Below are 72,089 nucleotides of genomic sequence, written 5' to 3'. Positions count from 1 at the left end.
CATCTCAGGAGGTTTGCGTCAGCGCCCACATTCTCAAACCCCAGCTCCACAACCTTGCTGGTGAGCTTTTCAGAAAAGAGTTTTTTCTTTCCTAAAATGTTGGAGAATATACACAGTTAAGAATCTGGGTTTGATAATTTCAGTAGGAGCTAGAGTTAGAGAAGTGTAGGAAGGAAGATGACCTTTTAGTAGAGTTGAGTTTTTCCAAAATTAGGGTAAAGGTGGCTGGTGGGGAAGTTGAATACGGAATAAACATAAGACTATTAGGAAAACTGTGGAGCTGGGATTTGACGCTATTGACCCATTGACTTCCCTTCTGAATGATGATCTCCAAATCTGATCTTAGATTATTTTTAATTTTAAAGCAGAAATGAAAACATTTTAGACTTGTTCATCGAAAGGATATTCAACTTCTAAGTTATTTTTTTTAAGACTAGTTTCTTTCATTTTTAATATTTTCAAAGTCTGCTCACCAAGCCCAGACCAGTTCACAGTGTTTCTTTGTTATAGTTCCTTTTACGGGAGTAAGTGGACCAATTCCACTACTGGTCACCTTACACATGAAAATTCCCATTCACCATCTCCTTTAAAATCAAGCACCAAAACTGTTCCTTCTCTCAGGCTGACACTCAAGGCTGAATATCCACATGTGATGAATGACTGAGCATTATTTCCCCACCACCATGCCTGGGGATGCTCCTTCATTTTAGTGTCTCTTGCAAATTTCCTCTCCTACCACACAATGGCTGATTGGAGAATTTGAATATAAATCTTTTGAGGGAACCAGCAGCGTTCCTAATACCCTCCTGAAGGTTGACGAATCTAAGGGAAAGTGGTGGAAGGAAATTAGTGAGAGATATTTTGGGAATGGAGACCTCTGCTTTAACCTGTGTTCTTGGAAGCTTCTTACACTATAGGAACAGAGACTTGAGATTCGTGGATGGAGGTGTAAGAAAGCACTAGAGTTTTTATCCTTTCTGTGTCTACTAGGGACACAGCTGAAATCAAGAGGTACCAATATTTTTCATCAAGACTTTTTTTTTTGGTGAGGAAAATTGGCCCCGAGCTAACATATGTTGCCAGTCTTCCTCTTTTTGCTTGAGAAAGATTGTCACTGAACTATCATCTGTGCCAGTTTTCCTCTACTTTGTATGTGGGATGCCACCACAGAATGGTTTGATGAGCAGTGTGTAAGTCCACACCGGCAATCTGAACCTGTGAACCTTGGGCTGCCAAAGTGCAGCACACGAACTCAACCACTATGCCACTGGGCCAGCCTCTTATGAGGACTTTTTTGATAGCAAGTGACAGAATGCCCAACTCAAACTGACAAAGAATATTTATTAGCTCATAAAAATGAAAAGTCTGGGAATAAGGTTGCTTTGGGCAAGACAGGGCTCAAATAATTTTCACTGGGACAAGATTCTCTCTCTTCATTTTTCATATAGCATTTCTGGCATTGGTTCCATTCCCTGGTAGGCTCTGCCTTTACGGTGCAGCATTAGCCTCACGCCTTACCAGATTCAAGTCTGAATTCAAGGATGCCGTCACTCAGGCTAAGGTTCTGAGAGTAGTCCTGTTCAAGACTCGAACCATTGCCCAAAACTGAACCAATCCCTGTCACCAGTGGAAGAAGGTGCTCTGATTGACCAGGCTGGGATCACACCACCCCAGAAACTGGAAGTGAACTTAGCTGCACAGCAACCACGTGGTCTATGGATGAAGGAAGGGTAAGTCCCTGTTTGAAGATAGGAGTGCTGTTGGGAGAGGTGAACGAACGGATTCTGGAGATTCAGAAACAGTGGCTGTCTATGGTCTACTGTCCACTGCAGTACTTTCTCCTGAAAGAATGTCTAGAGAGAGACTTAATATTTCACAAGACCAACATACCTGAGTAATGAAGCTACGTAATGAAGAACAGCTTCTACCAACTTCCTCCTCTTTTGGAAACTTTGTTTCTTTTCAATTTTAATATACTACACTGAACAGCTCAACTCTATATTAGATTTGCTGATGACAATGCAATTATCAAACATCATGCATGTGACGTACTTAGAATGACTGTTGGAAATGGGTCTTTATAACTCTCTTTAAAACTAACATGAAAAGACCAACAGAGATCACTTGAAAATTCTGAAATACTTTGAGTGACTGTACATGGTCTTAATACATTAAAATTGCTAGCAAAATGTCGTGAAATGCAGAAAGGATAAGAGAATGCAGTGAAAGAAACAAAGGGAAATTGCAGCTAAAGTTAAACAATCCATTATGCATCAATTTTATCTTATCCCAAGAATCCTGTTATTAAAAATGTTTCTCATGTCTAAAGAACATTGTGACATATTATTTCTTAATACAAGACTATGCCAAAAAAAGAAATCATAGATTCTGCTGACATCGTATTTATTCGTTAGATTTTACAACTTCAAATAAAAGTCTGCAACTGTCAGTGTTTCATCCATTTTTGTTTTTCTTCCTCAGCTTCTCTGAGTACTGGATCAGGCTTCTATCTCCCCTGTGAATGAGATCTGTTTTGTAAACAATTGGCACAGCATTGTTGACAGCTCAGACAGGTCTTAGAGATTCAGAAGGAAGAAAGAAGAGAAAAACTTTGGCAAAATCTACATAGGCCCAAAAGTGTGCAATATATTTTATGGTGATGTTTTGGATTAAATGTTGCTCTTTATTTGCTTATCTTAAGTAGGATACACATGTACACCTATGCACACATATATTCTACTTAATGGAAGAGCATTAACATTGGAATAATCAGGATATATACTTTCTACACAGTGCTGCCAGGTAGAGTATTTGGATAGATTTAAGTTAATTCAGGCAAATTATCAGTTTTATTTTTTATCCCATAGAATCCCTGTGCTATTGAACTGAGCCAACCTAATTGGCCAGTTATTTTCGTGTCATCTAGGGACATCATACACTTTTCCAGAAAATAATTTGAATTTGATAATTTAACTATTCAAAGAGCTATGTCTCAGATTTAGTTTTGTTAAGAATAGTTGGGTCAAAATAGAAATTTAGTAAAAGTGATGGCAATAGAAACCAAGACGTCACAATGGCATTGTGGTACCTCTAAGTGCAAGAGTACAAGGGAGATGGGAAAGTACTTCCGGGAAATACTCAAATAGGTAATAGCGTATGACCATTCATTTTGTAAAATGAGAGAACAAACATCTTCTACTGTTAAGACTGGAGTTCATATACCTTGCTGTTTGTTTCCTCAGTTGGTCCAGGAGAATCCACGGGCTCATCTATACCTGTTTGCAGAACTAGCGTCAGAATCACTAACAAGCACCTACTGAATATCAACTATGTAAAAAAGCAGCTATGGTAGGCCAGAATCTTAGAAAGTAGCAGAAAGATTTCTATTCTTGAGGGACTTTAAAAGAAGGTGGGGAAACAGGAAATATGAATAAAGCATAAATATTAATACTAAATAGAATGAGTTAAGTACTTAATTCATGGTATAGATCAAAGGTCAAGAAATGTTTTTATTTTTATTTATTTTTATTTTTTCTCCTTTTTCTCCCCAAATCCCCCAGTCTATAGTTGTATATATTGTTTTTAGTTGTGGGTCCTTCTAGTTATGGCATGTGGGATGCCACCTCAACATGGTCTGATAAGGGGTGCCATGTCCATGCCCATGCCCAGGACCCGAACCGGCCAAACCCTGGGCTGCTGAAGCAGAGCACGTGAACTTCACCCCTTGGCCACAGGGCTGGCCCCTCAACAAATGATTTTATAAAAAGCCAGATAGTAAATATTTTAGGTTTTCTGGACTATATGATCGATCTCTGTTCCAACTCTGTTGTTGTAGCATAAAAGCAGCTAAGTAAATGAACGAGCATGACTGTGTTCCACTCAAACTTTGTTTACGGACGTTGGAATTTGAAATCCACGTAATGTTCATGTGCTGTAACATATTATGCTTCGTTTGATTTTTTTCAACAATTTAAAAACGTAAAACTCGTTCTTAGCTTGCAGGCTATACGAAAACAGCATGGGCCAGATTTTGTCTGTGGGCTGTAATTTCCTGACCTATAGTATAGATGATAAGTGCTCTGGCTTATTGGGTATGAGTATGGAACATATTCATTGTTGGTTTTCCTCTTAGAAGTAAGTCAAATATACCAGGCTATACACTTGATTTAAAAATAACTAGGTTCGATCTCCAATTTTTTGCAATTAACTAATTGATTATTTAATTATTTCCACTGGAAACTTGCCTGGGTAGGGCTAGAGTTCAGATGTATTTGTGTATGCCAGTGGGCGATGGTTTACTCTGGCTAAGCCTAAGTGTTGTATGTAAGACGGCAGTGACAGAAAATTAGGAAGGTGATGGGGAGTCAAAGAATTTTGTATGCTGGACTGTGGGCCATACTTCAGGAAAGAGTTGCGCTGGAGGTTTGTTGAGAGTGGAAAAATCTGATCAGAACTGTGCTTTAAGGAGTTTAGAATTTTGACCAGAAAAGTGGAAGGAAATAAGGACAAGGGAGTAACATGACTGAACTTCCATAACATGTCAGACACTTTCTAGAGGTTTGTTAAATAATTTCTCCATGTAGTGGAATGAAGTGGAAGGCCGATCTGTAAAGTATTGCAGGAATGAGAGGAGAAAGGAAAGGTGCTAGAAAAGTTCCACACTCATGCTTTAGATTGAATGTGGAAAATAAAGGAAAGAATCAAAGAGAGCTCAAAGGTTCCAGGCCCAGGTAACTGAAAGCATGGCTATAGGCAGTCAAGGAGACTTGGTCTTTGGAAGGAAATTTGTGGGGAGAAACATGTACACAGTCAAATAAATTAGCCCAGGGCAACAGAGTTGAGTTCCAAGAGATTCAGCTGAAAATTCATTGCTCTCTTAGTAAACACTGTCTAAATATGATTTTAAAAACTCTCACTGTACTGCTTAAATGACTAACAGTTGCTTGTATTGCGTTGTGTCGCCTCATTCACAACAGAGGATATGGGATGTACTGGATACATTTTGTGGATCAGTAAAAACGTTTGAGTAGCTACAATTTTTTAAGACGCGATGGGAAATAAATACACACACATACAGACAGAAATTGTCATACTGCATTTAGTAGTTCCAGAAATTGGATGTATGACGAGCGTAATTGTTTTAGTTCAGATTAAAATCTGTCAAAATCTGTATGTTTAACACCTGTGTTTAACATATGCCTCAAACGTAGTCTGCTTTTTATTTCCCTAACATTTGGTTTATGAATAGTAAAACAGAGAAGTTAGGGATTTGATTCACAGAGGCCTCATTTAATCTGCTGACTTGTGGCACCTATTCTTCTTTTTCAGAATAGAAAATCTTCCAGGCACAGCTTCTTTTTGTTTTTGACTGATCCTTGCCATTTCCCGTAAGTTCCTTGTGTGATTGCGTAGATGTTCTCACTGCTCTACCAGTCTTTCCTCTGAGTGGCTCAATTATTCTGTCAGCTCTGATTATAAATCTGTCAACACGGTCCCATTTTCTAATTTAGAGAATTAGTAACAATTTCTTGTGATGCCCGTCTTCAGTGATTTGAGTTATTGACATCCATGGATGGTGAGCAATACTGGCTTTGAGTCACAGTTCCTGACATTTTAATATTTCCACAGTACAGAAGAACCCACACTCCTCTCCTGAGGAGGTAGTGTGCACAGAGAAGTAACGAATTAAGAATGAGGCTTACCCTGGCTCTATGTAGCTGTGTAAAACCAAGGAGGTGATCTCGTCCCTCTCTTCCTTTCTCCTTCTTTTCCTCCCTTTCTCCTTCCCTATTTTCTGACTTCCTTTCTTCTTTTCACTAAAGTGTTCATTCCAGTCCAGCTGAGATGAGGAAAACAGAAACTGCGTTAAATGTTCCAAGTAGAAAGGGTTTTTATGCAGGAAAATAGAGGCTTTTACAATTGGTGGATGGGTTGGGGGCACAAAAATCAGGGAAGCCACTGCTCCTGGTGTCTGCATCAAGGTGGAAGATTTTCAAGCAGATTCTTTCGCAGCTGCCAGAATAATGGCTTCTCCTTGATTTGTCAAGATATATGCAAATTCCTCTCAATGGGGGCTTCTAGCCTAGAACAATATGGGAAAGGAATTCTAGGAAATGTAGTTTCAGCCCCCTCCACCCGTGCAATGGTGAAGATAATATAAATAGAGATGACAATGACATCAAGTTGTCAACCCTCTGACAAGTTTGCTGAGCCTCTATCAAGCTAGACAAAGATGAATGTGGTGATGTCTATCCTCAATATGCTCCCAGTCTGGTTAAATTGACCATATGTTAGCTTTCTAAGGTGGTAAATTTTGCTGAGTGACTATGCCGGGACAAATCTTCCTAGTAGAGACCTGTTACAAAACGTATTATTAATCAACAGAGTTGGTTATATCATAGTTCATACAAGTACCCAGAGGCTAACAGCAACTTACAGTGAAAGCTTATTTATAGCAATTACTAGAGATATAAACACTGTTCCCCAACGTAAGTCGTGATGCAAGGAGATTTCCTTTTAAAAATATGAACATGATTATTAAATGCTTTTCAGATAATTATTCAAGGATAAATTAATTTCGGATGACAATATCCCCTCTGATTGGTAAAACCTCCCATTTAAAAGTAGGGTGAAATGTCGAATGAGTACAACTTCAGGAAACTTCAGGACAGCTTTGTTGATTTTAGCTCCATATATATCATGACCTTACAGAAAAGCTTTCAAATGGGGTTTAGTGCCTAGAGATTACTGAGAATTCAGTGAACTTGATAAGTTTCCAGTCTTCATCCGGTCAAATATGGACTACCTTGCCATAGGGGCATGTGATATTTTGAGAGACGGGCATCATGTGCAATGAGAAATTAGGTGTATAAATTTGTTAGTCATTTCATAAAATTATATATTGTCTCTTCCAGACTTAGGTTTCTCCACAAGACCCCACTGGATCATAAGGGAGAGAGAAGTCAGTAGTGGAAATGTGCTGTGGCAGTAATGAATGAGCACACCTCTACACAACCACCCTCAGTGGCTCCCATTGCCCACATGCAGGATAAAATCTTAGCCCCACATCATGGCCCGAAGCCCAGCACCCAACCTCAGAACTCCGGGCTTCTTCACATCCGCCTTCTTTTCCTAGCCCTTCCTTAAATTTGTCTTTTCATCTCACACTCAGGTGTCTTTGTAAATGCAGTTTGCTCAAATTGACACTCTATCATCTGCCCCGCCCCCCGTCTGCCTTGGCACCCCAAATGACCTGATATCTATTCATTGTTTTAGTACTCTGAGCCCTGCCAAGTGGTGTGTCCTCTGTGTTCCCAGGGGACCCAGTGCTTATCTCTGTTTTTCCACTTTAATTTTTATTTTGATGATTTGATTCCTTGTAAGTTTTCTGTGCCAGACTAAATCTTCTCAAAGACAGATACTTTTCTTGTGCAACTTGGCGTCCTTCGAGCTGGCCAGAACTCCCAATGCATTGTAAATGCTCATTAACTGATAAATGAATGAAGAAACAAAGGTTGGGAGCAGGCAACCTCTAATCACAATGATAAAATGAATAAAACAGAACTAAACTTACGCTTATCCCCATTTAATTACTTTACAACTATAACAGTATTATAACTTTTAAAACAATAATTCTACAAAAAGGATAGGAATTATGGATCTTTCATAATGTTTTACCCAGTGCCAAGTATTCTACTGGGGCCCTCTGTTCAGTCAGTGATACCTATAATAATGAACTAAGCTGGCCAACATATATATCTGTTCCTTCCAATTAATTCACTCTCCCTGGTTTACCTTGCAAATCCAGCTGCTGGGAGAAGCTCTGATTGTTATGGGGTTAAAGAGGAAATGGTCATAATTTTTATTTAGCGTTTTCTGTATAAATGCACCTCATTATCTCCTGTACCTCATTATATATGATCTATTTTATGACCATTTAGTTCTCCTTAGCAGTCCTGTTTTTATTCTGTTATGCTTCCTGTCTAAACTCTCAGCTTTATGACTCCATTACCCCAGCTCGTTGCTGCCTGCTGTCCCACTCCCACTGCTGAGGTGGATAACGTAGCTTTGTTGTTGCCAGGCCAGCATTTCTAATAAATTCCTCACATACAGACAGGCAGCGGCAGCGGCGGCGGAGGGCACAGCAGCTCCGTGTAATGTTTTCATATCACCTCACTAGACTCTCATTAGATGCTTGCGAGAGAAATTACCACTGAGGCTTCTTCAGGCACAATAGCATTAATGAAGTTAGGAAATGACTCCCACAGATGTTTGACACTCAATCAATCCTACTTAATTTAATTACACACCTGAATGAAAGACAAAAGAGATGCTCTTGTAGTCCAACCCTTGCTTTTTATTTTCTTATACGCCTTTTTTTCCCTTCTGACTTAATCCTTGCTGCGAAATGTCAATGTAATTAACTTAAGTTATAATGATTTAAAAGTGGACTTTGTTATAATACCTTGCATCATTTTCCACTTCTCTCACCCTACCAAACTGCAAGTACGTGAGAGCTCTGCTATGTAAATAGGTGGAGTGGGGAGAAATTGGTTCTTATAACCTTGACAGTTCATCCACTTTTTACACCTCTGTAATTAAGGATACTGACGACACTGGTGCTTACAACTTTGCCTTGAAATTGTGTTCAATACGATATTTTCAAGGGCTTATTCTTGAAGTTAAATAGATTCTGGAAAAATTTCTTTTTACCAGTCTTAAATGATACACTTATAAAGGACCAAAATTAGAGTAACTGACACTATACTGTACTTTATTTGTTACAAATTCCCTTCACATATATGACCTCCTTTAATCCTCACAGTGGCTTGATGGGATGGGTATAATTGTAGTTTAAGAGACGAAAGACTTAAGATGAAGAGTGTTGAAGTGATTACTTTGTCCAACAAGGTAGAGCCAGTAAATGGTGATCGTAAAATTTTGACTTTCTTTCATTCATTTGTTCATTCCACTAATAAATAATTATCGTCACCAAACATGTGCCAAGCATTCTTCCTGGCACTGAAAAGTTGCCAAACAAGTAGATGGCCACAGAACCATGTGGTACTGCCTGGATAGAGCTGCGCAAAGAGACAATGGAGTGATTGGAGGGAAGTAACATGACACGTGGTGGTGGATGGAGAGCCAGAGGATTCTAAGGAGTCTGGAATATATAGAAGCAAAAGGGAATCACTGAAGGATTTTCTTTCTCATGAGTAATGTAATCGATTTGAATTTTAGAAGGAATCAATCTGGTTTTAATGTGAGTCGCGTCAAGAATGCCTCACAGAGGATATGCTGCTGCCTTATTCCACGGCAGTAAACACAAGAAGAGAAGCAGGAGTGGGAGGGAAGATTAGAATTTTCCCTTTCAACGTAGTTTTCTTGCCCGTGGGACATGCAGGTGGATATATTGGTAGGTAGCTCAGTAGGAAAATGTGAGCTGGAGACACTGTTTCGGGAGCTATCACTGTAGAGAGGAGGGTTAATGAGCTGTTTCATGGAGAACATGTGGAGTGGGAAGCAAAGAGGGCTAAAGCGAGGATCAAGCACGGGAAATTACAACAGTGGATGGCCTTGATCCCTTGAGAGGAGACATGTCATGCTGGTCACCCCTCCACACACTGATCCTGTACCTGGGGGAAGTAGCAGGATAAGGTGGAAAAGGCTCTGAATTGGCTTCAAAACATTGAGATCTTGTTCTGACCTAGAGGAGGGGACCCCATTTCATTCTGAGTCTCAGTTGTTCTATCTCTGAATGCGAGGGGCTATAGCAGCTTTGTCTCTAAACCTTCCCACCTCTACTGTTCTGTATGACAGAGTCCCAATGGCAGAAGCATTAAGACGAAAGTTGAAGACTGAAATAGAGATGAGCACAGTGAACCCTCCGCATTTAGATCAGAACACTGTTCTCTGGATGGGGAAGGCACATATGGACCCATTTACTCGCCATAACCCAGAGATTCAGGCATTTTCTAAGGATAATATGTTTGAGAGCTGCTTATTACCTTCGCCCTTCATCTCATTTTACACTCCTTCCTGGACTGATCCTCTTCTTCAGTTGGTCAATGAAGAAGCCAAACAACCGACAGTTGACCTTTATGAAATGATCAAGTATATGTAAATGTTATACACACATATACATCCATAACTATATATCAACATCTACATCTGCACCTACTTTTATGTCTAGCTCTTTGTCCAGATAGAGAAAGAGCCATCACTTATTGAGCACCCGCTCTATATGCCAGCACTACCTGCAGTAGCTCACCTGTTCCTCAAAATAACCACGAGAATTAGGAATTATTTAATCCAAGTTTAAAACCAAGCTTGAAAAAAGCTCAGTAGCTTTCCAAAAGCACGTGGCAACATGGAAGAACCAAGATCAAAATCAAATTTGGTGACAAAATCTGTGCTTTTAACCATTATATTACTATACTGCCTTTTATATTGTTTGTATTAATACTAACTTACTTGTACTTTAGGATAATAAATTCAAGGAAACTTTATTACTGAGTAGCTGACTTTTATGGAAAATGGCAGTAATAGAAGAAACACTCATGTAACTTATCTAAGGATTTTTGAGTTTTTGCTTAAAAAGTTTGTGTAGTCTTTTATATGATGCTGAATTTTATCTTTTTATCTTTTACTTTGCTAAGGAGGCTGTGATTTTGATCTGAAACGTTTCTTAGAGTTTGTTCTATATTTATGATACTTGTTTGCAGTGTTTTGAAATAGTATAGTAACCATTTCCCTCTCTAATCTGAACTTACTGTCTGTGTCCTATATTTTATCTCCACGTGTGAAGGAACAGAAGAATTCATGGGGGATGACTTTTGCTTAAAAGATTCCATTATAGAGGTGTAACTTTCTTTCTACAAGGAATGGCTTTCCCTCAAAAATTTACATGGAGACTAGAGTTGCCAGATAAAGTATAGGAGGCCTAGTTGGAATTTCACTTGTCCATGGGACATATCAAACTTAGAATTCTTTCCACACTATAAGGAAGGCAAGGCAGGCTCATGAATTTGGGCCCTCCTTCAGCCTAACCAGAACTATTAGCCATTTCTGTTCTGCCCAGGGGCAGCCTCACTCCAGGGGTTCACACAGGAAGCAGAGCGAGCCCTTGCTTTCAGCCTTCATCTTGAACTCTCTAACACTCTTCTTGCCCCTCCCAACTTGGGTTTTACCTTAGAAAGGGTAAGTGATTTCTCTTCCCACCCTTGTCTCTCCTCTTCCACTTGCACCCTCTGGAAGGAGAAGGAGAGAATTCACCTTCTCCTTCCAGAATGTTCTTCACCCTCTCCACTTCCTGGCTGTCTGATGGCTCAATGGCTGCAGGAGGAGGGTGAAGGATACGGCGGCTAAGGACTTTAAATATAATTTCTATTATAAAGCTAGGTTGATTCAATTCATGTAACAAGCCCTATGCTGAAATCTTTAGAGAAATCATCTAATTTGAGAGGTAAATTAAAAATGGAGAGGAAAACAAAGAGTGCAGCCTTTGGAGCCAGACTACTTATGCCATGCCACCTACCAGTCATGTGACTTTGGTCAAATCACCTAATTTGCTGGATCTCAGTTTTCTCATCTGCAAAATGGGGCTAATAATAGTATTTATCACATAGGGATTTTGCAAGGATTAAATGAGGTAATACAAGTAATGCACCCAAAACTGCCAGGCACACTGTGAAAACTCTATAAAAGTTAACTATTATTATAGTTTAATTCTTGAAAAAATTCTATGAGTTATTTATCATTATTTTTTCCCATTATTAGCAGATGAAAAAGATGAGGCTTAGAATGTCCCTGATTCAAAGTAATGTGCCTAGTAAATGGTGGAACAGAGTCCATGTGTGGAATTACTGAGTTATCTGCTAGGTTGCAATGGGAATTGTGAATTAATTATTCACTGCTCTTCAACACCTCACAACTTATCCAAGATTGGTCTGGTTTGGGCAAAATGTATATTACCTAAGAGAGCAATAAGATTTCTGATATTTGCAGGTCAGATTTTTAAAGTTTCCCTGTTCCCCAGAGGCTAGAGGAGTGGGTTGTCTGTTTGTTCATTGTATTACTTACTGCCTCATGGTATGTTACAATTGTACTTTGTTTATATGCTTGTCTTCTCTACTAGAGTGTGAACTCTTGAGGGGCCAGACCATTGCCTTCCTCAACTTGGTATTCCCCGCTTCTAGAAGATGTTTGTTGAATTGAATTGGAATATCTTCAGATTTGTTTCTTTGAAATTACTTTTTAAATCACCCAATATTCCCTAACTTCAAATACTTTTAGCTCCGTGATGTCTGGATACAACCCTCTCGCTGACTCTACCGTCTAACTTTCTTTGGAGCAGTGTAAAGGAGAAGAGAGCTGCAGGAGGCATATTTGTATAGACTTGCTGCACCTTGCAGATGCTGCCTCTGCGACCTACAGACAGAGCAGGGTACAACCTGGCTCAGCCAATTGCAAGCTCTCTAGTCTTTGGCAAGTCTCCTAACTGACCTTAATTTCCTTTTCCATAATTTAAGGGTAATAATATCTTTGTTACAGTACTTTTAATTAATTAAACAAATATTTATTGGGTACTGATTATGTATCAGGCATTGTAAAGGGAGATGGATTTGGGTGTCTGCTTCTTACAGTCTCCTGGGGGAACTCCAAATGCCTCTTCTGCCAATCAGCACCTTTTGGGAAGGTAGCCCCAAAAGTAGCCCCTTCCTCTGAGGAGAGGTGGGCAACTTGGTATAGTGAGCTCTTGATTGATACGGGGACCAACGAAGTCATTTATGCCATCATAAGTTTCTTTAAGAAACTGCTTTGTTTCACTATCACCGCAGTTACATTGTGAAATAAACCAAGAGTTTAGATGGAAGATTTTGAACTGTATCCTATGAGCAATGGAAAGGCTTTAAGCCAGGGAGAAAAATGCCCACATTTACCTTTGAACAAGACCCCTCAGCCTGCAGAATGGAAAGTGGACAAGATTTAGTACAAGGAGACAGACCCTGTACTGAACTACCCCAGTGAAAGCTTACAGTGATTTGCACTAAGGAGATGGTAGTGCGATGGAGGAAAAATAGTGATCCAGAAATATTTAGAAAATGTAATCAAATGTATTTGGGAATAGCTTGGATATAAGTGAGGGTTAAGGGGAAAGGAGTCATTCAAAAATGCTACTCTTGAGCAACTGGGTAATAATAGGTAGACCTATTTGTTGAAAGAGACAACATCAGAAAGGAGAACGTGTTTACTGCAAAGACCATGAGCTTCATTTGAACAGGATCAATTTTACGTGCCTGGGATACATGGAAGTGGAAATGTTAAGGAAGCATGATTTAAGGGTCTGGATTAACTCTATAATGTTCCAGGTTCCCACAGAGCCAGGACTATTGCTTGGGCAGCTTGATGAATTTGATAAAGCCTAAGAAAAACCAGGCATCCATGAGGAGGGCTGGAGCCCCAAAGCTGTCCATTTCCATCCTTCCACTGCTCTTGCTTGGGCAGACGGGTGGCTGTGTTACCAGGTACATGCCTGATTGCTCACAGGGACCCCTAGACTGGGAATGGGCCTAACCAGCTGGTTTTTTCCCAACTTCAAAATTCAGGACGGCAGTTGAGAATTTTAACTTAGATAATCCAGAATCACAATAGCAATGGAGCCTAATATGGAAAGAAATAAACCATTTCATCTTAATAGTCTTAATATAATTAATATTTAGGCACACTGTGTCACACTGATGGTTATATGAGATAGCTATGTCTTATTGATCTTTCAAAAGGGATTTCTTGTCATTTTCTGCCTCCTTTCATTGCCATATGTATTGCAAACCTCCTGTATTTAATAAAAGAACATTGTAGATGAAACACTCTGCTCCTTATGTGTTTGATTAATATTATATATTCTGGCTATTCCTAATCTTCCCATTTGCAGGAAGTGACTAATTTGAGATGGCAAAATGTGCAATCAAAGCTTAAAAAAATGGTGATAATTACTCCTTTTGTGTAGGAGTAAAGCACTATCTATTCTGAAAACTGAGTGAAATTACACAGCAGTATCAGGGGACAAATCTGTCCTATTTATAAATTAAAAGTTGATAGGTAGGCCTTTAGCACCTACATTGAATATTAATAAGTAAGCCTTAGTGTCTGAGCACTGGGCCATTATTTTATTACACGTTTGCTAGCACAAGCAGGCCTACTTTTCAAAGTACGTCTATGAGACCCAAGGGATTGATAGAAAGATTGGAAATAATGACAATTCAAATGAGGCGTGCAGTAGATTACAGTGGCCCCAGTTCCTCATCCCTCTTTGCAATCATACACTTTGCCTTGTGACTCTGCAGTTTCTTCTCTCCCTTAGGCGAGTTTGCCCACATGATTTGCTTTAGTCAGTGGCATGTTAGCAGGTCTGACATAACCAAAGACTTGAAAAGTGTTTGCTCAATTGGGTTTGCTCTACTCTGCCCTCGCCATAAGAACATGTCTCTGTTAGTACTGTAGTCCTGGGAGGATGAGAGCCAGACAAACCCTGACAAGCCCAACCTGGAGCAGCCAACACTCTGCTGGGCCTTAGATCCATGAGAACAAACACTTGCTGTTTTCAGCCACTGAGTTTTTGTGATGCAGAAGCTATGCGACATCACCTAAATAATACGGGCAATTGCAGACTCAACAAAAAGACCCTAGCTAATATTAGGAACCAGTAACCTGGGGGGAAAAAGAAAGAGAAAAAGAGAGAGAGAGACAGAAACAGAGGGAAACAGAAAGGTTGATATTGGATCAATACATAATTCAGTGCAAGAGAACATAATTGTTTCTGAGGTTAAAGTGAAAACGTTGAGGAAAGGCAAACGCTTGGCACATGAGGAATGGAAACATGAATGCATCTAGAAAAAAAGATTCACGGGATTTGAGGTCAAGGAAAATAAGCAATCACTGATTTGTCAGTGGCCCAGACATAAAAACAGCAAGAATTGCTGAAAGAGGATTCCATCCCTCCTAAGGTGAATCTTCTTCCCTTTCTCTGCCCTCTCTCTCACTTCAGCCCCTGAGACAGTTGTTCTCCTGGGGTAATTTGGCCCCCCATCAGCCCCCAGGAGACAGCTGGCAATAACTGGAGAGATTTTTGATTGTCATGACATGGTGGATTAGCGCTACTGGGATATAGTGGGTAGAGGCCAATGATGCTGCCAAATATCCTACAATGCACAACGACAGCTCCCCACAGGAAAGAATTATCCAGTCCAAAATGTCAATAATGCCAAGGTTGAGAAATCTTGCCCTAAGATATAACTGGTGTGGCCTGGCCCTGTGAGATTCCAGAAGCATAACCAAGAAAGAAGGCTGAGCAGCAGTCAGACAGAATTTGTTTTGGGGGACCTACTATGCACCAGACCCTCTACTAGGCACTAGGGATGCAAAGATGAGAAAATTACTGTTCTTGTATTCATGGAACATATAGAGAAAGCAGTGGGAGAAAGAGAAAGAAATAAAAGTCCTATAAATAAGCATAAATTACAAACCACTATAAAGGAAAATATCTTCGTACTTATAAAAGAACTTTGACTTAGTCAAGTGGGCTAGAGAAGGTTTTAATAATAAGTAGTATTTTAATTAGTACCTGAAAGATGAGTTGCAGCTAACCAGATAAGAAAGGGTTGGGGATCCATGGAGGTAGAGGGAACAGCATATGCAAAGGCACTGTAACCAGAGGGCTCACTGTGCATTTGGGGAAATGGAGGCAAATTAGTGTTGCTAAAGTACCTAAAACAAGGGCAGGATGGCTCTGGTGTGATGGAAGAGGCTGGCAGGGCCCAGATTATGCAGAGTTTCATAGGCCTTTTTGAGGATTTCCATCTTTGTTCCAAGAGTAATAATGAGCCCTTGAAGGATTTAAAGGAATGATGTGATTAGATTTGTATTTTAGAAAGATGGCTTTGATTACCCAGTAGGTACACATTTGGGGTAGCGGGAGGACAAATAACCAGGAAAGGAAGGATTGGTCTTCCTTAGGAATGGCTAGTAGTGCAGATCACTGGTGTTCCATTTACAAATGAGGGAATTCATTTGAAGTGACTGAAAGAAGACTAGAAGCCGGGGAAGGGGCCGACACGTGTGGGCGAGTGAGTCAGGGCTTCCCAACAACGGCGGGCACTGGGCAGGGCTCTGGATGCTGGAGGTAAAAGAAGTGAGAAAACCCCTCTAACCCACAGGAGTGAGTGCAGGAGCTCTAACTAGTGTTTGCTCCCTTCAACCTGCAGGGAGTATGTTGCCACGTGGGGCAAGAGGGTCACCCCAAGCAACCTAGCTCTGTCTTGGCCAACGTCACAGTACAGACCAGTAGAGGTGTCCTTTTTACCTAACATCTTCCCCCATCACCTCCTTTCTTCTCTATTAGGGGCTTCCTGCGTTGACAATGCTCCCCTATCCCCTTTCCTCCATTTCTTTAAGTAGCACATTTTCCAGACGGTCTTCAGAGCAATTTATTTAAATAAACAGATAACAAGAGCCTACTATGTGCCTAAGGTAACAATCTTTGTTCAATGTCTGTTTTATTAGCAGCAGGACTTTGGTAAATTTATTTACTGAGTCTCAGCCTCTGCTTCCTCATCTGTAACATGGGGATAATACTACTGCTACCTCATAGGGCTATTGTGAGGATTAAATAAATTTATGCACATGAGCAGTGCCTGGTAAAGATTCTTATAATTGCTTGTTGAGCATTAGAGATAGAAAGATGAATACAAATGATCACTGTTCTCAGTGAATGTACAGCCTAGTGGAGGAGACAGAGAGTTAATATATAATTTCAATGATGTGATTGATACAATGATAGAAATAGATAGAGCTTGCTGTAGAGGTGCAGAAGAAATGCACCTTCTACAGGGTCTCTATCTGCAGCCCAGGACATTCTGCTGAGCTCTTGACCTGTATCTCAGTCTGCTTAGTGGATATTGCCCTGAGGTTTTCCAAAGGAAACTCAGGCATCATTTTTTATTTTGCTGCTCCAGGGAGAAACTTCCATGTCATTCTAGTGCCTCAACCTCATTGTTTCCCAATCAATCACCAAGTCTGGCAGCTTCTCTCTCCCTATCTCTCACAGCCAGCTGCTTCTTTCCCTCCTCGCCGTCATAAACTTTGCTCATAACAACTTCATCTTCCCCTCCATTACTGCAGTTGTCTCCCAGTTGGTCTTCCTTTCTCCAGTATTGTCCCTTCTACCTTGTTGTCTACCCTGCAGCCTGAGGGATCTTTCTAGAGCACAAGAGCTGATAGTATTATTCCCCGAATGAAAACTATTAAATGGCTCCCAGTTGCTTTGGTATGGAATCCAAGCTCCAGAGGCAGCATAGGATGCTCTTTACGCTCTTGGCTTCCCAGTCTCACCTCCTGGTGCTGCCCTCTTTTCAACAAACACCTCCTGCATTCTTTTATTTATTTATTTATTTTTTAATTTTTATCTTTTTCGGATGTACATCGTATTTCGAATTCTGCATACATTACATCATGTTCACCACCCGAACACTAATTATAGTGCATCCCCTCACATGTGACCCTAATCACCCCTTTTGCCCTCTCCCCTCCCCCAACCTCCTGCATTCTGAAAGGTGTGGCAGTCCATGAAAATGGCTACGCTGTGCCTCTCACCTCTGGGTCTTTGTAAATGCCCCTCCTATCATCTTTGTCTTCCTACCTTGAAAGGGACTTGGTAGTGATTTCCTTACTTAAGACCTGGAAACCTGGGGAAAAAGGCAAAACGCAATAACTCAGTCATAGCATTCTCATTTCTAAAGAGTGAACATGAGAGACCATTTCCTCCTCATGCTTTCCCCACCATATCCTCTTTCCCTTTTGGTGTGGGTGTGGGGATCCAATCACCTGCAGTAATAACATTTGAAGTTTACAACTGGTGATAAATTTTAAAGTAAATTTGGAAAAGCTACAAAAGTACAGAATTTTAGTTTACCACATTCTTTTAATTTATAGGAAAAATATGAGACAGGCTTCAAATCTGTACTTTTTATTTTGAAAATATTTGAAAGGATTCTAAAGCCACACTATTAAGGGTTTTGGCAAAATTGCAACCACTACATTCTTTGAGAAGGAGCAGACTATGTAAATGCCTGTGGTCCCTTATTAACCCACTCTTTGATTATCTCAAATATAGTACCCTTGGCTCCATTATCTAAGGTAATTGACGTGTATTCTATCAAAGTTATCCTTCACATTGGATTATTAGCCATCTCTGTGACATGCATATATGACCTCAACTGATTTCTGTTTTTTGCTTATCTCTCAGAGACTAGGATGATGATTGGTTATTTTGGTTTTCTAAATTTCGAAGTGAACCTTTTCTCAAAGCAAACCTACTTTAGTGAGTGTCTCAGCTTGTATTCTTTGTACCTATAAATTTTTCAAGAACAGTTATGTCAAGAAGCTTGACCTTTTTTTTTTGGACTTAAGCCAATTGTCTGATTAGATTTATTAAATAAGGACCTTTGACAAAACAATATTAAATCACACTTCTACTTGAAATTTTGATGCAGTGCTTAATGGAAAAAAAAAATTAAAGCACCTGAAAATAAATGCTAAAACACCTCTATGGGTCAGAAATCTAGTTAATGAGACTCAAAGTCCTTTCTCTAAAGGACAGTTATCCTTAAGTAGCTTAGCTAAGTAATGATCATGGGAATAATACACTGGCCTATAAAAAGGAGCTAATTGCATTTTCTCACCTTCAACTGAGCAGATACACATATAAAATCCACCACTGTATTTTTTCCAGTGTTCAAAGTTCAAGTATCTTGCTTAAAAATTCTGTGTGACTTATGTTTGGATGTGATCACTGATGGATAGTATGATGTTTGTATTGGCAAGCAGTTATTTGGAATAGCTTCTACTACTGTTCTTTGTGCCATAATTCTACTTTGGACATGTAAGAGAATACAAATCTAACCAAATTTTAGTAAATCATAGAAGTCATGTTTTGATAGTGTTGTAACCCAGGTGGTTGCAGGAAGATATACTTATGGCAGCACCGTCTCATGGCTCTGGGAGATGGAGTATCTGGGGCACAAGAGAAGGGAGGTCTCTGATCTGTAGACAGAAATAGGTGTGTGCGGAGGGAAGGGAAATGGTGAGCCTCCACAGTCAGTTTTGTTTAGTTTCCTCCTGAAATAGGACACAAATGACTAGTGGGGAGATTCTTTTTTTCCCATGAATCACCATTCTCTTTCATCTTTGTGATAATTTATGTTCTTCTGATTACCTGACCTAGACCCTTTTTCTTGTGAAACAATATTTCTGACCTTATGTTAATAGTGGATTTGCACCTTCTTCTCAGTGTTACGTTTCCAAACTCATACACGTTCCCTGAAAACACACGCTACTATGCCCAGATAGTTTTTCTTTGCCTCAATTTTTCTCCAGCTTTCAAAGAGGTACAGGGAAAATTTTGATTTTTCCTGACACAATAAGAAGAAATAAAGAAGACAGAGGGAGGTATTACAGGGAGAGTTTCTCCTTCCCTGTGAAGCTTGTCTTCACTATGTCGCTAGCTGCATTAACCACTCTTTCACTTGTGTTTACCACATTATGACTTCAACCCATTTCAATTATAGTTATTACCACACTGACAACTGTGTTTTGCTAATTTTTGAAAGTCCAGTGCTTGGCAATAGCACTTGGCATATATCAGGTACTCATTAAATTTTTTGATTGAACAACCAAGGTATCTCTGGTGCGAGAAATATTATTGACACACAATAAATACTTTTAAAAATAATAATAGCAATAAAAATAACAACAGCTAATTTTTTTTTAGGACTTAGTATGTGAGAGGCACTGTGCAGGCACTTTATATGGATTTTTTCATTTAAATCTCATTAATAGCTTTCCGAGTTGGGTAGCAACATTATCTTCCCATTACAGATAAGGAAATTGAAGCGTGGAGAGGTAAAGAAACTTTCCCCAGGTAATATGCAGCTTGTCAGTGATTGGGATTGGAGCTCCAATGCCATACTCTTAATCTCCGCACCAGATAAATGGAGATGGATGTAAATAATTGTAATACTGTGATTAATTCCAATGATAGATCTATGTACTTCGCCCAATTGTAGCATAAAGTATAAATGATCAGATTTCCTTGAACAGTCAGGGAAGTTTTCCCAGAAAGGATGGAAAATATCAGTGGCATACACCATGGTGAGAACCCTTGGTCCAGTTCGCTTTTTGGTGTTGCCACCAAATTTTAGCAAATTGGGCTGACCTCATGCAAAACATCACTAAACTCACTTGTTTCTATTTCCTTATCTGTAAAAGAAGAGTCAGATTAGATGACATCTCATCTTAAATATTGTGATTCAAAATGAATTCTTTCACTGGAGTGTGTTTCTTGCACACAATGTAGACTCAATAAACATCTACTGAATTGAATTACTTTGGCATGGAAAGAATGCATCCAGTGGATGGTATTGCTCCAGCTAAAATTGTCATCTGTCTAGACTGTTATTCTTTTATTATCTTACATAGTTGTTGTATATTAGTGGAATTTGCCTGTGTTGAAATAACTTATGAAGCCCCAGATGTATCCGCTCCTGGCAGAGTGCCACATTAGCAAACTGAAACTTAGGCTCCTGTAATGCAGTATATCCAGTCTGCCAATACCCAAATGCCAAGCCACTCTGGGATTAATATACTTACTTCCTTGTTCCTTCTCACCACCATGTGGCCCCAGCCAATTAGACGTTTTCTATTTTTATCTTCCTTTTTCTTTATTCTTTATCCTATAAAAGCTTCTTGCTTTCTCCTCTGTTTTACAGTTCTCTGAAAGGAAGCTGTCCATTTCATGAAGTGTTAAATAAAGTTTGTTTATATCACCTAAATTGTTTCCTTAATCAATTTTTAACAGTTTTTGGTGAAGAGGAATGGGATCTGAAGCTGACTGCTAAAGGCCTACGGGATGAAGAGACACACAGGACAGGTGTCCACTGAACCATCTGAGTTTATTCTTCCTCTCATTGTTATTGAGGGCTGTAGGTAAGTGACTCTCGGATTTGGGCTCTGTTCCTTTGTGTGCAGCTCTCCAATCCAAACAAACTTAATTAAAAAAATATGCACATATATATATTGTTCTCAGAAGGGTTCTGGGATCCTGGAAATGTTCTAGGGTTTGTCAAAATTTCCATAAATGTTCTGGGGTTCTGGAAAGGTGTGTTGGGATAGTTATATTGGGAGTCTGCAACAGGCGGCAGCCGTTAGGGCACTCACAAAGCCTTGAGATAAGTTCACAGCTTAAAATGCTGGGGGACTTGGCAAAGTAAATTAAGGCAAGAAATTTGGGCTGTTTTGACTGTCAAAATCAAAATCTAAGGAAGCAGACTTTTAAAAGCCACCAGGGTGTCTGTCACTATGAATAAATCTTCCGGTGAAAGGAATAATCTATTGCTCATGAGATCTCTTACCTCAAAGCTGAAAAATTGGTGGCCATGGGTTGAGTACTTGAAAGCTGTTAAAGCAGTCATCACTTAGGTCTAAGACTTCCGTGCTGGGATAAGTTGGTCATGGAACGGGTTAGCTTGACACTAGGTTACCCGCCAGACTCTAGAAAATTTCTGTGCAGTGAGGTATACTGTAAAACACCACAGGGTGCCGGCCCCATGGCTGAGTGGTTACATTTGTGTGCTCTGCTTCGGTGGCCTGGTGTTCCCAGGTCCGGATCTTGGGCAGGACCTACACACCTTTCATTAAGCCATGTTTTGGTGGCATCCCACATAGAAGAACTAGAATGACCTACAACTAGGATATACAACTATGTACTGAGGCTTTGGGGAGGAAAAAAAAAAGAAAAAAGGAGAGGAAGATTGGCAACAAATACTAGCTCAGGGCCAATATTCCTCACTCACAAAAAAAGTTTCAAAGTATTGAGCATGCCACCTCCTGGCATACCTGCTTATTTTATGCCTAAGAACTGTAGTCTAGGAAGCTGTAGACATCTCCAAAATGGTGAAATCTTACTAAGACAACCTAGAATTACAATGGCCATTATGGGGAATGTTCCAATTAGACAAAATCATGCATTTAAGAAGTGCACTTGAAAGGAAGGGTTCCAAAGTCAACAAACAGAATGGGATACATTTTTTAATTGGCATACAGAAGCCTCCAAAAGGTGCCAAGATTTCAAAATAACTTCATTGAAAGATTCATTGCAAAAGACTAATGAAAATTAGAGACTCAAGAGGTACCTAAAACAAAAGATTGTAGGACTAAGATCACTCCTGCTATTCCCCTCTATCCTCCTTTACATAAGTACTCAGTCTACTAATCCTGTTTCTGAACTGCCTTTCCACTCTGAAAAGACTACAAGACCACAACAAAAGTCAAAGCCTTCCGCACCAACTCAAATACACTTCTATCTACCCTTGAAGGAGGGCCCCGACATGGGCACCTTTGAAGGTTGATGAGACTCCAAGGGATTTGCTGTAAGCCGCTACCAGTCATTCTCTTAAACTGCCAAGGGGAAAATAAAATTAAAATGAGTGGAAAACCTTGCCAAATTCTAGTAGATACCAGGGCTACATTCTCTACTTTAAACCTCACTCACTTGGGAGCCTCAGATGGGGTCCTGGGAACCCTGGCAGAAGCTAGCAAAGGGTAAGAATTCCTACCAGAGTCAGCTCTCCTGGATCTCTACAGTGCTTGCTCAAGAAAGGAAGGGAAAATTCCACATTTTCCCTTCCTTTCCAACTCCAGATTCTTGTGAATCTGGTTTTGGGATGTCCATTGGTTATCAATCCTTTCTCTCCCAGGAACAGCTGTTACCTTCTTGTTTGTCTCATTTTGTGTCCTAAGAACTTGGTTTGGCTTTTTGCGTGCCTAAGGCACACAGGTTGTTGGTTCTTGTGTTTGCAGGCAGCCCAACTGTCAGATTGGTTGCCCAAAGATATGGCTGGACAGATATGGCTGCACTTCATTTGTGGGTAAGGTCCTACCAACAGTTGCCAGCTCTCGGGGGATTGTCTTAATCTTTCTTTCTTTTGGCTATCTTTGGTAGTGGCTCTGGATCTTGGGAGAATAGTCTCTTTTGAACCCTCTTTGGGGAGGCCTCTCTTGTCTATGGGTCATTCAACACTGCCAGGAATATTTACTATTTATACTGGCTGAAACCTGAAAAGGTATTTGAAAGATACTTTTTTAAAAGTAACTTTATGATCAGAAGTTGACCAAATTGGAAGCTGATATTCAGTTGATAAGAGGAACTTTGTTTTCAGACTTTCTCCCTCAAGCTAAATGAATCTACGTACCTGAGGGAAAGAAAAACTTTCTAAAGACAAAGAGCTATAAATCCAGAACAGAGGAAACTTTTGATCTGTCTTAATAGGAGATAGTATAGCAGGATGGAAGGGTCAGCACCTTGATATCATTTAGATTACAACTCAGTTCTTTAAGGAATTAAAAACAACTGTCTTACAAGTTGAGGGCAACCTAAACAACTTGGTTTGCAAATTGAGTCTTTAGAAGAACAGAAAAAGCCTACCTATCATTTTTACTAAGCACCAAACCTCTCCTATTCATCTCAAAAGGCTTGTAGGTATTACAAAAATTCTGGATTTAGGAAACAAAAGTCCTTCTTTGAGGAACTTCCACACTTTCTCTGTGCCTTTGAGATATGAAAGATCTACCTGGTCTTCTCTGGGAACGGAGGGCCATCTTTTTGAAATATAAATTTTAGGGACGTAATTCTTATCAGAAGAAAAAATTTGAAAAAAAGGGAAAGGCTCTTTGGAAACTAGGCAAATGAAAAATCTTAAAAGTTTTCTGCACAAATATTAGTAAAGAGTTTAAGCCATCTGGGCAGGTAAACCTAACTTATCCTATCTGCCAGAAACACTAAAATAATTTACTGCGCTTCACATTGATATCAGGTCTTTGATTACTTAAGAAAACTCAGTCTTCTCCATATTAAAAGACCTAAGTTTTGTTTACAACTATGAACCTTCTGTACTTGCCTTTAAAATGTTTTATTACTTTGGTTAAATAGATAATTATTATTTTATAATGATCTGTGATCCTATTTAATCAAATGTTGAAACCTTTTGACAGTTTCTCCAAATCAAATCCTAAAGGGAATATTTTTAACCTAAAACTAACTTTGAGATTTTCCAGAGGGCCCCTGGGAAGTCTCAAAGTATTTGTCTCTCACCTGGTAAGATGTTAAACTAATTAGGTATTTGATATGTTAAATTAAATGAGAAGCATTATCAAATAAGAAGGATGCTAAACCTTCTTAGGTTATATTTGTGTGGATGAATGTTATTAACATCAGTGTTCTAGAAATTGTATGAAATTCCTAGATATCTGATATGCCTGGGTATAATGTTATCATTCATATTTCCACTTATTATCTTAAAATGATGTGTCACAGAAATAACCAAATTTCCTTGTCACTTCCTTTGTAATTAACTCTCATCAGGTCTTTAACCACGGGCATTTTAAAAAGTCTTTTGTCATTTGCAAGCAATGTTTTACCCTGAGGTTTTTTGAAAAATGAGGTTCATGGAAAGGACCCTACCAAGTACTCTTTATCACTGACACCACTGCCAAATTATAAGGTGTCAAACTTTGGGTGTATATTTTACAGCTGAAGAAGTTTCCAACTGTCATCAAATGCTGTAGATCTCAAAATCAAATTGGCTAGGAAGAAAAGTAGCCAAGATTGGGGTAAACTGCTTCCTCCCAAGAGGTCAGATCAAGAACATTTTCCTGTTCTTCTTTCCCTCTCTGACTATCCTTTTCCTAATTCTTACACCATGAACGTCTTTATGATTCTTTTGTCTACCTTCTCCCTTGCCTTGGCCTTGAAAGATAATGCCATTGTTCACACATCTCAGGCCATTGCAAAGGAGGGTGATCCAGCCATCAGTTGACTGTTGAATTTGCTATGATGCTGGTGAACCTATAGTCCTGCCCATTACAAACTTCTCTTTGATTTCCAATTCCTCAGTTTTTCTGAAACAAACTTGCTGGATGAACACTTCTGGGGAAGTAGAGACCCAGTTAAATGAAATATATAAATAGGCCAACTGACTTGATGAAGTATTCCTCTCTTAGGGATCATTTCTTGGCTCATTTGATTCTAACTGGTTTGGGTCGTAGGGACCCGGGGTCAGGAGAGCTCTCCAGACCATGGACATTATTTTGTTGCTAATAATTATTATCATCTCCCTGATGTACTGTATTCTTTCGAAAGTATTAAATGCATGTGGGCAGCCATTGACCAGCTGATGAGTGGTCTCTCTCTGACCAGGAAAAGAAAAGAGAACAAAAGAATGTAACCAGCTCCAAGAATAGGAGCCTGACATTTTCTCTTGTGAATACTGCACTGAGACCTGAAGATGTAATGGTAACCGAGAGTCACACTAAGGCTGCTTTTTTTTTTGGTGAGGAAGATTGGCCCTGAGCTAACATCTCTTGCCAGTCTTCCTCGTTTTGCTTGAGGAAGATTATTGCTGAGCTAACATCTGCCAATCTTCCTCTATTTTACATGCAGGATGCTGCCACAGCATGGCTTGAGTGGTGAGTAGGTCTGTGCCAAGGATCTGAACCTGTGAACCCCAGGTTGCTGAAATGGAGTGTGCAAACTTAACCACTACACCACTAGCCCTGCCCCAAGACTGAGATATATATATATGTATATGTGTGTGTGTGTGTGTGTATCCATACATATATATATAGATATATCTATATATAAATATACTAAAAACATTTTTTATGTGTGAGGAAGATTCGCCCTGAGCTAACATCCATTGCTAATCCTCCTCTTTTTTTTCTTGAGGAAGATTAGCCCTGAGGTAACATCTGTGCCAATCTTCCTCTACTTTATATGTGGGATGCCTCTACAGCATAACTAATGAATGGCGTAGGTCTGCACCTGGGATCCAAACCTGTGAACCCAGGCCAGTGAAGTAGAGTGTGTGGATCTTTAACCACTCACCCACAGGGTTGGCTCCCTCAAGACTGATATTTTTGATCAAATTTATTGAATGGCCAAGAGGATGACTAAAAGGGAGGAACTGTTGAAATAATTTATTAGGCCCAAGATAAAGCCACTCCTACCTGGGATGCCACATCAGCAAACTGAAACTTAGATAATTTTGTCTCTGTAAATGCTTAACCACTTAATGAGAAATGCAATATAACCAGTCAACCAATCCCAACTGCTAAGCCAACCTGGGCTCTATTTTTACTTGCTTGTTCCTTCTCACTCCAAACAAAGTTGCTGTGTGTTCTCAGCCAATCAGATATTTTCTATTTTTCTCTTCTTTGTTCTTTATTCTTTACCCTGTAAAAGCTTCTTGCCTTTCACCCTATTTTTCAGGTCTTCAAAAGGAGACTGTCCACTTCATGAAGCGTTAAGTAAAGTTTGTTTGTATCACCTAAATTGTCCTCTTTAATCATTTTTTTAATCAACTATAATATTTACTCTTTTGAAATGACAAATACAAGGACATCATGTTTTATTGTTGTTGTATTCCAAATGTGACTCTTCGAGATTTATTATTTTTCTGCCATTTCCAAGGTTTGTTTTTTACACTGGAGAGTTGATATGATCATAATCTATCACTTCTTCACTTGGTAAACTCAGAAGAGTTTCTAAGAAAGCTGACTAAACTGCGTATCATTGACACATATTAAGTCAGAAGAGAGAATAAACTATGAACCACTGATTCAATGTGAGGAAGTGAATTTTCAGAGGGGCATAATTCATCCTCTTACCTATTAGAATTGAGGTTAGTTTTTCATCTATATCATCTTGGAGAGAAGAAACATTCTCTCTCTTTTTTTTTTTCTTGAGGAAGATTAGCCCTGAGCTAACATCTGCTGCCAATCCTCCTCTTTTTGTTGAGAAAGGTGGTCCTTGAGCTAACATCCATGCCCATCTTCCTCTACTTTATATATGGGACACCTGCCACAGCATGGCTTAACAGAGGTGCGTAAGTTTGTGCCTGGAATCTGAACCGGCGAACCCCTGGCCACTGAAGTAGAGCATGTTAACTTAATTGCTACACCACCAGGCTGGCCTCTGAAACATTACTACATAAACTGCTTTTAGGGAAGAACTATGGCTTCTTTTAGATACCAGTAGAGAAAATCCTATCTGAGATATACTTGAGGATGATACACAATTGTCATGGGGAATTTTAATTGGGGGAGGTGGGTGTAGAGGCATAGGTTTTTGGTGTTATTTATTTTCTCTCTTTTCTGTTTTCAACTTTAGTGACTTTTGTTCTTTATTATTTCCTTCCTTTTCCATGCTTTGGGTTTAATTTGATCTTCTTTTTTCCATCTTCTTAAAGTAGAAGCTTAATTTATTGATTTAAAAACTTTATTTCTAATATAAGTATTTAATGCTATAAATTTCCCTCTAAGATGCCTTTAGCTACATCCCATACATTTAGACATGTTGTGTTTTAATTTTTATTCAGTTAAAGTATTTTCTAATTTTTCTGTGACCTATGAGTTATTTGGTAGCATATTGTTTAATTTACAAATATTCAGATATTTTCCAGATATTTTTCTGTTACTAGATTAATTCTGTCATGGTCAAAGGATACGCTTTGTATTATTTCAGTTTTTAAAATTGGTTGTGGATTGTTTTATGGTCAGAATAGGATCTGTCTTCATGAGCGCTCCATTGTGAACTTGAATATAGATTTGGCGAACTGGGAAGGAATGCTGTGGGCCAAGAGGACTCCTTTTATGTCTGTAGCCTAAAACAGACTTAAAGTAGCCTCGGTGTTCCCCTTCCTCTGTGCTCATCAATATGGTAGCCACTAGCCACAGGTGCCTATCTAATATTTTTAAACTAAATAAATATTAACTTTCTAAATTAAATAAATTGAAAATTCAATTCCTCAGCCATACCAGCCACACTTAAAATGCTTAACAGCCACGTAAGCCTAGTGGCCACTCTACTGGGCATTTCCATCATCACCAAGTGTTCTATTGGGCAGTGCTATTCTAAGTTCACATCCTGATCTTGGCCTTTAAGATTTCACCACTTTACTAATAAGATGAGTCATGGAGAGACCAATCTGAGAAGGAGAGGAGGTGGGAAATGAGCATCCTCTATGCGGGACTTACGTTGTCTGCCCCAAGACTTCTTCTGGCAAGGGTTTTTATCATGGAGGAGGAGGCAGTCATAGGCCTATCTCGATGGGAAACATTCCAAAGAAGGAGCTGTATAGCAAAATAAATCATTCTGTTTAAAAGAAAAAAGATTTTTGACTCTCTTTGTATCGTCAACCACATATGGCTAAAATAGCGTCTAAATCAGCTTCTGGCATTGGAGGTAGATAGTATTTGAGGTGGTGCTGGTGTGGTGTGAGCCTCTTAGGATGCAACGTGGGAGAGCTGCAGTAGCTGATCTTGCAGTTGGAAAAGGTTTAGTACTTTTCTTCTTGATATATGGTATATGCTTATTTAATGTCTATCTCTCTCACTGGACTGAAAACTCCATCATGGTACAGGATGTCAGTTATGCTCACCTTTTATCCTTGGAACCTAGCAAAAGGCTTGGCATTCAGTAGGCATGCAAAACATTTGTGAATGAATGAGTGAATCCTACTTTGGAAGAGGTTTATTATTATCATTTATCATTTTGATACTATATTAATCTGTATTAAATTAATAAAATTTGTTCTGTTAAATAAATAACATTAGCTTCTATAACCTTTTATTACACACTGTTCTCTAATTTTTCATTTCCCCCATGTTTGGATCCCACAATTGTGTGTGTGTGCTTTTAAACTGGCCTGGAGCTTCTTAACTGGGGCTACACTGAGTCCCGGCTAGTTCACGCTTGGGCTTCAGGGTCCTACGTGTATGTGTATGTGTGTATTTTTCTGGGGAATGGATTCTTAGATTTTATTAAATATTCAAAGAAGTCATTAACTGTCCTTCCTTGAAATGTTAAGAACAATTCGATTAGCCAGTGCTGGGCATATTTGAAATGTTATTTTTCAGTTCTGTAGCATGATGCAGAGTAAAGAACGCTTAATTTGGATCTGGGAAACATAAGTTCCGTTGCCTTGTTAAAGACTCTAGTCTGATATGGCCCCAGTATTATCATACGTAAAAGAAAAAAGTTAAGGATGATAAAAGATGACCTCTACAGACTGCTGAAACTTGAATGTTCTTATGTTTTACAACCTGAGTCATTGGTCTCCCCATAAGCTTGTTGAGCCTTGTGTTTGCTAATTTAAAGCAAATCTCCACTGTTAAGTTCAACCTCAGTCCTTTATAAGCCCCAGATCACTGTCCACTCTACTTAAAAAAGTCATGTTATCAACTTGTGTTTCTTTAGCTAATTTATTCCTCCCACGTACCCTTCAACTGAAGAGGTGGTTTGTTTCTGCCTTCCTTATTCTACCACAGGGATTTTGAATTCCTAATCTTATTACCACAGTACTGGACTTTGTAGAGCTGTGGTTTTCAAAGGGTGGTCTAGGGATCCTTGAAAGTCTCAGAGATCCCTGTGGGGGGGGGGGGGGTTGTGAGATCAAAACCATCTTCACAATAATACTAAGATCTTATTCGCCTTCTTTCACTCTCATTGTCTCATGAGTATATGGTAGAGTTCGCTATCACAACAGATGGACAGCAGAGGTGGATATAAGGCTCCAACTGTCTTTAAGTTGGACATTAAAGAGATCTGCAAAAATGTAAACCCTTGCTATGCTTCTGACTAGATTTTTTGGGGAAAATGTAGTTATTTTTCACAAAATATGTAATTTATATTGATATGCAGTGGGTTTGTTATTGTTTTAGTAAGTTAATAAATATTTTAAAGTATTCTCACCGTGTTAAATTTTTAGCACAGTAAATATCCATTGACATAATCCACATAAAAGTTCTTTGCGGTTCCCAATGTTTTTTAAGAGTATAAAAAGGTCCTGAACAAAAAGGTGATGTGAAGGAACTGAGATCAGGTGAGAGCAACATTTCCACGCCAAGCCTTCATCTTCCGTGCTGTTAGTTAGAGGAGAAATAACATGGCCCTTCTTGCCCTTTGTCTCACTATTTGGATCTTAAAAAGATAGCGCAGGTCACCAAGGTGCTGTGGTCAAGTTAGTAGAGGAGGCTCCAGATAGAGAACTTGCTGGAAACAGCTTACAACTTTTGAGCTTGTGATTTCCCCCTCCCACTAACCCTCTCTTCTCTCAGAGGGGATGAGTTGGTTCAGTTTAAAAACCCTGTATGGAAGTCAGATTACCATGTAGCTGACCCATAGCATGTAGGATGCTACCATGAAATAGATCTAAGGTATCACCTTTTTAGGACAGTTACTAGCCCAAAGGGTTTATACCATGAACTCCTACAACAGATTATTTTTTTTTTCCCCTGAAACGGCAGCTTGTCTTCTTAGATAGTTTCTTTGAACAGGAAATATACTTGACCTTTTCACATTTTTATGTAATCATCACTTAAGAAGAAGAAGAAAAAAGTCCTAGAGGCTTTCCCGCCAGGCCAGTCCCCTCCATGAGAAATTACTTTCAGGTTCTGAGTACCTGCAATACCTAAGGGCTTGTTGGAAACAACATTTCTATTATTGTTAATGATGAAAATGTTTGGCCAGGGAGTATTTCTGTTTTCCTTTTTGTCATTTCTAATTGATTACTCATGGTAACCCTAAGTGGAGCGTTTACCTTTATGACATTTGTGTTTCAGAAAGAGAACAGAAACCCTGAGTTATTGATTAAGTTTACCTATCTATAACCTGCCCATTTTCAAGGCAACTGTGAAAGTAGACGGTATTTTTGAAAAATCATTTAGTTTTCCAGTCAAATTATTTTTATTGTATCTTAAAATAGATGGAAGGAAAATCTGGCAAGAATGCGTTACTACTAGATATTGAAAACTCAAAGCTGCAATAAGCTACATATATGTATATACACACATATATGTATATATACACATATATGTATAATATAGCACATCAAATCGTGATTTTAAAATTTGGACATTTTTGGCAACATTGTTTTCTTTTGGAGCTCTGCTTGAAGAAATTACAGAAACTTAAAACTACCTTTTTCTGTATTTTCAATAAAATAAAAAAGGGAAGATTTAAATAAAAAATTAATGCATCTCAGTTGCTTTATTGGTTTGAGATCTCAAATTCCTGAACTCAAGGGATCAATTAGAAAAATTTTTATTTGTGGATAAAGGCTGAGTACTAACACATGAGAATCTCCCAGATCACAGTAAAGAATTAAAGTCTAAAAAGAACAAGAGGAAAAAACCCAAATGTAAGAGGTAAAACCTGGCAACATACTGCCGAGTGAAGATGTTTTAAGGGGCTTATTTGAGTAGAAGGCAAAGGAAATGGAGGTGTATAGTGTAATTTTGGAGCACATCATCGTTAGCATTGGTCACAGAATTTCCTGGAGTTTTGGGATCTGAAAGCCGATAACAGGAAAACTTTAAAAATTGAATGTTGAAACAGCTTGGTGAAAGTTGACTTCAGCTGAAATGAGATTGAAATGTGAGGGCAGATGCCTTTGTTAATATAGTGTCAGAGGTAGAACACTCGTTTCAATATAGTTTATATTAAAAAATGAAAACAAAGCCTTGTTATGGAGAAAGAAAACCTGGGAAAAGAAATATTATAGACATTTGAATGTTATCCTATTACAATATTGCTAGTTTTGGAAAATCAATCCTATTTCTCTAAGAATTTTGCTTTTAACTGTGCGTGCGTGTGTGTGTGTGTGTGTTATTATTCTTGTGTTGATACTAATAGCAAACTTGGGATCTGACAGTGGTTGACCAGCTATCACTAAAAGCCAATTATAGACTTTATAGAAAATGTAATCCCCCGTTAGAAACCATAGCAAAGTGAAATACCAAATAAAAGAAATCTCTCTATAATTAATGCAGGTGCTCTTGTTGTCTCCTTACAGAAATATAATTCTGAGAGGAGGTCACAGTATGTTACCTAATTTATTGATGAGGGTGCACGACTGAAAAATACTCTTCAACGTTAAGAAAGCAGTTTCCAAAAACTTGGAGAAAATATTGGAGGGTGTCTATGGGCAGACATAATAAATAGAAATGAAGGGTTCTAAAACAAGATTTTTTTGACTATAGAATGATAGATAATCTCAGGAAGGAAGTTGAAGAAACATGAAAGAGATCAATGTGTCTGTATAGAGAAGTCTTTGAGCTCAGACATAAAAAGATCATGTACAAAAGAGGCACACAGACACAAAAGACTGCCACATATCTAAAGAATCAGGTCAGGAAGCCTCAAGTCCAGAAAGACTTTGTGGGAAATGCTAATGACTACAAAAGTCCTGAAAGCTGTGTTTGGAGCAAGCTGAAAAACAAGAAAGAGAGAGATTCAAACTCAGGGAAATAATATGCTGTTAAGAGATGGCAGAGAGAAGGCAAAACCTTCCAATTCCTTCTCTGCCTCTACGTTCTCTATCAAAGACTAAAATTTTTTACTTGGTATCATCTTAACGAGCATAGTCTGAGTTATTTCAGAGATGAAGTGAAAGGATTTATGGAATTGTGATCTAAGCTATAAAATTACCATGAAGTATTAATTGCTATGAATATTATTATTAACTAAACTGGTCTACTTAAGGATTTTCACCTATACTAACGCTTAGTTAGACTTATATCACCCGTTTCTCATCCCACATAGAATTCTTTCTTAAAGAGTGTCACAAATATCACACCATTCACCTGATCAGTCAGCATGTCCTTTAGTTTTCTCTTCAACATATATCCACATTCTGACTACTCACACATTTTTATTGTTGTCGCTTCTCACTATGCCCATTGTTACCATCCTAGTGTCAACTACCATTATCTTTCACCTAAACCATTCTTATAGCTTCTTAATTGTTTCACCCTTGCAAACTTCTATGACTTCTCTCTTTCCCCCACTCCCCACCCCTGACTTTTCCCACCACAGCAGCCAGGATAATAATTTTAAGACATAAATCAGATCATGTCACTCCTCCATTCAAAACTTGAAGGAGGTCCTAAAGACTTATATACAGGGAAGAAACTTTGCCAATCATCATGTTCTTTCTTCTGCTAGTGCTCTCCTGGCTGGTGCTTCACATTCTCCTTCTCAGAGGTCTCCTTTAACTTCTGCATCCTTTGCTTCACCACATTCCACCAATATTGATCCCACTGACTTGCTACAGGGTCAGGAGGTCTTGCTGAACTTTGATCTCCAGATTTCATCTTGCTTCAAAGGTTGGTGAATTTCAACAAGATCTTCTTTATTCACAAACTACATGTACTAAACAACAACTATCATCTTTTTTTTTTGTTTTGAGGAAGATTAGCCCTGAGCTAACTACTGCCAGTCCTCCTCTTTTTTGCTGAGGAAGGCTGGCCCTGAGCTAACATCCGTGCCCATCTTCCTCTACTTTATATGTGGGATGCCTACCGCAGCATGGCATGCCAAGCGGTGCCATGCCCGCACCCAGGATCCAAACTGGTGAACCCCGGGCTGCTGAGGAGCTGAACATGCGAACTTAACCACTGCACCACCAGGCCGGCCCCCCAACTATCATCTTGATATATCATCACCACTCCAGTTTTGTAGTTTCAGGTAAGCTTATAGTTAAGAGTACCAGAGTAATGATGCCTGCAGTCAATTTGGTGAAAAAGCCTAACTATACAATATGATCAAAGCAAGTCTTTATTTTTATTTCCAATTGTCCCTTAACATTTTATTTCTGGATGAAAACTTGGTGACAATCTCGGTCTTTTTTTGTATCTCTAGGGTAATAGACAGTTTTACCGTCTCTTTGGTTGCACTTACTTTAGAAATTAGAACATCGTGACCTCAACAATAATCAGAACCTGAAACTTGTTTAAAGTCAAATCTTTCACACTTCCTCAGCCAGACCCTAGTGGGCAAGTCATCTATAACAGGAGAAGAAGGCAGTCCTTCTCTCTCTCTTTCCCCACCCCTACCCCAACTGAGTAAATAAAGTTTCAGTTCCCTCTTGGATGGTACATGGAGAGAGAAGCAGGGAAGGTGGGTGTGGTTTCAAAACATGGCCACACATTCTTTGCCACTCTTCCCATTCAGAGGTAGGGTATATACCCATTACCTTAGGGTCTTGGTAGGTTTGTGACTTTCTTGATCAAGAGAGTGTAGCAGAAGTGATGCTTGAAACATCTCCAGTCATTTGAATCTTCCCAGCTGGGGTCCAGATAACACGGAGCAGAAATAAGCCATCCCCACTGTGCCCTGTCTGACTCCCTGACCCACAGAATCCATGAGCATAATAAAGTTCCTTTTGTGTTGTGTCACTAAGGTCAGGTGACTTGTTACATAGTAATAGATAACTACATCAGAGGGTAGGAATTTTCTGACTTAGGTTGAACTTGTTACTTAAGGTATTACTTGTGTAGGCTCTGGCCCTAGTCGATGTTCAGATTTGACTCTTCCCTCAAGTCATTTTTTAGAGGCTTTCTCTAGATCCTTTCTAGATGCAAGAAGAGGGTGGGACTCACAACACAGTCATCTCCTAAGGAATCTCTCTCACAAAAGCCCCTCTCCCCTACTTCTTGCTCTTGTCTCTTTTCCTGGAGTGGGTGAAGGGCTCACGAGTGAAGGACACAAGAGACAGGAAATAGGCTCTGAACATTTCCTTGCAAATTCCATTTAGCAGAGTCTATGCACACTCACTTTGCGAAGTACTGGCACTTCTGCTGAAATCAATAGGCCCATTTTAACATCCTATTCAGCAGAATATAATTTGCTAATTTTATTTTACTTACAGAATTCATGTATGATTTTGTATTTATAGAATCATTGTGGATCTGAGAAATCATTTAAAATGTTCAATTATACTTGATGCAATTTAATTTTTGCCATAGTTATATTTGACAATTTGAAGATTATGAAGAACTTGGGTGGCATTTCTTGCAAACTTCAAGGGCTGACCATATGTATATCTTGGGCCAAGTATGGAAACAGCAATAGTGAAGCCATTGCTCTCCTATTTATGGCGTGCTCTGCCTAGCAGATTTATTTGAAATATGGTGTTGGAGGAGAGCTCTATGGATACCCTGGACTGCCAGAAAAATGAACAAGTGGGTCCTAGAGCAAATTAAACCTGAACTACTGCTGGTGGCACAAAAGGTAAAACTGAGGCCATCCTACTTTGGACACATCATAAGAAGGCAGGAATTTTTGGAAAAGATGATAATGCTGGGAAAAATGGAAGGCAGCAGGAAAAGAAGACCAATATGAGATGGATTGACTCCATAAAGGCAGGCATAGGCATGAGTCTACAGGAGCTGAGTAGGGCTGTTGAGGACAGGACATTGTGGATATCACTTATTCATGGGGTCACCAGGAGTCTGAGTTAACTTGACAGCACGTACCAACAACAACTGCCTAACAGTGCCATTCAAGATGAGGAGTGTCAAGGTGAGCAATTTATTAATGTGTCAAGTGGTTGGAGTCAGGAGCATTCCTGTTGTCTTGCCTAAGTGACTATAAGGAATAGTGCCTCGCCCAGGGCCTGGGACATAACACGTGCTCAATACGTGTCTGTTTAATGGTTGTGAATGAGAGTTTCAGAGCAGAGGTGGGTAAATGTTTTCTATCAAGGGCCGGGTGGTAAATATTTTAGACCTTGTGGGCCATATGGCTTTTGTTGCAGCTATTCGACTGCTAAGGTAGTGTGAAAGCAGACACAGACAAGAGGTAAATGAACCTGCATGGCCGTGCTCCTGTAAAACTTTATTTGCAAAAACAGGTGGTGGGCCAGATTTGGCCTGTGGGTCAACACCTGCTTTAGAGTCAGACAAATCTAGGTTTACAAATCCATCTCTACTGTGTGCTAATCATGGGATTTTTACTAGGTCATTTAATTTATCTGTGCATAGATTTCCTTATCTGTAAAATGAGATGGAATCATTTCTTCTCCTCTGCTGTTGTAGGGATTATATGAGATACGTGCATGAGGCAGTTAGCATGGTATCCCGGACACCATAAGCACTCAGAAAAGCGGTCGCTACTATCATCATTTTTCCTCTGCTTCCTCAAAATCCTAAAGCACTAACCATTTCTGTAGACCAGATCCCCATCATTCCTGCTTTGCCCAGAATTAGTCTTGCTCCATGTGAACAGGGAATGCCCTTCTGCAGAGACTTCCGGTCTACCTGAGTTACCTTCATCCCTGATTTCTAAGGATGCATCAACTTCTTTAAACACTATCAGACAGACTCACTCCTTCAGGAATGTTTGTCAAATTCTCCACTCCTCTATTCTCACTATTTGTCTAGTTCAATTCCTCATCACAAGAGCATCCTCATTGTGCTTTTGTACACTGAACTATTAATTCCTCCATTCAGTCTCTCCTTATCCATCTAAATTATATTTTTAAAGCATAGATGACATGACATCACTCCAGTAATTGAAAACATTTGATTTTTCCTAAATAACTATGCATAAAGTAGCAATCTCTTACGGTGGCATTCAAGATTTTATATCTGATCCCAATCTACTTTCCCAAGTTCACCTCACATTTTTTACTCCAGATGTAATGTATATTCTGGCCTTACCAGATTACTCACATTTGCCTTTTCTTCCTGAAAAAGTATCGTGTTTCTTCCTTGTGGTTTTATATTTTTTGAATTCATAATCATATTATGATTAGTTGTGTAGGAATCTCTCTCTAGCTAAGTTGTGCGGTTCTTGAAGGTAGGGGCTGTTTTCTTATCTTCTGATTAATCGAAAAAAGTACATTAGCCTGTCAAAAAGGTAAAATGGAATGGTCAATTGCAATAACACCCTTTGGAATAAGGTTTCTTTGTGAAGTGCTACAACTGTCCTTCTATTCTTCTCTTCTAAAATCTCCTTTTCCAAAGTCAGAGTTGAATCTTAAGTGATAGGAAGAAAACCAGAATTTTTATGTTCTAGGAAAAAACACTGCGTATATAGTTTTTGAGTCACTACATCTAAAACCATCTTAACCATTCCTCCCAACGCTAGTGGAATTTTCATTTCCATTTCCTATGCTATGTGCAAATTTATTACAACACTTCTCAGACTTCATTCTAATTATTATTTATTTTTTTCTACTAGATTTGGAAATCCTTAAGGGTAGGAATCATATTTTCTTGTCTCAGTATAGTGTCATAGTAAGTTCTCAAAAAAACATTTGTTGAATGGATGGATGGATGAATGGATGAGTGAATAGCTAAGTCCCCAAGCAATATTCCTTTTAATTAAATCTATTAAAACAACAGTATTTAGTTAATATGTTGACATTTCTTTGTGTTTGTAAGTGTTAAACAAGTGAAAAAAGGAGCTATTTAAGATGACAAACTTCTTCAAACATTGCTTCATACTACGAACAGCTTTAAAAAATCCTGGAAACTAAACAAAAAAGCAATTAAGGAAAGCAAATTGACATGAAAGGTTGAATCACTAAAGAAATAATGGAGAGTGATTTTGTGTGTGTAGATGTTTAATGCATAAATGTCAGTCAGTGCCAATCGCCTACCATTCTGCTCAACTTGGAGCACTTGCGATGTTGAGAAGTACAAGATGTTGGGGAAACAGGAGATAGACAGATGAACTACTAATTTGTTGTTTCAAAATGATGTTCTCAGATTAGCCAAATGTGAAACATTAATTATGATGAGCCCTGTCTACTTCACATTTGACAGAAGTAGCACATGCTTCAGAAATGTCAATCCAGAATCGACTTGCCTTTTTTTTCCCTGTGAAATGTTAAATGTTAATATTCTATGCAATTCAATCCACAAAATATTAGTTTCGACCATAAATGTTATTAAAAAATAGAACTTATTTTGTTTCAAGTACATACTGGCCTTTAATCTGTGTCTTTAATGAGTCTGTTTTTCCTTAAGTAAATCATAGATGCACTATGATTAAAATGTTATCATCAATTAAAAAATTTTAAATGTTCATTGTATTTTTTCTAGCATAGAAATATCAATAAATGTGCTTTTATAGAATTTGTGATAAAGATTTTAAGCAACATAAAAAAAATATTTTGCTACACTTTCTTTGTTCTTTATTGGAGATTGTCCTTTCCCAAGTTTAGAAAGTTAGACTCTGCAAGTCAGATATTTTTAGCAGTTCTTGAATCTTTAGAGATTCAATACCATTTGTTCTAGGCAATATGTGATGTTAAAAATTTTTTCCGAAAGAATTACAGAAAACACACCTGGCATTTTGGATATCAAATGGTGTTCATTAAAAACAAAAACAAAAAACCAACAATGACCAAAAAAAGCCCCTACAAGCCAAAATTCTTTGATGAGCATGCTGGAGAGATTTCAATAAAAGATGCTTTATAAGGACCAAGTGATATGATTAGTAGCATAGATAAACAAAGCAGAAACCCACAAACTGAATTTTCTATGGAAAGTCATACCTCACTTACCAGTTAAGTGCTCTCCTGAATTGCATGCCATTGCCTTGTGGCTGAAGCTACATCAAGAGCATTGGAAACATTAACTCTCTCAAAAAACTAAAGAGAGATCTCATCATGGTCTTTCAGATAGGTCCACGGAGGTGACAGTCATCCTGATCAAGGAACTGAAATTCCAAGTCAGGGGTTGAGGGTGCCATAATTAAAGAGTGGGAGAGAAGAAAATACTGTGGGAGCCCTCAGCAGAGATTGCTAACACTTTCACAGTGCTTTTCTTTGTTAAAGCACGATACAAATGCTAACTGTCTGATCCTTATTCTATCTTAACAGGTAATTATTATTTCCCTTGTTAAGAATTGTAAGGAACTTAAGGTATAGATACTGAGCTATTTTTCAAGGCTTCTTAGGGTCAATGTAAACAAGTGCCTATATAGACCAGGCACTTGGACGTTCTAGTATTTGGCTCAGTCACTTACTCTTAGTAAGTCCCTATGAAAACAACAAAAAACAACCTATTTTCTCAATTAAATATAGGAGTTTTTCTTAAATTGCCTCAAATTCAACTTTTTTTTGACAGGAGGCTGTAAAAATGTTTGGTACAAATGTGTTGATGAAGTAATGATTGGTTCACAAGGAGCTGAAGATAAATTATAGCTGAACTTGAAAAACAATCATAAACTTTAAGGCTGGCTAAGGACTAAGCTGTGAAAAGTGTCATTTTCTTCAGTGCCTTCCCACGTCTCCTCACTTCTATCTCATTCTTCTTTAGCCGTCCCCTCCCTACGCCGAGTCAGTGTTGCTGCGCTGGTGAATCCTGACCTTATGCCACCCTCAGACACTTCTCGTGCGAAGTGGTTTACAGCAACGATTAAGAGTTTGGGTCAAGGGGAAGACAGATAAAAGTCTGAAAACTGTCTGCCTCTTATAAGCTGGAAGATCTTCAACTTCCTTCCTTGACTTCTCCGTGCCTCAGTTTCCTCGTCAGTCAACTGGGGATAATCATAATTTTCCCCTCAGATCAGCATGTGGAAGATTTAGCTCAAGTGCCTGGATAATTTTAAGGACAATAAATTCTAGTTGTTTTGTTGCCTCTTCTCTCTTTTCCTCTTTCTTCTTCTCTTTCTTTTTCTTTCCTGTTGCTGTCTTCTCAGATTCTCACGACTTGCTCTGATAATTAATTCTTACCTAGCTGTCAATGAAGGTTTAATGGCACATATCCAAAGATATCTTCATTTAAAAAGAAAAGCTTTAGGGCCAGCCCCAGTGGCCTAGTAGTTAAGTTCAGCACCCTCTGCTTTGATGGCTTGGGTTTGGTTCCTGGGTGCTGACATATTACCCCTTGTCTGTCAGTGACCATACTCACATACAAAAAGAGGAAGAGTGGCAATGGATGTTAGCTCAGGCAAATCTTCCTCAGCAAAAGAAAAGAAAAGAAAAGCTTTATATTTGGTGATGACTTAATGCACTAGTCCTTCTTGAGCCTTAAGTGCAGAGGTTTGATTTAATTATAATATTTAATTTATTTCACATCAAAGTCTCTCTCTTTTACTTTTTTATTTAGTCTTTTTCCATTTCTATTCCCTGTACAATAGTAAATACTCCAGTGTATTTAATGTCTATCCTTCTGATTGTATTTTTGTAGAGCATGTATTTTTATTTTTGTTATTTTTTTAAAGATTTGTACCTGAGCTAACAACTGTTGCCAATCTTCTTTTTTTTCCTCTGCTTTTTTCTCCCCAAATCCCCCCAGCACATAGTTGCATACTTTTAATTGTGAGTCCCTGTAGTTGTGGCATGTGGGACGCCACCTCAACGTGGTCTGACGAGCAGTGCCATGTCTGCGCCCAGGATCCAAACCAGCAAAACCCTCGGCCGCCGCAGCACAGCGCGTGAACTTAACCACTTGGCCACGGGGCAGGCCCCTGTATGTTCATCTTATTTGCATGTATTACAATTTATGTAAGTGATGTCCTATGTACCAGGTCTCCCTTGTCCTCATACTTTCCTCACTCACAGGCTGTCCTTAAAATCTAGCCAAGTTTCTAAGTGTATTCTAGTCCTTCATCTTTAACTGCTGTATCGTACTCAGAGGCGGACATTAACCTAAATCTTTTCAAAGGTTTTTACCAAAGAACTTCTTAAGTTTGAGGAAAGTGAGCTTACACCCTCATAGGCTCTCAAAGTGGAGCCCAAAGCTTTAGGCTCAAGCCCCATCCCCATATTTCTTTGAAATAATTTGATTTATTGTTTAAAAAGAAATCATGTGGATTTTACATTCTATTTCATAATATATCCCTTTTTGTTTACTATAAAAATAACATCTTGGATTACAGTTAAATTGTTTAACTTTGACTTTCCTTAAATCAACAAAATTGACCCTGCAAGAAGATGTACCATATTTTCCCCGTGAGTTTCCAGACTCTCTGCACACTGTGACATATTCCAAGTTTGAGAAGTATGGTCTTAATCTAAAATAAGCAGTCACTAAAAGTGGGATTTCAAGCAAAAATGTGCTTAAGTGACAGAGTTATACTTAAATCCTTTCTTATTAGGAAAGACAGCCCTGATAAATATACTTAGCACTGAAAATTTGAAGTATGTCATTTCTCACAGTAAACTGCTGAAGCTGTTGGGTTCTGCTCCAACTTAACCATAATAATCTAGGATAACCAAACATGTTCCTAAAGGAACAGACTTTTTTTCTTTTATGTGAACAGTCGCCACAGGGTGGCCGCTAATAGACAAGTGGTATAGGTCCTCACCTGGATCTAAACTTGGGCTGCCAAAGCACAGAGTGCTGAACTTCACCCCTGGGTCACCGGGGCCGGCCCAAGGAACATGCTTGGAAAGAACCAAACCTTTAGATTTGCTATGAGGTACCTGCAGAATGGCACCAAGAGATGTCTTATTGGAGGGTACAGCAAACCTCTCTCTATTTCCGTTAACAGTTCCCCAAGCCACCCAAAATAAACCTATAATCTAAGTAGTAACTTCAGATGCCACCTCTAGTGACCAGAAACTTCCCACAATGACTTCCTTGTCAGACAGTCTAGAGTTACCACTGCATTTCTTCTTTCAGACATTTGCTGAGGTTGTTTTCAGCTTTCCCTTACTGTTCATTTTTTGTGGTTCAGGTCAAGGCTTATCTATTCTCTTGTGCTTTCCTGGATTTCATTCATCATTCTGTTTCTCTGAACTCCCTTGTCACTTAAAGTCTCCTTAATTTAAACCTTTTTGTTTATTCTTGTTTCATTGGTGTGTCTCTTGATGTACGCTCCCTGTGGGAAAGGATTGTAGTCTATGTATTTTTCTGAATCTCCCTTGGCACATAGCACAGATGTGGCCGTACAGTAGATCCTCAGTAAATACTTAGTGTTTGATTGAATTGCCTTACCTTAGAATGTATGGCTGAATTTTAATTGTATATGCTCTAAGCCTTGCCACTCAAAGTGTGGATCACGGACCAAAAGCACGGACATCACTCGGGAACTTGTTATAAATGCAGAATCTGGGTTCCACCCTAGGCTTATTGGATCAGAATCTGCATTTTAACAAAATCTCCTGGATGAGTCACATGACGTTAAAGTTGTGACATACACAGTGTTCTTCCAGGCTCTAGGTGTCAGCAGGTTAACAAATTTTATAAATGGTCAAATGTCAGTATTATTAAATGTAATCTAAAGCCTGGAGAATTTGAAACAAGATGAAAATTAAGAATACCTTTTTACAACTTGATATCTAGATTACACCCTTGGACCAAATCTGGCCCACTTCCTATTTTTGTGTGGCCTATGAGCTAAGAATGGTTTCCACATTTTTAAATGGGTGAAAAAAATCAAAAGAATAATGTTTCATGACACATGAATATTATATAAAATAAAATTTTAATGTCTATAAATAAAGTTTTATTGGAACAAAGCCTTACCTCTTTGTTTATATAATGCCTGTGGCTGCTTTTTTACTACAAAGACAGAGTGAAGTAGTTGCAACAGTGACCCTATAGGCTGCAAAGCTGAAACGATCTACTTTCTGGTACTTTACAGAAAAGGTTTGCTGGTCCCTGATCTAGATTCACGATGCTTTTGTATATAGAAGGAGCTCCAGATAAATCTAGTTAAACTTATGGAAAAGCAACCACAAGCTTTATACATCTGTTGGCTTTAATATTCTAAGTATATATGACGTACAGGGAGGCACACAACTGTGTTATAAAATTATGTGCTGTGAAAAAATTATTTTGAAGTGTTACAGGATTATTATTTTGTGGGATAACAGCTTTCTTTTCTAATCAGTCATAGGAAGTACGAAAAATAAAAGTACTTGAAAAATACCCAGTATGTCATTGTCACTTGGAACTCAATAAACTATTACAGTTTTGTCAGGTCCAATCTCTATGGAGGTGAATAAAAATGTATGTCTTGGTCAATCTGACCCCTATCAACATCATGCGTCGTGGTTACTCTGACATCTGAAGAAGAGCAATTCTGTTCTGTCAACTTGGAGACTTAAAGTTGCCGATAAAGGTCACTCACTTCTTCACCTTAGCTACTGGATATCAGATTGAAATTAAATTGAGGAGTTATGGAGAAGGTGTCCTATATCTTCTGTTAAATTAGCCTAATCCTCATTAAGTCATACTACTAATTCAGCGTGTTCTAAGGGCTCCTGACACTATGAGAAATGTCACCCTATGACTTTAAAGGACTTAAAGGATATGAGGCTTCTTGGTTTGAGTCAATTCCTCCCTGATACATCCTGGGGCTTAGAGGGTGTGTGTGCCCTTCGCAGCTGCCTGCAGAATCGCTGTACATCTTCGTATTTTAGGAATACAGAATGGCAGCCAAGTTGATTGACTGAATAAAACATAAGGCAGGAAAAATCCCAAGGCTGCCTGAAGTAGTCATGTTCTTACATCCCTCACATGCAAGATTTGTTAGAGCAGATGAGTGATCCTGTAAAAACAAATGTAATGTAAAAGGTAATAAATTACCAGAGGTTGCACCCTCAAAGTTAACAAACAAAATCCCACCAGAAAGAGCTAATTGCTGATTTTTAAGCTCCTGCTTAAAATACTCATTTCCAAAAGCTGTATTGTTTAGTTGACAGCTTGCTGAATGACAATCAGAAAAGCGTGGGTTATGCTCTTCTCGCTAGGAAAATACTTTGCAAGCCTCTCTTTTTCTTAGCAATGCGGATTCTTTGCTGAATAAAATAGACTGTGAAATCTGACTTTTTTAAAAAACAAAATTCTATCATGATAAACAACCACCACAACAGAGTTTGAGTTACTTAAGATGAAGAAAGCCTAGAAATTTAGTTAGCTATATAAACAAAAACACAAAAAATTAAAAATGGAAACCCTCAACTATTTCACTTTTCTTCTGCTCCCCTTTTCTTGCAAAGAATTCAAGTGAGTAAAGAAAAGGAGAATTGACAGTGGATATAATACCAAGCTTGAGCCCATTTGAAAATACAACCCAAGTTTCCTCAGACTTCACCATTCTGGGGCTGGAGATGGGTCGTAATGATAACAGTGATAGCCAGAATGCTATTTCTTGCTCTGACATTTAATATAGAAGCTCCAGGCAAAGGCAATGTGCTCAGCATGGGACCACTGCCCTCCTGTCTGGCTCTGCTGCATTCTGCCAGACCCCAAGGTCTCAGGGGGTGCTGTCACTGCTGGGTCAGGTCCCACGACTGATGAATGACAGGCCTTGAAGTGCCCAGATTTTGCAGGGTCCATGGTGATTGGGTGGAAAAGTCTCCCTCCTCTTTGTCAGAGGTTCCGATATAATGCTCTTGTTTGTCGATATTTTACAATATGAAAAAACCTTTGCAATTTTTTACTTATAGATATTTCTCTTTCCAAAATAGAACCCAGACATGTACCTGGGTCCAGTCCATAAATAGGTTTGATTGATAACTACAGTGAATCAACACTTGCATCCCTGGCTTTGTTACCAGGTCGGTTCATTGGGCCTTCCTCTTTGTTCCCTTGGAATAAATCACCATCCGTGAGTTTCTTCAGTGCCCACTCAAGTTGACTTGACAGAGCTCTTTTACCAAGTCATAAGGCATGTTCATTCTCAGACTCATCATAGACTCAGCAATGAGGTTACCAGCTTCCACACAAACATATCTTGCTTGAGCCGATCTTCAGTCCCCTAGATATTCTTGGACATATCTGACTCTCAACAGTGGACACAACCTTAGCTGAAGCCAGGTGGTTTGTGTGGGCCAGAACATTTCCTCCTGCTGCGTATTTGCACAGCATTCTTAGATGGAGAGCAGGATCAGCGTTTCTTTCTTCTCTCTGTGAAACCTGGGAAGCATCAAATACTATATTGAGGCAGACAGTAGATCTATTTGAAGCGGTCGTAGGGAGAGTTCTCTTGCTCATTGTGTACCAACTATGTGTCAGGCACTGTGCTATGTTACCTGATTTAATTCTCACAACAGTAGGCTTTGTTTTTACAGTTTACATTACTGAACCAAAACAAACAAATAACTAACCCTTGAGACTGAGAGTTTCAATAACTTGCTCAAGTTTATACAACTAGAAAGTGGTAAGCGTTTCAAACCTTTGTCAATCAGACTAAACAGTCCATTAATTTTTTCACTGTCTTATATTGAAGATTATATATCCTTCTTATTTATTTTGAAAATTCACTGGATTCCTCTCTATATTTGGATTCCCTTTACACATTTTCCCTTATTGCATTACTCTAAATGACATATTTATCCTTATTTTTTTACCAGAAACTTTTCCGCAATTATTTTTTTTCCAGAAGAGTTGTTGCAGTATATTAGCACAATAGAGAAGGAGCCACTATTAAAACAAACAAGTCTAAACAATGCTATCGTGCTCAACACCTTGTAGCTGACAAAAATTAGCTATTCACATTACTGGAAGGGTAGGCCTGGACATCTGCCATTTCCATTAGTGGAAGATGCTTCTGCCCAGTGATAAATTGGTTTCAGTTGTCTTACAGCATTCAGGCATCTACCAGGCTCAGCCAGGAGACCATCGGCCCCTTTATCAAAATAGAAGTAAGAGCAAAGTTAATGCCAAAACAGAACAACAAGGTGTGCAATTTGGTTCATTGTACTCTAAGTCTGTGCGCCAGTAGGCTCGTGTCATAAATATGCTCCTGACAGCGCTCTGCCTGAAACGTCAATTATGGAGACAATGGGGACATCTCCAGCACAACTGCTGTGTGTATTCCAGTATTGTTCCATATGTTGTAACAAAGAAAATAAGTAATTAGTGGCTTTTGATGCTAAGTGCTCTAGCTGCAATTTGGTTGGTGTTTTTGAAATTTAATTGTTTCAGTGTTAATAATGCATTTTTTGGTAAACAATATTTTATCAGCTAAGGAGACTCTTACTGATAGAATGAAAGCATCTAGTCTGTGTTTTCTTGGTAGCTGTGAATATTTCCTAATCCATGTGTGATCAGTTTTAAGATATTAAATATTAGATTTTTTTTCATATAATTTATCAGGGTCAGATGCATGAAATCAGTTAATGTGATTGGTAAGAAAATTGAAGGGTTTTATTAAATATAAAAATAGATTTAAAAATCTCAGAGCTGTACATGTTTCTCTCTGAAAATTTCTGTTGATATGCATAAATAATGAAATATATATTTTTTCATGGAAAAATTTTTACTTTGGTTAAATCTAAATGTTAAGAAATACAGTAAGCGTGTGATACTAGTAGTACTCTTATGTGAGGATGCACATGCTTAAAAGATGACAGCAGTTTTTAATTCCCTTAATTAACAGTGTGAAATAGTTTTCATAATTCTTTGATGTGAGATATTGAAAATATTGGTAATTATTTGACGGTCTCCTCTTTTGCTTTGGGAATGCAACTTGAATTGTTTTACTGGTGGAAATTAACATTAAATTATAATTTCCTAACAGCTCATTTCACCTGGAAGAATTTTATTGTGTGCCTCCAAAATGGCAAAATATTTAGCAGTTCTCCATGGAAGTACTCTCAAAGTATGCTACATATAAAGTATCTTAACTATGGGGTTTGAAATCTGTAATTGGTGATTTATACATAAAAATTATTAATAAAGCACACATAGCAGATAAAACCCCATCACGTAAAAAGGCAATGCTGGATGTGCTATTTTGTCAAAGAAAAAAAGATACTTTGTGTCTAGCATTCACATTGTTAAATTCATAAAATAATTCAATTATTAGTATTGCAATTTTATTTTTTCTGATGCACTGTCAAGAAATATTAAATATTTTTCCTTTCTCAATAAGAATGCAGTTTAACATCATTTTACTTTTTAAAAATAAGAGTTTTAGGGAAGTTGAAAGAACATTTAATTAGGGGTTACAAACTCATGTGAATTCAGGGACCAGGCAGGTGAGCTAACTGGGGAAAGCCTTTGAGCTTTGCAATAACAGGAAGTGGTCAAGTCCATAGAGAACTGGAGAATGTATGTCTCTTCTAAAGTCATTAAAACCCAAACTACTGCTCTTGCCAAACAAAATCTGCTGTAGGATATTTACCCCAGGAATCTAGTTTGCACTCCTGCAGAGGTTTAATGATTTTCCATGTAGCTGAGCATGGGCCGAGCACAAGGCGGTCCTGCTCATTCATTGATTCATTCAGTTTTCTTTTTAACACTTATTTATTGGATAGTCATTCTAAACAAAACTTTGACCCAGGCAAAGAGTATTCATCATTGAACCTATAGAAGTGGCCCCTGTTCTCAAGGAACTTTTCTCTCCTGAGTCAGATAGATCAAGATTAATTCCATTAATCCATGTTTTGATAATTTTTGGAATTAATTCCTAAACGTTTTGTATAACTCTCACCATGTTCTAAGGATTCATGAACTCAATATTCTAGTAATACATATCTACTTAAAGAAATAACTCAAATATAGGTGTGTTAACTTTACCAAAAAACAAACAAACGTAGTAACAGCTATGCCTACAACTTTATTTGTAGGTTGACAAAGCATCTGTTAGCCATGGAGAGGCAAAGGAAGAAAAATGTATGCTCTCAATTTACACACACACACATAAAATAAAATGCTCCTAATAAAGTGGCTTAAAAAGACGGCTCAATCTTCTCTTGTAGTACTTCTCCTTTAGTACTCAGATAAGACGTGAAATAAATTTTTAGAGAGCAGATCATGTGTGTTAAATTGGCTCTAACCTTTAACATGGAGAACGACCTCAGAAGCAGAAAGCTAAAATGTCTTTAGTAACAGGCACTAAATAAAATTATATATGAGGTGGCTGAGTATAACATAAAAGGGAATGGTGGGGCCTGTAGGGGGCTTGGTGCACTATGGAGTCTAAGAATTATTTAAAGACATCAATATTCCTTTTTAAAAAATAAGTTTTCTGTTGGCTAAAACAAAACGCTTTGATCTGGGACCCTTCTTACTTTGTTAAACCTAATTCTCTCCATTGCCTTTCTAAAGCATCAATCTTTAAAAAGCAGTTGTGACTTTAAAAAAATTACCAGTATTTCCTGGTTTTAAGATGGAAACCACTAACTAAAGGAGCAATTTCACTCCAGAACTGTAGCATTTGACAATAAATCCATAAGAAGTTTCACCAGAACAAGGTTTTCTTCCTACTGAGAATCACTTACTCAGTTAAACGATACCTCACACTTTCAGTAACCTAGACAAAAGAAAATGGAAGATAATCTGTTATATTAAAATTAAAATTCCTGCAAAGAAGAAGGAAGATCACGAGGTCTTATGAGAACCTAGTTTTTATATTTATGGGAAAGAAGTATTTTCTTACTATTAAGGAAGTTGAAGTATCACGTACCTTGCTTCAAGTGTCCAAAGTCTTTCTAAAATCACAGAAACACACCCCTCCTCAGCCTGGTCGTAGGAATTTTGTGTTTGGGAATGTGATATTTTAAAGCCTTTTTTGCTTAGAAGAAACAGGAAATATAAGACAGAAGAATTACTCATGTTACTGCCCCTTTTGAGAAATAACATCAAAATCTCTTCCTGAATCGTTAAATGACAATGCATTTATCCTGAAAAAGACTAGACCATCTCTTTGCTGTAAATTTTTATTTCCTTAGAATATATAAAGATCAAAGCATTTCATTTTGTAAAGCATGCATTAATGACCACTATGGTTATCAAAAAAGATTTCAAACCACTGTGTCCTTGCCCTTGACAATTGACAAAGAACCACTTTTTATGATGCGCTTCTCCCAGGAATCTGGGATGCAATCAGTAATCGATTTTGCTGAGAGATCTAATTGTTTGATAATAGCATTATTTCATCCTTTAGAAGAGTAACCTTGGGGAAAGAGGTCTTGACCTTTTTTTACAGTCCCGGAGAGATATGTCTCTAGATTCAATGGTATTGCTTGGTTGACTGTTTTGAATTAATTGATCGGTCAATGCAGCCAAGTAGCCAATTTATCCTTTCTTTTTCCTTTCAGTTGAGTTGATTTTTGCCTGAGCGCACTGAAGAACTAGGCTTCGAGTAGATCAGAATCAGAGTTTACATTTTGTTCAACTGGAAGCAAATTGCCTAAAGCCCTAGAAGCCCTTATCAGAAGTTTTTTCATGAAGGCATACTTTTAAGGGGGTGAAAACTCCCTTAAAAATCATCCTCAGTTTAGCATATCTTAAAGTGAACTTCTTTTCACCTTCAAATCGGCTCCTTCCATGATCTTTTACCATCCACAATTCCCTTGGTTCTGAGTTCCCTTGGAACTGAGCTGTGATCCTATTACTTCTCTCTCAAAAATACTCATGGTCTCCCCATTGCTTATGAGTTGAAGTCATTCTAGGCTCTTTGAGAGCTGGTGGTGATTTGCATATCATCCACTAAGAAGACACTTCATACACCTACCTCAGCAACCCATTCAGACTACTTGCTCTTCTCTGAAATTTCCCTACCTCTGTGTCTTTGCTTACCTGGCTCAGCAGATACAAATGCAGGTCTTCTACAAATCATCCTGATAGTCAACTCAGTACATACTTCCGATATATGTATTTGCGGAACTTCTCTAGGCCACTCTTGGGGAGGTCTTCATTTCCTTGTTTTTTTACCCTTCTCCTCTTCCCCTCCACTTTACCTCCAACCAGCAGGCTACACCATAGCTTGTTTTCATGCAAGGACTCAAGGCAGCTACCTGTGTTTAAACCTCTGTGTGTTCACCAGGAAGAAACTCAACAAACTTTCACTTATGTCACTATTTCTTCCCTATAGGACTAAGTACACCTTTTCTGCGTTGCTCAGAACCCTGTGAGTTTGTGTCAAGTGTTAAGTACTTAGATTATTAGCAATGCCAAAGGACTGCAGAGATGGAAATTCTCTGCTGCAAACAAAACAAGATCTCAGGGACGCTAGTCTTGAAATAAACTGAGATGCAGTTATCATCACTGCTAAGAGAATAAATCTACAGTGGTCATTATCTTGGACATGAATGAACTAATTTCTCTGAGTTGTTTATGCCTCTGGGACACAGTTTGGAGAACAGAGGAATATTGGACATCTGCAGAGAGCAGAAGTATGTGTGCCATTCAGGAAAAACAAAAATGACTCTGTTTACTTCAATGTATCATGTGGTCTTGACTCAACATTAGATTAACTCCAGATTCACAAGTGTTCAGCAGCATTTTATGTTCAACTGTCTATTCTTCTGTTTCTCAAAGGGAAAATATTTGACTCTGCACAATGTTTTGCTTATGCCTAAGGCCCAATCTTACTTGTTAAGTACATACTTAAACCTCTGCATCCGAGGACTAGAAATATTTCCCTGTTACCTCAGGGATGCACAATTAGTCCTGTCAACTTACTTGACTAAATTGAGGATGGAATTTTCTGTAAGATCTACTGCTTCAGACAAAATTGATCTCAGGATAATTAGCAGTCTGGACTTAAATCAATTATTACTTAACATGAGTCTGTATATAAGACAATGGTAGTTTTAGTGTCAAGTGAAAAGTCTTTAACATATTATATTAGACTTAACTTGGTGACCCAGAAAAGTTTGCTACTACTGAAATAACTTGATCCAGGCAGCAGTTTCTATTACTGCAGATGCCGTCACCTTTCAAGCAGTAGAAAATTGAGCCTCTGAGCATTTGCTTATTAGGCTTGCACTAAAAGGGTAAATGAATTGGACTGAGTTGATAGGATTATTGTGTGAGTTTTGAGAAAGTATTTTTTCCAATTTTCATAACTCTCGGTTTAGCAGTCTCAGAATGTTTTCAGGCTCACTTTAGGAGATTTGGATGTTCTGGGTCTGGGTAAACTGGACTTTGCATGGTGCGCTGGGGAGAATTTTTATTTTTCAACTTGGTTTCTAGTCATGCCATACGTGTATAATTGTGGCTGAAAATTTTCGAAGAAATTTAATCCTGCAGTCACAAGAAAGTGAAAGAGGTTATGAAATTTAAAATTACCAGGCCATAAACAATTTTGAGTAGCAAATTTCTGAATTTTAAAAACCCAAAATCATGGGGGCCGGCCTGATGGCATAGTGGTTAAATTCGCACGCTCAGCTTAGTGGCCTGGGGTTTGCGGGTTCAGATCCTGGGCAGTGGACCTACACACTGCTCGTTGAGCCATGCTGTGGTGATGTCCCACGTACAAAATAGAGGGAGATTGCCACAGATATTAATTCAATGGCAATCTTTCTCAAACCAAAAACAAAAAAAAATGAAAACACCCACATAAACCCCAAAGTATTGTTTTGGTCTATTTGATTTGTTGCATAGAAACAGAAGTATGTTACTTAAGAAATGTCAGCCTCCTCTGAATAAACAGTTTATATCAAACTCTGTTTATCTCTCAATAGCTGTTGTGTGTTGAGGGTCTTATCTTGTTGATAGGTTGAATGTCAGAGGAATACTGCATGGTATTTGGGTAATTTATGTTGCTTAGAAGGAAGAAATTCTTGTCCAGTTAGAATCAGTTTATGAAATGAGATATAAAAGTAAAAATGAATTGAGAATTGCAACACACTATGGTGATATAAGGTATGATTCTTTTAATGGACATTTGATGATTTTACTACACAGAGTGCTTATATACTTTTTCCATCATGTATAATGCCTGGGTAGAAAAGAATCTATATTCACGATGAACGTAAGCGTAGGAAGTTCTTATTTGCATAAAACGTGGTACAGAACCAGAATTCATGATTCAAAGTGTCAAAAGCTGTAAATAAAAACAATCACAGAGCTGTGGCAAATTTCACTAGTCATATATCTACATACACAAAAATAATATTATGTGCATTAGAGGAGATTTCAGTTTCCTCTGAGGCATGACAGTAACATGCTGTCACCACTTTCTGGCTTTCCACTCACACCTCCACCCTCAACAGTCTTGCTCATGTCCCTGCAACTCTATCGAACATGCTCTTAGTTTTAGCTTCCAAAGATCTCTGCGTGCTCATTCCAAGATGTTTGACTTCTCTGCAACATCTTATGCAGAGCCTCGTCTTGAACCTCTTTCTTCCCCTGGCTTTACAACAACATATTCTTTTACGAAAATTCTCATATTCTTTTGGTCTGCCTCCTATCCCTTTGGTCATTCTTTTTCATTCTTCTCCATCAAGGCAACTTTTTCTCTGCCTATTATCATTAATGTTAGATCCTAAAGCTTGTTTTCTTTGGCCTTCTCTTGGTCTATACACATTTTCCCTAAATGATCTCCATCGCCTCCTATGGCATCATTACCTCCCATACACTGATGGCTTCCAAAGCTGACCTCTTGCCTGAGCTCAGACTTAGATGTCTGTAGTAAAGGTCTAAGGAGCCTAGGAATGGCCTCCCTTTCTATCCATGTGTTGAAGTTGTGTTATTGTGTGACCCTTCCCTGTACCACAATTAATTTGTCCAGAGATGGGTGCTTGATCCCAGCTTGGCCAATAAATTTGGCCTGAGATTTTTGGGTTTGAGACCGGGAGTCAGAACAACCTGTCTTTGAGATCCTGGGCTGGAATCAGAGTGGTTGTACAGGTCCAAGGCATCAGGGTCATGTAAGGACCCCATCAGTTCTGATTGGTGGTTAACTATTTTAGACATCATCTCTAATTGTAGGGTACAGAGCTTGGGAGTTGCGGGCAACCCCGTATGCTCTCATGTAGACCATTTAAGCAGAGAAGTCCAGTCTACCAATCAGAGATGGTGAAGTTTATTTTATGAAAATTATATCTCAATAATAATATATTTTTTAAAAGTTAAAAAAATAAATAAGACAGAGAGGGGCAAGCTAAGAAATGCCAACAGAGTCCTGAATCCTGTAGTTGCTGAGGTCCAGTTACATGCCTATCCCAGTACATTTGTAATCAGGTCTGCTCTTTGTTAAAGCTAGCTTGACTGAAATCTGTCACTTTTAACAAAAAAGGTCCTAGTTGATAAAACATCGGGCTGCCTACTGGCCATTTCTACTTCTATGTTATGCTTCTCTAATTCTCTCTTCCTCCTCTACCACACCCTCACTTCCAAGCCTGCTTCTCCTTCCATAACTTGTAAACGGTATTTTCACTTATCAAACCACTGAGCTGGTCATTATCTGGGACTCCTGTAATCTCTCACCCTCCCATCCACTCAGTCAAATCCTTTTATCTATTTGTCCATTTATTTCCATTGCCATTCTACCACATTCATGCCATCTACAATTTCTTTATTTGATTCCCTTGTAACCAGAATTCTGCTTCTAGCCCTGCCATCCTCCAGGGAATTCTTACTCCAGAGAAATCTCTTCTCTGGCTTCACAATAAAGCCCAATACCTTTAGCTTCACATTCAGAACTCTTCATGATCTAGTTCTTGGCTGCCTCTTCAGCCTTATCTCCTGCTACCACCTTTGTTCATATGGTTCAGCATGCACGAATCACACCAAAATGCATAGTTTCTCTATACTAGCCCCTCTTTCTGAAATGACCTTCCTTCCTCCATTGCTATCGAAGCACTCTGAACTGTAATTGCCTGTTTATTGCTGGTCTGTAAGCTGTTTGAAGGCAGGGATAATGTTCTGCAATTGCATTACTATTGTATCTTAACATAGTCCCTGTCTTGTGATGGGCTTTCTATAAATATTTATTAAACAACTACATGTGTTAGAAGAGTGAACTACTGCTGGATACAAGTACAGAGCACGGAAGCAGAGATTTGAACTTGTAAGTCAAGGACAAAGTCCCTTTCCAAGAACTGAATGTTGGGAAGGAAGCAAGACTGTAACTCTGGGTTCAGTGCTTCGTGAATTATCACTGAGCGATCTTAATAATCTTGAACACGCAGCTCTTCACGCACTAGTTCACCTTCATGTCTTGGGACAGGCATTGATTCTTTGACGTGTAGCTAGTCAGGTAGAATAGATTTTACTGTCTACAGCTGGTGGCATTTTTCTCTGTGCTTTCAGTTTTTAGCTCCTTGACATTTTTTTAGATATTGCTGCTTTGATTTTTCCTGGACACTGCAGTCTGAGGACTATTTGAATATTAATGGCCACAGCTGTGCACATCCTAGAAGAATTAGCTACTTAATTGCATTAATATGAACCTCTTGAGGCTGAGTGCTGGGTTCACATTGGAGTGATTGGATGGGCTGGATGATAATGTAAATGTGGTAGATCATTAGAGATTTACTATTGTGCTTTATTTCAAACTACTCAGGCTTATAAATAGGAGGGTGCACAGAGATGTTTGAAAGCATATGGTTAGAACTGTACAAAATCTCAAATCTTGATAAGGCTCATAAGTCTTTGATTATGCAAGTTACAAAGAATGAGTAATATATTTGTAACTGAGATGTGAGCTGGGGTCACCTTGCCCCTTATGATTTAGGCAAAACTGGCTCATCCCCTCATTCTTTGTCTTGTGGAAAATCCATGGCTTTTTCTAAGATTTCCATCAATTCCTAAAAGGCTTATGCTTTCATGATCACTTGTGTCCAACATCCAGCCTCTACTGATTTTTTAGCATTGGTTTCTTTATCTCTGACCTGCCAGTGTTGCCTCTGACCCCAGTGCACACATAGACCCTTTTTATTTCCTCATCAGGGCAACTATGGATACTACATGGTTGTATGGAGCAGAACTAAGTTACTGTAAGTGTATTATTGGAAGTTAGAATCTCATATTAGTCATCCTTGCTCTTAATTCACTGTGGGACATTCACACTGGACACACTGCCTACTGAGGGTCCCCTTTCTTTCACTTCATGCTGCTTCTCTCACCCTTTACTTCTAGATTGTGTCTGGGAATTCAGAATTCTCACTCAATTGTGCAGCACCAGTCAACTCTCTTCAGTCTCTTTTCCCCAATTCTACCTCCTTGCATATCTCAAAGCCTTTCAGTTATTCAGCCAAAAGAAAAAGACGTGGACTCATGGAGAAACACAAAGAGCATCCTGCCATTTCATTTTCCCCTTTATCAGGATTCATCCTCCTTAGAACCCTCGTCATTTTAAATCATACTTTCTTCTATCTCTTGTGTAGTACATTTATTCCAAAGTGGGTACAGAGAAGAGAGTTTCTGGTTTGTCAGCAGAGAATGGGAACTCTTTAAAAACTAGACCTCCTCAATAAGCAAGTGCCCTTATTATAAAAACCCAGTAAGCAAGGGTTCTAACTGTGAGATGTCAGAGTCCATCCCTGCTGATCCTTACAGAGCAGAAGGAGCAATGTGACTTCATTATAAATCCTCTTCATTCTGCAAATTTACAATCACTTCAGAGAGGAAAATTTTTTCCTGTGGTATTCACCTTTCTGAGCAAAGATGGGTGGCACGCAAAATCCTGTTCACTTTACCTTTGTGCCAGTTTCTTGGCGAGGTCTTCTCTAACAAGAAGAATTTAAGCAAGGGCCAAGGAGGGTGGAGGATTGTATCCATCAAACACTCACACACGTTTGTGTCTTGGCAAGATTGTTAGTGCCTGTCTAGACATATCTTACGTTGATTTACTCCGTCTCTTCTCTAGGGTGATCACTGTTCTCTCAACATTATCCTCTTTGAAGGGAAATTTGATCTTTTAGTAACATTTAACTATTTAGTAATTTTTAAGCCTTTTCTAGGGGTTACCGGTCAAATGACTTACCACGGACAGAAAGATAACCCCAGTAAAGAAAGGGGTTGAGTGGAAGTAGGGAACTGAGGTAACAGGAGAGCTCATGGCTTGTCTAGAAAAGGCAACAACAGGGCTGAGCACACGCCAAACGCTGAGTGTAGCACACAGGCGGGGGCACCATGCCTTCCTTTGCATATTGAAATCCACCTTGTTGCTCAGTCAAAACAAAAAGTCACTTTTTAAAGTTTATTATCAATTAAAAAAACCAAATAAACAAAATATGCTGTGAGATCAACACTATGAGCTTCAGGCAAAACAGAGCTCACCTGGACTCTGACCTGAGGGTCAGGACTGTTTGACCTCCACTGGCTGTTCCAACCTTGGAACTTCTGTAGGTACTCACTCTTTGCTTCTTTCCCTCCCTTTATTTATTACTCCCTTCTCCAACTGTGAGAAACCTGACTTCCATTTTCTTCAATGTATTTATTCATTTGTTCAAGTCTAGAATGCAGTTTTGGAATTACTACTCCAGACCACTGGAGAAGCAAGCCTGTGCACTCCCTCATGCACCCACTACAGAGATTCAGAACATTTCCAGCACCTCAGAGAGTTCCACTGTGCTTATCCTCCACAAAGGTATATTATTTCTTAGTGTATTTAAGCATACTTCCCTCCTCAAGATTCTTTGGGTCTGGGTAATACACAAAAGTGCACTCATAAAATTCTCATTAAACTAATGCAGAATTCTAGATCAGACGGATCGTAAAAATTGAGGGACAGTCTATGAAATACCCGACCGGTACTCTTCAAAGCTGTCAGGATCATGAAAAATAAGGAGAGTCTGAGAACCGCTATAGCCCAGAGGAGAATAAGGAGACGTGACAACTGAATGCAATGTGGGAACCAGGATGAGAAAGAGCACGTTAATGGAGAAACTGGTGAAATCTGAATAAAGTCTAGAATTGAATTAATAGCAATGTACCAGTGTCGGTTCCTCATGTTTGTTAAATATAAAATGATAACATTAGGAGAAACTAAAACCAAGTAAGAAGTATACTAGAATTCCTTCTGCTATCTTTGCAACTTTTCTGTAAATCAAAAATTTTTCCAAGTAAAATCTTGGTTAAAATTATTTAAAACATTGGGTACATAAAAGGCTCATATACCATTTGGAGATTAAGAACCCAAGATCTGTGTCAGAAACATCTGAGGTCAAATATAAGCTCTGTCTCCAACTGCAAACATAGTTGGGGCTGATTTTGACTAAAGTCATAATTATCTGCTTTCAAATATCTCTCTGCACCCTTTTAAGTAGGAATAGCAGTTTTAAATCAGGCATAGCAGGACTTGTACAAGCTGGGACTATCTTAAACGTATTAACTGCTCTGAGCCATTGCTTTCGCATCTGTGAAATACCGTACTCATCCTCATTTCATAGGATTGGTTTGAGGGCTAAATGGAGAAAACCCATGTAGAGTGTTTAGCAGGGAACTGGATACATAGCAACTGTTCAATAACTAGTAGCTAATATCATTACTGTCGGTTGGAACGTGCCACAGGTGTCACAAACACATCTCTATTTCAGGATTTATCACAGTTTATTGTCTCAATGCCCATCTCCCTCAGGAATCTCTGAGCTTCTTAGAGCCAAGGGTACTTTTTTGTTCACCATTGCATCTCTCTACCACGACTGCATATAGTAAATACGGAATGAAATTTTGTTGGTAAATAAACTTTTCTTTTTCCCTATGAAACAACAACATCTGACAAATTCCTTTTCTGTAATTCATTGCCATTGTTACAGTTCTCTTCTGATTGTGACGTCTCTCCAGTATGATAGTATACGTGAGACATTCAACTCTGCAGTCTTTGACCTCCTTTAGATATAAAGGCAGCTACACTGTGTATTAGGAGATCCCTTCATAGGCTCTGGAGGCAGCTTCCTGATCTCACACACAACATCACTTTCATATTCTGTTTCTTGACGCAGGAGGATTCTGTTCTGTCTTCTTAATGACAAAGGTCATTTGGACCCTACCATTGGGGACATTTTAGAGTTACTGTGTCTCTCTTCAAAGTTTAGGCTTGAAAACATTAAAACAGATGGTGGTACTTGGAGGGTAATTAATTTTCCTTTGGAGAAATAATCGCTTTCCTTAAAAATAAATTAATGCCTCCCTCTTTTTCCAGGAGGTAATGGTTTAGTAAATTGAGCAATGAACTGAGCTGCCCTTGACCAGGATTTAGGGGGAAAGGAGAATCTTTTGTGATTCTGCCCCTGTGTGGTTGCGTGAATTTGGGAGCCTCACCTTCTTGGGTGATTGGGAAGATTAAGTAAAGCAGAGCATTTTAAGCACTTAGCATGTGCCTGAGGCAGAGCGGGCTTTAGAACTGTTAGCGAGTATAATTATTGGGGGTAGAAAGGGAACATTATTAATCCATCTTGTTGACTTTGTATGGACACTGAGAATCTTATCAGAATACTACGTATAAAGCACAATAAAGTTCTGGTACATAGGCTCCATTTGCACAGGTGATATTTTTTACATTAATTATTGATTAATGACCAAATTCTTCTCCTTTCTCAAGTTATAGTAAATCAGTTGGGGAATAGTTGAATTTTCCTCTTTTTTTCTGGACAGCAATGTCACTGGCTAATAGATGTCATCAAATACAATCTTACCAGGAACCCATGATTTAATATATTTAGAAAGTTCTTAATATATATATATATTTACTTTTTAAGATTTTATTTTTTTCCTTTTTCTCCCCAAAGCCCCCCGGTAAATAGCTGTACCTTTTTAGTTGTGGGTCCTTCTAGTTGTGGCACGCGGGACGCTGCCTTAGCGTGGCCCAACGAGAAGCCCCATGTCCGCGCCCAGGATTCGAACCGCCGAAACACTGGGCTGCCTGCAGCAGAGTGCGCAAACCCAACCACTCGGCGGCCACGGGGCCGGCCCCTCTTAATATATTTTTAAAGGTATATTGAAATAAAACTTCTGAAGTGTTTATATTTCAAATTTTCTGTATTCCCCAACTTTGAAGATTCCAGCAAGTCTTTTATACCAGGTATTCTGTGAAATGATAACATCTTTTGCTTCATTTGTGTCCATGAATGTATATGTAGCTGTTTGCCATTTGAATTTTCACAGTTATTTAAAAAAAATAATCTAATGATACTAGGCAGAAAGTTATTGCGTAAACATTCTCCTTAGCTTCTTCTGGGTTAAGCTTCTGCCAGGGGCATATTTATTATGTAGAAATTATCATGGTATCCATATTTTAGCATAATGGGGGATGTATTTTAATATTTCATTCAAAACAAGAAGTGATTATTTCTGCAAAAATGCATTTTAAGGTCACGTTCTCTTACCACAGTGTGCAGAAGAATACCGCCCCCCACAGAGAGAATTGCACTGGTAAAGTGACTACAGAGAAATGCACTTACCACTCAGCACAGATTGCCCTGGGCTACAGGAACAGCAGTCTGAATTTGCCTTTTGTAGAGTAATAGAGGGGAAAAATGAAATTCTTTCAAAATTGTTTGACAAAAACCGTTTGAAGCTTTGCTCGATCATGTGTATAAGGGAAGAGAGACCTAGGGAACCAGAACCAAGATGTAGAGCTTCCGGTACAGATCATTACTGGTACTTCCAGTACTGGATAGTGGCAGCCTGTGACACGGAGGAGAGGACCCGGGATGAAGCCAACATTTATTGTTCAACACATCCATTAAGGTGTATCTTCTCTGTGAGGATGAGTTGGAGGTTGACGTCAGATCCCACTGAATATCCTTTAGAGCACATGCATACATCGGTCTGTGGAGTAAACTGAATCTACCTCTCATTGTCTTTTTCCAAATTCTGGGGCAGTAATTCTTAACAAATAGCAAATCAATACCATTTGACATCCATCTTAATAATGTTCTGAGTCAAGAAACCCTTTCACAGATACTGTTTTGTGAGTGTAACTAGTACCTTGACCAATGAAGACGTAGGAGATAGTCAAAACTCAATTGTTTGTTTTGTTTCAATTTCTTCTTCCTTCTTTAAAATGTATTCAGTGAGGAAAGGTCTTGCTGGGCTTCTGGATGAGATTTTAGGCAGTCTCAGAATTTTTTTGAGTATTTTTAGATATATAAAATCCTATAATCAATTTAAGATGGAAAATACAGCCTTGGCTTACAAATTAGAATTTCCAATCCTATGTATTGCTTAACTCTTCAATCTTCATTCGAAGGTACTGCTCCTGAGCCCCTTCCCCAGAAAGAGCCAGCTGCAGATGCTGTCTTTGCCTTTGGAGAAGGCAGTGTGTGTGGTCCTTTATCTCACTCCCAATTCTCTCCTCCCACCTTGTTAACTGCGGATTCTGGTCTCATCAGGAAGATCTGGAGCAGGGGAGGGAGAAAGAGAAAAAGGATCCCGGAAAGACTTCTCGACCAGAATGTTAGTAAGCTGATTTTGTTCTTGCTGGCCTGGCTGATGTTTTAGGCTGATTTTCTCTTCTGGATGATTCTACGAGGTTTTTTGGAAGCTTCACATTTGAGCCAGTCACTGACCACTCCTGCTACATAGTCAGTGCTCTCTCTCCTGTTGCCTGCTTCTGATTTTCCATCTCCTCTGATTTTCTGGCTACCCTTCTATAAAGCCCCTCCACTGTTGTCTCTTCACACTCTGACTGAAGCTCTCTTATTAAGATCTATTTTAAAAGTAACCCAGATTTTACTCCTGCAGAGTCTTCATATGGGCCAGTGTTGAATGATGACCCCCCAAAAGGTACGTCCACATGTTTACCTCTGGAAATTTTGAGTGTGACCTTATTTGAAAAAAGGTCTTGCAATTAAGATAAGGATGCAATTAAGTTAAGGATCTTGAGAAGCAGGAGATCCTTCTGGGATCCTGAGTTATCCAAGCAGGCCCTAATTCTAACAACAAATGTCCTCATAAGAGAAAGGTAGAGGGAAAAGAGACACAGGGGAGAAGCCATCTGAAGATGGAGGCAGAGATTGGAGTTAGGCAGCCACAAGACGAGGAACGCCTGGCATCATCAGAAAGTGGAAGAGACACAGGAAGATTCTCCCTAGAGCCTTTGGAGCGACCACAGACCTGCTGACACCTTGACTTTGGATTCTGGCTTCCACAACTGTGAGAGAATAAATTTCTGTTGCTTTAAGCAACTAAGTTTGTGACAGTTTATTATGACAGCCCTGGGAAACTACCAGACGCATTTTGACTGGACGTCTTCCGGTCTTGTGAAGTTACTGCTCAGATTCAGCCCTCTGCTCTGTGAACAAAGGCTGCTCTAGCCAGCCAGCCTCTCCTCTGGGGATTCCCCAGGCTTGCCTCTGACACTCTCACGTACACCCCAAACTCCAGGGAGCATACCTCAAGCTCTCCAAGTGGTTTCCTTTGAACACCCTCTCATCAGACTTGAGGTGAAAGGAGAGACAGCCCTCCTCACCAAATCCACATCCGTAGGGTGTTGGAGTGCGGCTTATGGCACAGTTTTACCCAAAGAACTTCTCTCCAATTCTGTTTTCCATCTCATCTTTCTAACTATTTATTTATTCATTTGTTATTTATTTTTTCTTTGAGATGTGATCTAGAGTCATAAAACCTGTTCTTGGTCACTGACTTCAAAAATTGAATTTTCATATCAGTTGTCTCCGGTCACTTCAAACTGCCAGGATAACATCCTAGGTTACATATAGATCTCCAGAATGTGTGACTCCTACCTACCTACCAAAACCCTGGTGCTTAAGCAGATAAAACCAGGTAAAGAGAGTCTGTAAGGAAGTCTATTTTAATGAGGCCTTCTTCTCAGTATCGTACAAATTATAATGCTTCAAAGGAACTTTATTTTGTGGCGTTTGGACTTTTTAGTGCAGCTCTGGGACTCTGGCCATAGACGCCCAGGGCGCATGGCAATCTGTGCTCTCCTTTCCCAGGTGGATGCACCATTGCTCTAAACCTTTTCCTTCAGAGATCCTCACCCAGAGTTAAACTATAACTCCTGGCTCCTGCAGCAGAAACATTAGTGCCTCACTTCCTAGGTCCCCCTGCGTCTCAGCCTGCCTCAAGGCTCGGTAATACTAATTTGTGGTTGTGTAGGAAACTCAGCAGGCCCTTGCTGGCTCTGGGGCAGCTGGAGGAAGACAGTAAAAGCTGCACCACCTGCCAAGCTTGCTTTCTTCTCTGAAGGCGGGGGAAGGAAGCAACAGTTTCCTAGTAGGAGAGGCTCCACAGGACAAAGAGCTCATGGAAAATAGAATTGTGTCTACACTGAGGTGTGGGGTGCTCTTAAATAGCCTGACTGATTCTTAGTCTCAGTGTCAGGCTTAAAATATGAAAATCTGTAATGAAACAGCTTAGAATTGCTCTCCACTGTTGATTTTAGCTGGCTTGCTTTCTTTCCGTTATATAAACTCATGATGACATTTTAAAATATGTGTTAACACAGCACCAACATTCTTAGGCACTCTTAAACCTTTGGAAATCTTACCATCTTCCATCTTTCTTGGAGGTTTCATACAAAAAATCTACAAATGTGAGAAAAAATACTCGAGGCCAGACAAAGTTCTCCCTTGGGACAGCCAACATTGCTTACTTAGATTCAAGCTTTCCATAACTTTTCCCCAAATCTAAATTCCAAGCCATTCTCAGATAAGTTTATCACATAGAAGCAGGAGTAGAAAAGAGAAAGATAATCAGAATTCATCAAGTTGCAAAGCAGAGTTAACCAGGTCACTTCTGTCAACGAAAATAATCCATAACCAATCTATAAATGAAAACTTGGGTGAGTTGATTCTGAGCTTAAATTTTAGGATTATAACCCTGGGAGAGTCTTTGCACAAAGGAACAGAGCACTCCAAAGAAGTAGGGGTATACAGGGTGGTTATATACCCTCAAAGAGTATGTTTCACATATGATTGAAATGTCCCTTTTACAATAGTCACGAGGCTGCTCTGTCAGCACAGCGATTGATGGAAACGGCAGATAGGTCTGCTGTCTCAGTGAAAGCCGCGGGGTGGCAGGTGTGTTGCCTCGGGCTGGGGGGTCACAGATGAGCACTGCAATCGGTTCCCAGCCTAAAGAAAGATGCTTAATCTTTAAGGAGATGCCAACGTTGGGAGGGGGAGAGAAGTTGCACCTTTATCTCAAGGGCCTTTGTTCTTGCCATAGGGAATCTCTAAAGCAGATATACAATGCATGCTCAACAGCCTCGGTCAGGCCCTTTTGGAAAGACAAGGTCAGGCCGAGTTAGGTTTATACCAAATGGCTTCCTCATATCTTCCAATATATCCTGTTACTTGCCATTTTTATTTGTCACTTCCAAAATTGAGACCAATGATGGTTCTGCATTTGATCAATAATATTACCAACTCTCTCCACTGGGGTAGAGTCAGGGAATTTTATTATAGATAGGAGGGGATAGGGGTAAAAGTATGAGAAGGAAGACTTGCCTCCTTTCTCAAACATTAATGCTGCTCCCCAAAATCTGAGTGCCGACGTCTCTTAGAATCATAGAGATATCACTTGCTAGAGGTTTCACCTGCTGAGGCTGAGAGATTATTTCTTGCTCTCAGAGATTCTGTCATGATGTAATGGGGAGAATCAGCTTTGGATTTAACCAGGCCTTGATATGAATCCCCCTCATCCAGTGTATCCCGGGGGCTTGGTAACATCTCTTCATCTCTCAAGAGTCTCAGATTCCTCTGCATAGTGAAGCAGGGATAATGTCTGGTAGAGTTGAGTTGATAATTGCATAATGTGATGAAGCACGAAAAAAGCACGTAAAATGCTTGGCGTGGAGTCGTAACTCAATCCGTGACCGCATTGTAACTACAACTTTATAATAGATGTTGGAATGCACAGCCTTCACGTTCCCAGTTGTGTTCTGTGTTACTTCCAGGAAGCTCACGCCTGTCCTTCTCACACCATTTGGCAGATTTCCTATATTATGAGCCTTGGTTCTTCTTGGCGCTCCCTCTGCCTTGCTGGAAGCTAATTTCTTCCCCCTTCCTATACAGACTCATCATTTCTCTCCCTTCTTTCGTGCACAGAGAGTGCACAATAGCTGTGGACTGAGGACAGAGCCCTGGGGAACCATAATGTTTGAGGGGTAGAGGAGGAAAAACATCTCAGGAGCTATTCAGAGAAGGACTAAGAAGTAAGAAGAAATCCAGGAAAAGAAAAAAAGCCAGAGCAGAGTTTCAAGGAGGCTGTAATAAAGAGCAAAACGTAGCCTAAAGCTCTAGAATGAGAACTAAGAGGAAGCTGTTCACTCAGATCCATAGATGCTCTCCTGCCTGAGCCTTCTGAGACCAGTCATACACAGTGCCAGCTGGCTGGTGCCGGAGGAGTCTTGTTAACAGCAGAGGACACATCTAAATGGTCCCCTGTGATGAGATCGCCTGCGAGCACAGTGAGGGTAATGGCTCAGCCTTCATAGATGGGGCCATAGAGAATTGGTATCCAGCAGTATTTAAGATTCAGGTATTTGCAGCACTTGTAGGATGGCATGGCAATACCGATGTAGAGTCCCCTCTCTGTGATGGAAAGAAGATCAGTGAGAAAAGTTCCTGGGGCCCAGGATTTTAGAGGCCCCAGAGCTTATGGAGAAGCACTCAGTAAGGTGCAATGTAAGAGAGAAGTAGGTTGCTTCTCAGCTTGTTCTATATAGACCCTAGGTTCAAACCCATTTATCTTCCTCTGCAGAGCATCATGTACCCCAGTGATCCTAAACCAGTTCTTCAAGTGAGGAATCTGTCTTCCATACGGGTTTATAAAATTGAATTTGGGTGCATGTTCTTCCTTTTAGGCCATAGTCTCCACCACTCCCCACCCGCTTTGATTACTCATTTATGGCCCCTGCCTGGCCACTCTAAGTATCTAATCAATTTTCAAAGCTTGATCTAGTCAAATCATATGGTATACCTTTGCTTTTTCAAGCTGCAAGAAAAGGTCTTCTCTTGGGGCTGGCCCCGTGACCAAGTGGCAAGTTCACGCACTCTACTTTGGTGGCCTGGGGTTTGCCAGTTTGGATCCTGGATGTGGACCTATCTATAGCTCATCACGCCATGCTCTGGTGGCACCCCACATAAAAGAATAGAATGCCTTACAACTAAGATACACAACTGTGTATTGGGGCTTTGGGGAGGGAAAAAAAAAGATTGGCAACAGATGTTAGCTCAGGGCCAATCTTTTTTATTTTATTTTATTTTAATTTATTTAATTAATTAATTTATTTAATTGCAGTAGCATTGGATTATAACATTGTATAGCTTTCGGATGTACATCATAATATATTTTGAATTCTGTGTAGATTACATCATATTCACCACCCAAAAACTAATTATAACCCATCTCCTCACATGTGAGCCAAATCACCCCTTTTGCCCTCCCCCATCCCCTATGGTAACCACCAATCCAATCTCCAATGCTATGTGTTTGTTTGTTGTTGTTTTTGTCTTCTACTTATGAGTGAGATCACATGGTATTTGACTTTCTCCCTCTGACTTATTTCACTAAGCATAATACCCTCAAGGTCCATCCATGTTGTCACAAATGTCCGGATTTCATAATTTCTTATGGCTGAGTACTATTCCATTGTGTATAAATACCACATCTCCTTTATCCATTTGTCCTTTGATGGGCACTTAGGTTGCTTCCAAGTCTTGGCTATTGTGTCTAATGCTGCAATGAACATAGGGGTGCAAGTATCTTTATGCCTTTGCGTTTTCAAGTTCTTTGGATAAATACCTAACAGTGGGATAGTTGGATCATATGGTAGATATATTCTTAATTTTCTGAGGATACTCCCTACTGCTTTCCATAGTGGCTGCACCAGTTTGCACTCCCACCAGCAGTGTACAAGGGTTCCCTTCTCTCCACATCCTCTCCAACATTTGTTGTTTCTTGTCTTGTTAATTGTAGCCGTTCTGACTGGAGTGAGGTGATACCTCACTGTAGTTTTGATTTGCATTTCCCTGATAGCTAATGATGTTGAGCATCTTTTAATATGCCTGTTGGTCATCTGTGTATCTTCTTTGGAGAAATCTCTATTCAGATCCTTTGCCCATTTTTAGTTGGATTGTTGGTTTTTTGGTTGTTGAGCTGTATGAGTTCTTTGTATATTTTGGATATTAAGCGCTTATCTGATATATGGTTTGCAAATATCTTCTCCCAATTCTAAGGATGTCTTTTCGTTTTGTTGATGGTTTCCTTTTCTATGCAGAAGCTTTTTAGTTTGATGTAGTCCCATTTGTTCATTTTTCTGTTGTTTCCCTTGCCTGGTCAGACACGGTACTTGAAAATATGCTGCTCAGACCGATGTCAAAGAGTGTACTGCCTATGTTTTGTTCTAGAATTCTCATGGTTTTGGGTCTTACATTCAAGTCTTTAATCCATTTTTAGTTGATTTTTGTGCATGGTGTAAGGGAATGGTCTACTTTCATTCTTTTGCATGTGGTTGTCCAGTTTTCCCAAGACCATTTATTGAAGAGACTCTCCTTTCTTCATCATATGCTCTTGGCTCACTTGTCGAATATTAGCTTTCCATAAATGTGTGGGTTTATTTCTGGGCTCTCGATTCTGTTCCATTGATCTGTGTGTCTGTTTTTGTGCCAGTACCATGATGTTTTGGTTACTATGGGTTTGTAGTATATTTTAAAATCAGGGAGTGTGATACCTCCAGCTTTGTTCTTTTTTCTCAGGAATCCTTTGGCTATTTGGGGTCTTTTGTTGTTCCATATAAATTTCAGGATTCTTTGCTCTATTTCTGTGAAAAATTGTTGTTGGAACTTTGACAGGGATTGCATTGAATCTATAGATTGCTTTAGGAAGTATGGACATTTTAGTGATATTAGTTATTCCAATCCAAGAGCATGGAATATCTTTCCATTTCTTTGTGTCTTCTTCTATTTCTTTCAACAATGTTTTATAGTTTTTGGTGTACAGATCTTTCACCTCTTTCGTTAAGTTTATTCCTACGTATTTTATTCTTTTTGTTGCAATTATAAGTGGGATTGTATTCTTAATTTCTCTTTCTGCTACTTCGTTGTTAGTGTGCAGAAAAGCAACGAATTTTTGTATGTTGATTTTGTATCCCGCAACTTGACTGTATTCCTTTATTGTTTCTAAAAGGTTTTTAGTGGATTCTTTAGGGTTTTCTAGATATAAAATCATGTTGTCTGCAAAGAGTGACAGTTTCACTTCTTTTCCGATGTGGATCCATTTTATTTCTTTTTCTTGCCTGATTGCTCTGGCTAGGACTTCCAATACTATGTTAAATAAGAGTGGTGACACTGGGCATCCTTGTCTGGCTCCTGTTCTAAGAGGGATAGCTTTCAGTTTTTCTCTGTTGAGAATGATATTTGCTGTGGGTTTGTCATATATGGCCTTTATTGTGTTGAGGTATTTTCCTTCTATACCCATTTCATTTAGAGTTTTTATCATAAATGGATGCTGTATCTTGTCAAATGCTTTCTCTGCATCTATTGAGATGATCATGTGATTGTTATTCTTCATTTTGTTAATGTGTGTATCACATTGATTGATTTGTGGATGTTGAACCATAGCTCAGGGCCAGTCTTAAAAAAAATTTAAATAAAGAGTGGAGCATGATTAAAAAAAAAGAAAAGGTCTTCTCTTGCACCCTTTTTGCTTCTACCTCAGATATTCTTTTTAACCCGAGTGATATTTCACCCAGCTGAAATGTTGGAGGGTAAGAATTTTGCTCTGATAAATTGGGATTGGCCTCGAGTGGATACGTTTTCTGCCCCCAGGGAGTGTTCACATAGAGGAGTTCTAGTGCTTCCTTCTCTTAGGCAAAACCATGCCTGAATACCAAATCTTTTCCTATGAAAACATGTTGGCACTAGAACCTCTTCTGTTTTGACAAGAATCCTGCCTTGCATTTTTCTGTGCTGTTTTCTTTCTGTTCCCTTTTCTCATAAATGCCATGGTAACGTGGATCTGACTATTTCTTCGCATTAAGTTATGAAATGGTTTCCTTGACCTACTGCTTTTTATAGGAGGCAACGCTTAAGACTCAATTTTGATTTACACAGAGTCACAGGAAAATGGAGCTGAACTTCAGTGTCTTTGTTTGTTAAGCAGTGACCCATGCCACACACACTGTTTGCTGGGAGGGCCTGGGGCTCAGGAAGCCTCAGTGGAGGCATCCCCTCGCTTTCCTTCTACGAAGCAGGATGAAGGGAGGAAAGAGTACTTCTTCCCCTAGGGCCAGCCTTCAAGTGGTGCAGGAGCTCTGTTCTGGGCAGGGTGATGTGACTCATACTTAAAAACTAGAGTTCCCTGTGCCGGAAGATGAAACAACTCAAGGTGGGAACATGAGACTCTCTTGCTGTTCCCCTAAAAACCATGCCTGGTACATAAAACGTTTGTGAATAAAGGACATATTTTTGTGTTTTCATTGAGGAAATTCAATATGTGAGGGAGGGGTAAGATGTGATGTCTTTCTTTTACCAAAAGAAAACCAACTTTAGCAAAGATACTGGGTGATGAATCAGCGACTCTGAAAACATGACGTGAGACTCTTTCTCATAAAACCTAAGTGTTTCTGTAAATATCTTCCCTTAAGAACTGATGACCCACCAGATAACCAGGCTGCCTTTAGTAAATCCCTCACAGAACTATATTTAAATCTGCTGTCAGTATCCTTCCTATTAGCTCTATGTTTTTTGTTATGAAAACAGGAAAATACATAGTTGACCAAACTACATATACAAAGTCCATGTCCTTTATTTATTTAATGTTAGTTACTTGAATTTTCAAATAATTTTGTCAGCCTGCTGTAGTAAAACAGATTATTTCCCTCGGCTATTAACTTTTTACCCCTATGATACATATGTACAAATTAACTGACCATCTTACCTGATTAATAACACCTTTGCATGCAGATTTGATATCTCAAGTATCATGATCCCATAGGGGTGAGCTGTGTAAGACACCAACTTGGAGCCTAAATTGCTTTTTTCATGCTGTTGAATCAATCTTGCTGCTGTAACTGATCTCTTTCTAGCACCTTACTTTTCTCTTTTTTCTGTTTCTTTCCTTCTCCTCCTGTTCCTCCTCCTCTTCTTCCTTCTTTCTCCTCTCTCTCCCACTTTCTGCTTCTCATCCTCCTCCTCTCCTTTCTTCTTCTCTCCCACATCTGCTTTTTTTTTTCTGAATTGTTGATGCTTGGTTTAAATTGTCTAGATCAGTGCGAACCTCCTATCTTAGAAATTGTGCTTCCTTTGATAAAGAAATGCATATGACAAAGCTACTAGGGTCTGAGATAAGTGCTTCTATGACCCCTCTATCTTCCTTATGTAGATACTATTGGGGAATTAACAATTCTGCCAACACAAGACCCTTCTGTGGCATTATAGATGAGAGTGAGAGAGCAGAGTTTATTATAAAGTGAGCATTAGCAGAGTTACTTGCATGTGAGGCTGCACAAAAGTAACTACAAAGTCTGGACAAAACTTTACACAATGAAGTAGAGGGAAGAAGAAAATTAAAACTTCTCTTTTCTCCTTGGAAGATAAATGGGTGCCCTTTGAGTATTTCGTGTATACCTTCTGAAAGAGTTAATTTTGGAGGTACACGTTTATAGTTTCAAGGGTCAGAAGGCCTGTGACCTTGCACTATAAAATCAAAAGATAGGGCCTCTTATTGAGTCTACTATATTTTCAAGGAGCACCCTAAGGCAACTGCTTCTCTCTTCAAAGAAAATTCCATTATTTTACCCTTCTATCACCCAAGTTAGATTTGCAAGATTCTTCTTTAAGTGACATTGATTAGTCTCCAAGATGAACCTTGTTACAAGTGGGCTTATTGAGAGAATGCCCACGTACTACATGCCATGAGTTTCAGTTGAACTAATTAGCTGTCATGGTGTGTGTCTGCGTGATGATATGGTTTTCAGAGATTCAGATTGAGATTTATTCTGACAATATTTTAAGAAGAAAGATTGATACATGTTAGACTCGAATCTGATCTTAGTTCTCTTAGGTTGTGATGTATATAGATTCATCTAGTTGTTCATCTCTTTAAGATTTCTTGGCAGAAGTTTACTTCTTGTCATTCTTGTAGCACCATTTTACACAGATCATTGACTGCACCAGTGATTACATTGCTATTCAGTGTCAGGGAACTCAGGGCCTTGTCAGTGTGCCAGGATTTATCTTGGAGGATACAGGCCAAATAATCCAATCAGAAAATTCTTCAAAAATCTCTTCTAGGAGTGGTCATATGTGATTGCTTCATAGGTTGAGCTTTTCTTTGGCTTACAGATACTGATCAGAAAATCAAAAAAAGTTACTAGCATTCATTCATGCATCAAATTGTTTTGTAAGATGTTGTAATGACGGGGAACAAAGATGAAATATAATTAATCCTTATTTCAAAAAAGCTTACAATTTAATAGTGAATGTGTTCCATACACAAATAAGCATGATGAAGAAAGTTTGTCACAAGTCGGTGGCTCAGTAGTGCTACGTGGGTGGTCAGATGATGAAAAGATGACATTTTGTCTGGATATTGGGAAAGACTTTGTGGAGAAAGAGGCTTCTGGGCACTGAACGATGAGTCAGGTCTCCATAGGTCATGACAGCGGGTATAGGAGGAATCACAAGGACTAGTCAAAGAATGGCATAAAGTCATTTTGGCTTGAGCATGTTCAGGGTGCCCTGGAAGATGAGACTGAAGATAGATTTTAGAGCTGTGTTATAAAGAGTCATAGCCCAGACTAAGATGACATATCACCTGTCAGTGTCGTTTCTAAAGAAAGGCAGTGGGAAGGGTGTGGACTTTGGAGTTAGAAAGCCCTAGGTTCAAATTTTGGTTCTTTCATTTTTCTATCTACAGAGTCGAGCAATTACTGAGTCACAGCTTCCTCATCTTTAAAATTGGAGTGAAAGTGCTTGCCTTGCATCTTGCCATCAAGTTTAGAAATTATAGCAATTTAGAAAACACCGTATAAAATACGTTATGATATTTAGACATTATCTGTCTGAGACTTCCTCCACACACAGATTCATTACTGTTCTTTATCTGAGAGGGCAGAGCTGCTCTGATTTATTGATCTGAAAATGAATCACGTCAGAGATTAGCACTTAGCAGAGATCACCTAATGGTGTCCCTTAGAAAATGAAATGACTTTTGAGTTGTTTCCCAGTTCCAGCTAACATCTTACATTCTGGTCCAGGATATTTCTTTCTGTTGCTTAATACTGTTCCTATTATGCCTCAAAACTAATTTTACTTCTCACTGTTAATCCCAACGTGGTGTTACTTTTACTTTTTGTTTTTCCTACAAGTAGCTGTTTGAATGAATTGACTTTGGAGTGTGCCCAATTCCTTTATTTCTCTCTTAATCCTTTCATGTCACTCTGGAAGTACTGCTTCAAGATGAGTCCCTGCAGAGACGGCATTTCAAGCAGCCTGTGAGGATTAGCTTTGGGTTTTTTTTTTTTTTTTCCCAGCATGCAAACTCAATTTGGGGAATTATCACCTCAGGCATAAGGATGATAGTTCTGGAAATGTCAGTCAGAAAAGCATGTGGAATAGTCCAGCTCCCTTTTACAAATAGTTTGGTGGGGAGCAAAATACCAACTCCATCAACTAGTCAGTGGGCGGACAGACCTTTGGAAATGTCTGCAAAACCCTCTGCTAGCTGCTAATCTTCCCTCTGTAATTTCACTGACATAAGCAATAAACCTTGTAATTATATTGCACTAATCAGGAGCACTGACAATAATGGACTATCAATCACAGCACTCACATGGAAACCCAGTCAGGTTCAGAGCTTAGTGCTGGCATCATTTGCAGTTTAGTTCTAACCTAACTCCAAGGAGCCGATGGATGCAAGCTGGCCAAATCACATGCAGCTCAACTATTTCTCCCACCTGCCTTGAACGTGCTTTTCAAAATGTATCATTCATTAGGTTAAATTTCTTGTGCCGATGTTTGGGGCTGTGCATTTCCTTCATTTAGAGTTTATAACAGCAATAACATCCTCAGCACAGGGCATTTCCTGAGGATTAATGGCCAGCTGGGGTTAATGGCTGAGGGTAGAGCAAAGACCATCAATTCCTTCCCTCCAGTCATTAATTCTTAGGAGATGACCTGTCCTTTCCTCATTATCGCTTGAGTTTGACCTTTATATGAAGTGATGTGGCACCATAGGAATTCGTCCTGACGTGGGGGCTGCAAAAGATGCAGCGGCCAAGCTGGAAGCTTTTTTTTCCACCTAAGCTTCTTTTTAGGACAACTGCCTTTTACCTACGTATCAAATCACACGTCATGTTCTAAATCTGTGTATACCCAATAAGCGGTTTGTCTAGAATCAGTCATTTACTTTTTTCTAGCTTCTAACAAGTGGTCAGTCCTGATATATTTATGTGATTTCCCTATTGTTTGATTGTTCATGTTTGAAATGTTCATCTCTGCCAGGCCGCTCTTTGTTTTGGAGAAGTGTCTCATGACATTACGTTTTCATCATTGTGTGGGAACTATTGCATGTTCTCCTCAGAGCCCTTAATTCAAATGTGCACAAAGACCCTCCCTCTGGGGTCTCTCTGTGTGTTTGTT

General features: G+C 39.1%; 2 long non-coding RNA genes across 2 annotated transcripts; both read right to left on the bottom strand.

The window, feature by feature from the left end:
- Positions 1-2,388: 2,388 nt before the first annotated feature.
- Positions 2,389-15,883, bottom strand: LOC139082660 (uncharacterized). Its single transcript, XR_011538868.1, has 5 exons — positions 15,766-15,883; positions 10,008-10,096; positions 5,703-5,839; positions 3,223-3,275; positions 2,389-2,515 (listed from the first exon to the last, which is right to left on the bottom strand). It is a non-coding gene; the product is annotated as an uncharacterized lncRNA (long non-coding RNA).
- Positions 15,884-42,367: 26,484 nt separating this feature from the next.
- LOC139082310 (uncharacterized) lies at positions 42,368-59,722 on the bottom strand. The gene is made up of 3 exons (XR_011538192.1): positions 58,938-59,722; positions 48,269-48,376; positions 42,368-44,772 (listed from the first exon to the last, which is right to left on the bottom strand). It is a non-coding gene; the product is annotated as an uncharacterized lncRNA (long non-coding RNA).
- Between the last annotated feature and the right edge of the window lie 12,367 nt (positions 59,723-72,089).

Source organism: Equus przewalskii, chromosome 3, assembly GCF_037783145.1.
Source record: "Equus przewalskii isolate Varuska chromosome 3, EquPr2, whole genome shotgun sequence".
NCBI classification, from domain to species: Eukaryota; Metazoa; Chordata; class Mammalia; order Perissodactyla; family Equidae; genus Equus; species Equus przewalskii.
This window is presented reverse-complemented; position numbering and strand designations above follow the sequence as displayed.